At 39.8% G+C, this 72,089-nt stretch overlaps 1 protein-coding gene across 1 annotated transcript; it reads left to right on the top strand.

Annotated features, from left to right (window-relative positions):
• The first annotated feature begins 5,776 nt into the window (after window positions 1-5,776).
• Window positions 5,777-58,707, top strand: AGPAT5 (1-acylglycerol-3-phosphate O-acyltransferase 5). Its single transcript, XM_071548455.1, has 8 exons — window positions 5,777-6,202; window positions 20,879-20,948; window positions 21,162-21,277; window positions 26,162-26,251; window positions 33,268-33,358; window positions 40,342-40,503; window positions 54,349-54,472; window positions 56,158-58,707. The coding sequence occupies exons 1-8, from the start codon at window positions 5,984-5,986 to the stop codon at window positions 56,381-56,383; spliced, it is 1,098 nt and encodes a 365-aa protein (XP_071404556.1). The 5' UTR covers window positions 5,777-5,983; the 3' UTR covers window positions 56,384-58,707.
• The last annotated feature ends 13,382 nt before the right edge of the window (window positions 58,708-72,089 follow it).

A 72,089-nucleotide genomic window follows, 5' to 3' on the forward strand; every position in this document is an offset into this window, starting at 1 on the left:
TATGTGATTGTGGGTAGTACAGAACTGAAACTTCAGATAGAAGGAGGTAACTAATGCTTCTCTAAGCACTTATATATACAGTTCAACTGGTTTTCCTGGTTCTGCCAAATGCAAGCAGCTGTATCTGTATCCAGGTACACCACAGAAGTTCTTTTCCCAAGTCTCATGATCTCAAGTTTCATCCTTCAGCTATGTTTCCACTTTGAACACAGCCCTAATTGTAGGGAAGAACTGTAGCATCACCTGCTATTACAGATAGTTCAGTTTTGACTAGTAGATTTTAATTTCAAATGCCAGAGAGCTTTTCTTTGCTGTCTTGCCTTTGCTTGTTGTTAAATTTATGGTTGAAATTTCCTAAACTGCATTCTTTTAGGAAATATAGCTATGTAAAATCTGCTATTCTGCTATGCTGCTCATAACCCTTTTGTGTTTTACTACTTTTGACCTTTGAACAGGAATTTGTTTGATAAGATTGTAAGTAGCATTTGAGCTATGGACATGAATTCTGCTCCTACAATGAAAATAGGCTCAAATTTGGCAAAGTCCTGTGATAAATCTCTTTGCAAGTTCATAATAGAGAACCCAAGTTTACTAGCTAAAGTGTATGAATCCTGGTTCACTGATCAGACTTTACAGATGCTGTCCTTCCAGACAGACAGCATGCTTTGGCCCCTTCAGGCTGTCCAAGGACCAGCTGAAGGGCTACAGTACCTTATTTCTGCCATTCTCTCAGTGCTCCCCCTTCCTACACCAAAGCGCCACAGAGACGAAAGCCACCCAAGTTACATACAAAGGGCCTGAGAGCTTGACCGAAGAAGGGGGAAAACGCAAAGCTAGAACTATGGGTTGAGGATGAAGTTGTGGCTGCAAATTGTTGAGGAAAGACTGGACTGTGACCAAGTAGGCAGGAAGTAAAAATTAGAATCGCTTGAGCAGAGACTTTGTCATTAAAAGTGGGTAACAGGATTAGGACCTCTCAAGGGAAATTAAGAGCAAACTAGGATTCACTAGGAAAAAAAAGAGACTGACATTGTGTGAGAAATGTGAATGGGATGTACAGAATCATGGGAGTAGAATTAGCTAGGTTTGCCTGGGAAAGAGATAGGAAAAAAAAGTAGGGACAGAGCACAGCTGAGAACAAAGGATGCATTTTGTAAGGGAGACTAAGTGTTTGATGGGTGAAGGCTGGAAACAAAGGAGAAAACTTGGAGGCAGATGAAAGGTGATAGTGATCCAGCTTGATGCAAAAGATGTGTTCATTAAAACTCTCTTTCCTCCACATTGTGTAGAGCCTTGAAAATCACCGTGTCTCTCGTGTCATCAGATATGTTTTAGAACCATTGGAAAAGTGTGCTTCTACTCATTTACTAGTATGGTTTATTAAATGGTGACATGTTATACTACATCTGTATCAGAGAATCTGCAAGTTATTTTTATGGATAAATTCTGAAAGTAATGTCTCACATGAAGATTTGGGATTTATTTTTGGTAAAAAAAGAATCACTTGTCAAATGAAACTTTACAAGTTAGCAAATGCCATAAGTAATTCTGGCTATGTTTGCAAGAAGAAGTTATAGAACAGCTTTCATATTGGGCAAAACTGAGTAAAATTCAGTCTGAAAACAGATAGTGTAAAGGGAGATCTGTAAAAATCATGTGGTTGGAGGGAGTTGCAGGATTCAAGGAAGCCTTCATTTTCTTGAGCAAATACAGAGAGATGCAGAAGGTCATTGCCAGGAAAAAGGCACACAGCTAGAAGACCTGTAATCTAAACAAGTCTACTTGTCTAAAGTAGCCTGTAATCTAATTATTTTCGTCTGTTACATTAAACAATTGCTATATAAATGCATCTTCAACAGGAGAGATGCTCCTTACTCTTATCCTGCAGGTCACCACTCTCAGTGATGGGAAGTATGAGTTTGATACCCTCAACAAACTGAATCCATGTCTAATCCAGTTCTCTGAAGGAGAAGGTGAGGTTGGTGTCTTCTCTGGCCACATTTTAAAAAGCACGTTACCAAACCCTTTGAGGGAGATCTGTGGGCTGTGGGTCTCAAGTTGACAGATGTGCTTCTAAAATACAGAATGAGAACTTGCAAGAGCATACTTAGGCCACAACACTGTCCTCAGTGTTTCATTTTACCTGAACTTACACAAATAAACATTGAGCCTGCTAATTTTAATTAACTTCCTGATGATGGCTGTGGATCCTGTTCTATGCTGCTTAGCATTCTGAGTGATATGCACCAGTTAGTAAGCCTAAGTTCCCACTTAGAGTCCTGGACCCCAGGAATTCAGGTGCTTAAATCCTTATTTGGAACTAGATCTCTGACCTTAATATCTGTGTCTTGTTTCTTAACATTTACAAACAGAGGTAATACTAATAAATCATCTCCCAGGATATTGTTGAAGATAAGCCCATCTGTAAAGGTTTAAATTCTACACCTCAAGGCAGTTTGATTCGTATCTAACATTATCTGGCTTCTGCTTAGTCTATTTGACAATTGCAGTGAGTGGGTGACAGAATTGTGAAACACAGTTCTTATACCAGCAATATGAGAAAACACCTGAACATTTAGAGTTGGTGCTTAGTGGCAGTTTGTGCTTCCTTCTAGAGGTACTCTTCACTATAAAATTAACATCTGATATTTTTTCCAGATCTTGGTGAGTTTGGCCACTTTGGGTGTGACAATCACTGGCAGAAGAACTTAACACTAAAATAATCAGTGTCATACCAAAACTTATGTTCACACCCAACAGACTGAGTTCCTTATGCATGGCAAACCAATGCTTTTGCCCAAAACTGAAGGTTTGTTTATTCTTCTAAATTTCAAGGTTGTTCAATAAAAGAAAATAATACCTTCACAGGTTAGAAGTCTTAATATTCTAAATGGAGTTCTAATCACCCTAAATGGGGTGATATTGCTTCTCCTGTCTGAAAGTAAAATGCTTAGAAAGCAGTTTGGTTAAAGGAGGTGTAATTAAGGCATATGCTTTCATAGGGCTAGAAATGACAAATCATACCAAAGATCAAAACAATTTTCTTATTTTGCCTCTGTGGTCTAGAATGTGAAAAACCAATATTCAAATTCCTGCAGCACACACAGTGCAGAGGGATCTAGGACAACAAGTGCCTATGAATCAAGAGAAGCAAGGTCTTAGTGGCAGCATCCCGTATCTAATCGCTGTGGCGTATCTATGTCTTGAATGGAAAAATTTGAGTTTCACTCAGTTGCAGATATGTCAACACCATATTACCACATCATACTGAACTAATTATACCAGTAAATTAAGCCCTAAGCCATAGTATTTCATACTTTTGTGTAACTAAAATGGTATCTATACATTTGATACCATATACTTGACTAGGAGATAAAATATATTTAAAGAACCTGTTGAAAATAGCAAATTATGAAAAGCAGAAATGAAGTGTATGAGCATAGGCATATGTGTGTGGTGTGGGATGGTGTGAAAAGCGTAAAATGGAAGTCAAAAATAAAATTCAAACATTAGTGTAACAAAAAAAAGGAAAAAGAGGGAGTATGCTAAAAACTTGTAATGCAAAATACAGCAAAGAAAATACAGGCAGTCTTTGTAATACAGGGGAAAAACATTCAAAAGATTCAAAAGGAAACACTGTAAAACTGGTAAAGACATATCTTTTTATATCCAAGCCTAATGAACTGAAGAATTTCAGTGCTCATTTTCAGCGCTGGGGCAAATGACTGAGTTGATTCAAGATGGGAAGAATAGACTTGTAAATAAATAAAACAGGGCTCCACAAAACCTAAACTGAAAGAGTATTATTAAGGTTGAGAAGTCCAGCACTTAAATACATCGAGAAATACCAGATTTAGACTGACTATTAGAGTTCAGCTATATACATATCCTACTTTTCCACTAGACCTGTACTGCCTTTGGTTCATAGAATGGGTATTATTTCTTGATGAGCCTGGTATTTTATTTCCCTTTTTGTTCAAGGTGTCTTCATAGGTAAGATTGGACAGGACCACAACATGTCATCTGGTTCAACCTCCCGGCTCAAGCAGGCTCATCCTACAGTGTATTGTATCTTCAGTTCTCAGTTATTAAGTAAAAGCCAAACTGTTCTCCAGAGGCAGAATTGTTCATTTCTGCAGATTTTGTAAACATATAATATGCATATTCCTGAGAAGCATGACTGAATTTAGAGTCCTGTAAGAAAAGACATGGTTTTATATACAGGGAATCAGAGGCTTCAAGTTCGTTCCTTCATACAAAGACTATTTTAATTCCCTCCACATTCATTTCATTGCAAGTCATCTCTTCAGGCTGTGCACTGAGTTTCTATCCTCTTCTCTCTGCCTTTAAGCCTAGGCACCGTAATTTCATTGTATTTTCCCAATCCTCTGCCATTTCCCAATCCCAGTTCAGAGTGCTAATCTACATTTTCCACTCCTGATCAATCTCATTAGCCAAACAGACCTAGTTCCTTGGAGTCTTTGTCTCTTTCTCTGCCATCACCTTTGTGAAGCAGCAGGTGTGGTTCCACTCTCGAACTCATCCCATTATTCCACCCACACTGGAAACCTTGTTCCTCCATACCCAGCTCTGCTCTGCTGGAATTTGCTTTACCTTCTCTGTGTTGTGTTAGATTACTTTGTCTCTCTGTATTATAATGAATTGCTTTCTCTTCCATGTGGCCATGTTACACACATCACAAAACAGAAGCTTCCTCTTCACTTTTCTGTCTAACCTAGCTTTGCTTGGTTTAGAGCAGAAAAATTCCCTGCCAAAAGAGGCTGTGTTGGGGAAAATGCCTCTCCCCCGGTAGGCCTGACCTGAGGGTAGTGTATGCAGTTATTCAGTGAGGACAGAGATGTATGCACTGATCAGAATGGGTAGCCCTGGCAGAAAAGTTGCCATGGACCTTCCTGCCCCACTTTTCTGAATGGGGGAAGGATATAGTGTGGTCTGGGACACAGATGCCACGATGAATGTCCAATACAAGTTCTCATTACAGAGCTCAGGACTCACAAGGTAGTTTGAACATTGCCACAGCCTTCAACCAAGCATCACTCCCCCAGGCTTGTTTTGCAGAACTATTCAGGGTGCCATTTTCAATACACATTAAAAAATAGCTAGCACGAGGTCAACAGCAGCAAAGGACAAAGCTTGCCCCAGTTAAAACCTGGCAAAGGAAACAGATCTTAGCAGAAGGCAATGAGCATCCACTTCTTTCAAAAACCCGAGATCTTTACAAGCTTCAGAATAAAACTTGTATTTTAAAGTGAAGGAATAAATGCCTCACTATGGCCTACAGCTTAGTAAGAAATTAATTCTGGGAAGGTTATGAGTGTTTTCTTAAAGACTTCTATATTTCCTTGCAGGGCAGCAGGTACATCTGGACGCCGCCGCCGCCGCCGGGCTGTTGGTGCGGACGGAGCAGGAGCTGCCGGAGCGCGTCCAAACGCACACTGTTAACGTGAAATGCCTTCTAAACCCTGAGCACCGCTGTGCCTGGAGCTGGCAAATGCAGAAGTTTAATTTTCTCACTGGTCTACTTTGGACTTGCAGGCAGGAAGGAAACGCGGGCGTTTCGCTTGGCGCGGAGCCGGCCGGCCCGGGGGCCGCCGCTGCAGCCGCTCCTGCGTGGGGAGAGATGAGGACGGGAAAGGGGTCCGAGCCCGAACCCCTCTCGGTGCCACCCCCAGCGCAGCACAGCACGGCACAGCCCGGTCCAGTCCCTCCCACCCGCCCGGAAGAGCCGCGGCTGGGCCGCCTTCCTGCGGCGGGCCCCGCCTCCGCCGGCAAGATGGTGGCGGCGCGGGGGGAGCCGTGAGCCGGTGCTGCTCCCGCTCTCTCCGTCCCTGCGGCCCCCGCCGCTGCTGCTGCTGTTTCCCGGCCGCCCGGCGGGACTGCCCGGCCCGGCCCGGCGCGGCGGGGCCGTGTGCGAGCGCGCCGCCCATGTGGGTGTCCCGCTGAGGCCGGGGGCAGCGGGAAGATGCTGCTGTCGCTGGTGCTGCACACCTACTCCATGCGCTACGTGCTGCCCGCCGCCGTCATGATGGGCACGGCGCCCACCTACGTGCTGGCCTGGGGCGCCTGGCGCCTGCTCTCCGCCGTGCTGCCCGCCCGCTTCTACCGCGAGGTGGACGACCGGCTCTACACCATCTACCAGAGCATGGTGCTCTTCTTCTTCGAGAACTACACGGGCGTGCAGGTGAGCTGGGCGGGCAGCGCAGCGCAGGGGCTCCGGCGGCCCGTGAAGCGGCCGGGGGACGGTGGTGCCGGCGCTCGGGTCGCCGGGTCCTGGGGGCAGGTCCAGGTCCCTCCGGGCCCGGGTCCCGGGGCAGGTGCGGGCCCCGCCGTGCCCGGGGAATCCCCCTCGTGCCGCAGCCGCTGCGGGCGATGCTTTTCACAGAGTGTTGGTGTTGTGTTCGTTTTGCAGGTCGGGAAAACGGAAGAGATGCGACAGCGGCCGTGCTCTGTCAGCACTTGAGTGGCAGCCGCCTTTGCACACTTGAAGCTCCGTGGCCTGTGTTGCACATTTGTAGTATTAATTTGGCAGCAGATGAGAAAGCTATCACCACAATTGTACATAACACATGTACAGATTTTTAATAAATAGATTACTTACTTAACATCTAAATTATTACACCTTTTCAGTTTTTGTGCAGTCTACCTCATATCAGTCTTTGGCCCTTAAATTTTGGATGAGCCATGGATTGTGATTATTCAGGATCTCAGTTTCAGGTGAATAAGTTGCAATTAGGGGCCTCTCTTGTGTGACCAGAGTATTTGCATTCAAGTAGTAATACCTCACTTAAAAAGTGCTCACTGTTTGAGAGGTTATGTATTTGTCTGTAATTTTAAAAGTAAGCAAGGAGACTTCTAATTCTGCATAAATGACAGGTGCTTCCTCCACCTAGACATGACTTTCAAAATTTTTTGAATATACCAAAGCCTGTTTGAAGTTAGTGTCATCTTTAGAGTAAAGATGCTTGAGAATAAAGAATAGCAGTACATGTTCACAGAGCTCATAGAAGTAAGGCCTTCTTCATGTTTACAGCTAAGGCATTTGTTCATTCTCTATTGAGGCATTTATTTCAGAATCGGGCTAAGTCTCCTGTAATTTCCACTCTTGAGTGCAGTTGTAGGCCTCACTTCATACTTACTTTCATGGAAACCCCCAAAGTTAGGAAAAGAGAGGAGTTGACATCAGGGTAAATAGAACAGATACAAAACTGAAGTGAGATCTTTCAGTGGTAGTGTTTGTTCAGCTTCTAACTCATGTAACTTCACCCTTATGTCTTGTCTAAGTTAGCTAACTTGTGTTGTGCCTTACATCTCTCTCTTTTTTTTTTTTTAAAGAGAAGAAAAAGAGGAAGAGAAAGCAGTAGTTCACAGATGAAGGACTTACAGTTTCATCTGCCTTCTGCGTTGTCTAGTTTCTAGTGCAGATACGTTGATGTGTAGTAACACACCTTGGTCATCAGCTGCTGAAAGTAGCAGTATAGTAGTTTATTCAACCCATTCTAAAAATGAAAGCCAAAAGTCAATATAGAAATTGTAATAGAAAAACTACTCAAATTTCCTATGATTGGTGTGCAGAAAGTAATAAACACCTTGAATTTTTGATAAGAACTTTTATCCAAAAAATGCATATGTAAATGTAAAGAAAAGAAAATGGTAACCAAAAGAAACAGAAAGGCTGCCATAATCTGTTGACCTCTGTTTTATTGCATCAATAAACTTCATACGCACAGAAAAGTGCTGAGAGGCTGTACAGGTGATCAATTAGGACTGTATTAAAATAAAAATGCTTTGTCACAGTAATTAACAGGTGATGTTAAGAGAAGAGATGGTAGAAGAGGGGGAAAATGTCCTACGATAAGAAAAATAGCAGCTGAGACTGGAAGGTAAATAAAACCTTGGAAAATACATACATACGCAGGCAGGTAAGGTATAACCCTTAAAATTCATGTATCGTTTAACTGGAAGATAACCCCTCTTTTTTAAGGAGGAGAAATAGGGTGTCCTTTCAGACCTGCTCTTGCAAACACTCTGTGTGCTTAACTTGAAACTCTCAGTGGAAAGTTAACCATCTGTCTTAGTGTTTAAGGTTGGGTTGGTAACCTGAGACCCACTGCCGATTGGCTGTTTAAGGCATATAATTAGATGCAGAAGTGTAGCATCATTAAACTTAATTGCAGTAAACTAGCAAGAATAGTGGCTTCATAAAGGCAGCTGTAGGGCTTTATCAGCATTAAGGCACCATATCAGCCATGGGAGGGAGGAGTTCCACATCTCTTCCAGGTTATTGATTTGTTCAATCGATTGAAGTGTTTTGGTATGTTCCTTTTTGTAACTGGGTAAATGGGAGGCCAACAGCCTCATCCCTCAGAATACTGGCACCTGTTGCATAGGCTCACTGAACTCCTTGGGTTTCTACAGAACCTTAAGTGACTTTTTGTTAGCAGTGTTGCCATCTTACTGTGCATAAGAAGTCTTTATTCATGTACTGTTTAGAATTCTTTGGTTTTACGGTTGGAATATTTGTGGGTTTTCAGTACAAGAACACTCTGAAGGCAGTTGTGGATATTGAGGTGTCTGAGCTTAAAATAATTGGCTGAAATTCCCTGTAATGTGAGTGGGGTGTTAATAGAGTGAACTTGGTTTGGATCATAAACATGGATTTTTTTTTTTTTGACTGAATGAAATACTAGTGTATTGTGATATTTACTTTCTATTTATTTATCTGTCAGGAAGTTATGTTTCTGTCTGTCTTCTGCTGTTAGTTCATCAAGTATCTGTATCTGTCTCCCCTTCAGGACTGTATGCACGAGCATATTTTTCTTCTCTTTAATTCCTCTTTACTTGGATGTTTTTAGCCAAGTTTGTTAAAACAAAAACTAGTTCATGCTAGGAAGGCTTTTTATCTTTGTAGGAAAATCTTTTCAGCTGTGAAATGTAACTAAATAAGCTGATAACCTGATCTGCATGACAGAAAATCTTGACATACTGGTATTTCCCTTTCTCTCAACTATTTGACTGTAGATCTAAAATAATTGCAGAGCTGTAGTTGCTATGAGCCCTGAGTATTTATGTTCTAGAGAGTGGCTCATGAAGTAGCTGTACAAGTTTCTTACTTGTTCATACTGTAAATGCTTTCCCTTTTTAAATTTTGGGTCAGACTCATTTTTTCTCACCAAAATGATTTGTTTTACAAAGCCTGAGAGAACTCAAGCGAAGTTGGCATCAGTGCAGGTTTTCCAGTAACGTTAGAATTCATTAATGAATTGCCAAAAATAATCCTTTTTGCTGACTATCATGCAAGAGTTGGCTGTAGAAAAATTAAAGAACTAGTATTTAGAATACTAAAAGCAACCAGAATATCCCAGTGCTGTAGGTGAGGTAAACTGGACAAAGCCAGTATGACAATAAAGTGAAATCCTACAATGCTGTGTAAATTTGTCTGTTCAGTTACAGTTTAGTGGGTGTCCAGGTATTTTATTAAGGAGCTATAAATACACAAAATGAATTAATATGTGGCATTGTACAGTGGCTTTCAGTATAAACTTATAGTAATGAAAATGTGTAAATGCAGTGTGTTGGGAAGTGGCATAGGGAGAATGGCCCTGCTTTGGCCCTGTGGTGCTTTTGATGCAAATGCAGTTGTGTTGCTTCCCACCTGTCCTGCTGTAAGCAGCAGATACCCCACAGTACCAGTTCCTAGGAAGGATATATACAAGGTGGTTTAACATTGTGTAAAGTGAATCAAATGCTGTGTAAAAATAGTCTCAGAGAGCAAAGGGTGTTACTTTTATCAGTGATGAGCCAAGGCAGTAACTGGTACAAACAGGTGCATTTCACGCACTTCGGAGGACTTGCATTTGCTGGTCCTAATAGTTCATTTGGCCCCAAGTTTCTAAATCTTCAGGTAGCCAACGAACTGTAGTGGTGTTGCTGATTTTGTCTGTATTGTATTAGAGAAGTCTGGTCTTTTGCATTTTGTACAGACAGCTGAATCTTACCACAGAATGTGAAAACCAAAGTGGTTGCAAATATGACCAAGATTAGGATGTCTGAAGGGCTGAAAGGACTAGTGATTTATTATGATGAATGCTCTTATCTCTCTCTGACCCTTAGCATCTTATCCCAGTTGTTATCAGGGTGATGAAATTAATGCTTATTGTGTGTGTATGTTTCAGATCAGATGAGGACTAAATGTTCTTTAACTTTTTGTTGTAATTGTGTTTGATACTTTGTATTGAATGCCAGTGAAGAAATAATAAAGAAGTCATCACTCAGAGGGCTTCCTAAAGGATCATTTTCTTCTGAAGGGTTTTGATAATTGAATGAAATCCATAATTGAATTAACGCACATGGATTTTGTTCAGTACTTGTGTCAGCTGCCTTCCCTACCCCCAATTCCTGATGAATAGAATTTTTTGGAAGTGTTTCTATTAAAGACATTTTGAAATTGAGGGTTTTATTGTCATTATGGATCATTAAGGGCTGTAAGAATCAGATGCTACCTCAGTGTTGTTTAGCAGAGCTCTAGTATTTCTAACAGTTGTTTTATAAAATACGAGAGATCCCTGTTAGAAAATGCAGTATGCTTCCTGGATTGGTATTGAAGCTGTTTCGACAAGGTCGAAACCTACTTAGGATTAGAGCAAACTAAAACTGTGAAGGCATTGTGCTGCTGAAGTCTTGACGATGCTTTCCAGTGGAGTAGAGCCTGGGGTTTTTTTCATGGCTTGGCTTCCTATGAGATCTGTCAGGAGAGCTCGGTGTCTGAGACTGGGATAGATGCTTAATCTTGTATCTGTTGGGCAATTTGCAGTGGAAGGGAGTGTCTGTGCCCATCTCTATTCCCAGGACAGCAATCTTCCCAGACAAGATTATCTTTACTTACTCCTTGCCTTTTCTTTTGAAGCCGTTCAGCTGTCCAACAGGTAATTCGTGAGGGCTCAAGGTGGAGATGGGAATGCAAGAGGCAGCACAAATCCGGTGGCCAAGTTGCAGCATAAGACAGGGAGGTGTTTCTTGTTGCTACTGGTGAGGTGGTTTGTCATCTCTTAGGAACCTGGTTCTTCTCCAGGGTGGGGGAGGCATCATAACCAGGCTGCATCATGGAAGGGTGAAGGTTTGCCTTCTAACTGCTTTCTGTCAGTAGATGTGAGTGACAGCATCTGACTCCTCTTGAGATGAAGACCCATTTCTCAGGCAAATGCCATAACCAGAAGGTCCAAAGGAAACATCACTTTTCACCCTTCTTCAGTTGTGTTTGGAAGGAAAGTGCTGGCAATTGCGTTTTGATATGAACCTGCACTTGAGTTCCCTGAGCCCTCCTCGCCGAGTGGCAGACCACGAGTTGGGAGGGTTATGGGAGCTGAGCAGGAAGGCAGAGCTGCCTTCAAGGCAAACCTCTAAACTCAGGTGGGAGGGCTTGAGCTTTTTTAGCTCCAGTGGCTCGCATCAATAACCGGAGTTAGCACCTGCTCATGTTGCTGCTTTGTGAAACAGTGTTAGTTGTTGTGTGCACATTGAGCGGTTAAAATAATCTTAGCTTGTAATTTAATTGTGGGGCGGTCCCTTGGTGTAATGCAGAGCACTCTGGACTCTCAATCCCAAGGGCCTGAGTTCGAGTCTCAGTCGAGACCATCCCCAGGCAGTTAAATGCCTCCCTGCCATTCCGTCCCATCATATCTCGGAGGCTCAGCAGCGTCAGCCCTGGTTAGTACCAGGTGCTGTGACAGTCCCAAGGACTTCACTGTCACTGTCCAAGCTCGTTCAGCCGTGGCAAATGGACCTCAGGACTTAAATGGTGGGGCCAGTTCTGTGCACGCTGTGCCTCACCTAAAAAATTGACTGCGCAGACTGGAAGGGCACGTGGGGAGAACCCTTCCCAAATCTTCGTTGGTGAAGTCTGGCCATACATACATACAATTTAATTGTTATGGTAGAAATAATGAAGTAAAGGTCTTGGGAGAGCAGTAGAAATTTGAGGATTGGTGCAGTGCAAAGACTGAAAAGAAGCTGGAGAATATAGTGAAATGAATCATGTTTGTGTAGTAAACTTTTGAAAGTAGTGAAATTTTTCTGCTGTGATACTGGCTCCATTTAGAGGGTTTACCCTTTTACCCTCCTCTTTTCAGTAGCGATTTCAGTGCACAGTTGTGTCCAAGGATACATGTATTGCATAGGATATAACAAAGTCCTGTGTGTTATTAGAGCAGAAATTAAGTGATACCTGCTAAGCCCAAGGGAAGCAGCTTTCAAATTGAGATGCATGCCTAATTTTAGACCCTTATGCTCAACTGTGGTACGAGGCAGCAAAAATAGATATGTTAAGTAAGTAAGATTTGTGCTCTTTCTATTTTAGATTTTCCAAACCAGATACTTGCATATATCTTAATTTCTGTTCTGTCTTTGGCTATAGTTCTGAAAGTGAAAATTATGTCCTTCAGGACTCTGATTCAACAAGATACCTGCTTGGGTTCCAGTGTGATGTAGATCTGGCTTTTGGGCTCTTCTATGCCCTTTCCTTCTGCTTACATAATATGTCCATGTACTTTATGTAAGGGTGGTTGTTAACTGAGCCATTTTTTTCCTAGTAGTCTGCCACTGGACACTGTTCTTGCTAAGAGATGATTCAATTCATAATTACACATTTGAGTGCAGTTATTTCAAACTTTTTACCTCAGGCTTACAAAATATCCTCTTTTTTTCTCAGTTTTAGTTATGTTAGGTAAAGTAGGCTCAGATGTCAGGGATTTTGACATTACAATTATGGGGGAGCATATCTTCTCAGGGGAAAAATACTCTTTAATCTATCTTCTGTCAGTTTGCCTTTATCTTATGAAGGGATTTGGTATAAAAAACACAGAGAAATTATTTTCTTTTGTTCTTTTTATTTCTGTCACATATTACTTGTCATCTTCCCTGTTAGAACTAGATCCTCAGTGTGGGAGTAGGAAATCATAGCATTTATGCTTGTTTGATTTTTAAATGTAAAATTAGCTACACATGATGCAAATTAATATTTTTTTTCCCATGTAGTTAATTCGAACTGTATTGTGGTAGTTGTGATAACTTTTCTGTGGAACTTATGAATTGACTTGAAGAGGTGTTCTATTTTCTAAAGCTGCTTGGGAATCCGAGGGCATGCACGTGTCCTTCTGAGTAAGCAAACACAGTGCACAGTCCCGAGCAAGCTGCAGGTGAACTGACTCATTCACATGCTGTGGTGGTGAGCAGATTAAAGTGATTTTAATGTGGTGGGGGTTTTGAGACTAATTCAGTTTACTGTGTTCAGTTCTGGAGCTAGAATTGTTGCAGTAGCTCAGATACCTCCTTTCATATTCTCTTTTGCTGTGTGGTGATTCTTTTGCCTCGCTGTCAAAGTCCATAGTGCTTAAATTCCAAATATTTACTGCAAATGGCGGTCCTGTGGTGTAATGGAGAGCATTCTGGACTCTGAATCCCAAGGTCCTGAGTTCGAGTCCCAGTGGGGACTGTCCCATGGTAGTTAAATGCCTCCCTGCCATCTGATCCCATCGCATCTTGGATGCTCAGCAGGGTCAGCCCCGGTTAGTCCCGGGTGCTTTAGACAGTCCTGAGGACTTCACTGTCCCTGTCCAAGCTCGCTCAGCTGTGGCAGATGAATTTTAGGACTTAAGCGGTGGGGCCAGTTCTGCGCACGCTGTGCCTCACCTAAAAAATCCACTGTGCAGACTGTGAAGGGCACACCCACGTGGGGAGAGCCCTTCCCAAATCTTTGTCCATTTAGACTGTGAGACTAAAAGCTAGTATGAAAGTAATAACGTACAGACTTCATATTTTGTGTTGTATGGAGTCGGTGCATATAAGCAGGAAAATTCCAGCTACTGCTGTAGTGCTGGAGTGAAGTAGGGCGGAGAGTGGGGTGGGACCTTCGTTGGCAGCTGGTAGTCATGGATGGAGGCCAAATTGGGCAGATTTTCCTGTGGCAGCCAGGATCAGCCCTATGGGAGGGAGAATTGCGATTTGGTTTGGGGAGGAGAGTTGTTGAATTTCTCAGCAATTTACTGTGGAAGCCAATCAGGCCATGCATAGAATAAGTCCAATGTCTCCAATGCAGTTCTATAGTATGGCTTGAAGTGCGGCAGTGTAGGCTTCTCTTCGGCCATGCCATTATCTGATGAGTGGGAATAAGATAATTCCAACTCCTTCTCAACCGATAAATAAGAGAAATATGTTGTTAGCAATGGTTGGGATTATTATGGTGATTAGGAAAATTAAAAGGTAGGAGAAAAAACTTGTGATTTAGGTTCTGATGCTTACGTATCATGTTGCAAACTGTGGGATGGACCATGTTACGACTAATGCAATAGGGAAGAATATTAGTGAGTATTGGTCTATTTTGAAGCTTAAGGGGATTTTGAAGTTTCTGGTGGATTTTCATTCTCAGTAGAAAGTGATGTTTTCCATACCTAAGTATAGGAAGAGAATTATTGGGATTATACTAATTAAGAAGGAGCTTTTGACAGTTTGTGTAATGGTAGAAGGGGAATTTTGGTAGTTTTTGGTTGAGAGTGGGAGTAGGATTCATTCCTCCGTAATCCATCTAGGTTGCTCATACAGTTTTATAAAAAGGAAATAAATTGACAGTAAGTGTATTTTCTGAAGTTCTGTGCTCCTTGGCTCAGTCAAATGGAAGAGGTATTAAAAAAAAATCTGTATTACATTACATATAGGAACCTTTTCAATATTACCCAGAGCTTAGTCTCTTAGCAGTGGTTTTCTTCACTGAACTGCAGTAAAATACATCCCTGCAGGATGTTGGAGTAAACTGTGCTTCAGTAAGATGAATCTCATTGTGATTTTATGGTTTGCTGCTGAGCCTGAGCAAGACATAAGACTTGTGCAATTATATATTGAGCAGATAGTCCCTAAAAAGATTGAGATGTGGCAATAATAAGACCAATACCTACAAATTGTATGTGCCCTAAAGGTATTTTTAGAAAAATGATACATATTTTTTCAGATCTAGAGAAAATGCAACTAAAAAAATTAAAGTCTTTCCCCTTCCGTCCTATTCATATTCCTTTTTCTCCAGGCAAGTGAAACCTGTATCTGTTAAATATGAATAAAAGTGCTTTAAAAATAAACATTTGAAATTCTTGTAGTAGAACATGTGAAAAACCAAGAAATTTGTCAGCACGAGGTACACGTTCTCTGTTTGTATCCTGTCTTGAGCCTGTTGCTAGTCAGACAGGATAAAGAGATTCTGTGTTCGGAGGTACTTTCTCTAGAAGATCAAAGGACGTGTCATCAGGCAGGTTCTTAGTCTAAGGGAATGTAAAGAACTTTGCTCAAGATGCCTGCAGAGTTCAGCTTGCACGGGCTGTGCACTGACCTTAGAAGCTGTTGGTAGTTGTTCTGGTGGTTGGTTGATGCGAGCTCCACCCTTTCGCCACAAAATTGTAGTTTGTAACAAATGCCTTAAGAAATATGGCCTAAGATACCGTGTATTTTAATAAACAGTCAACTTGTCGTAATGTCCCGGTAACAGAAAAGCTCTTGTGAAGACCATACAGTCCTGATTATTAACTGTGAAGAAATAGTGGAGAGAAGTAAAGTGCATGTTGTGAGGGTAGCACAGCTGAGTATATGAAGTCTATATAGTTGTTTTTAAGTGTGGATGTCTTGAATGGTCTGTTTCTCCTCTCTTCATTCGGAAGAGGGAAGGAATGTTCTCCCCCTGTTAGCCTGCTACTTTTATCCTTCTTGCCTGTGCTTGAAGCTGATGTTTTTCCTGATCACAATGCTCCACCTTCACAAAGTGCCACAGTGCACATCAGTTTTGTGGAAGTAACAGGAAAGAAGGGAGCATCATTCTGCAATTCCCACCTAGTTTCTTTGAATAGAGAAAAGAGGAGGGTTAACAAGTCTGAAGAACCAAGAGGATCGTGTTGTAAATGTGATAGGACATCATATGAGAAGGCCTGAATTTTTACCAGCAATGACTACGTGTGTTGCCATGCTGCCACAGAAGCAGAAGTGCCAGATCTGCTTGAAGATCAGCTTCTAACTGCTCCCATTATCAGCCACATCCAATTATAATATTTAGGTAATCATCTTAGGAGTTTGATGTGATCACCAGTTGTCCTGCAAGCAGGTCTTCAGATAGTGTGATTACTTTTATCTCTTGAGTTATTTTTGTCATGGTACTGTTTACTGAGCTGATACAGCTAGGAGGTGATTAAATGATCTCTTTAATTTTGTTTGGTTTGTACAGATTTCATAAGCAAGAAGTAAAACTCTTAACTCTAAATTAAGAGTGCCCACCTTTTTGCAGTAAAAACTTACGCAAATTATGACTTACTCATGTGTGTCTGCCATGTGGGGCTCTTTTACTTTGCTACGTGACCTAGCACATTAGCACAGGTGTAGTTAAATATGTTGCATAGAAGAAGCAGTGGCTGGTAGGGAAGCTGAAACTGATGTCACCAGATTACACAGGAGCTGCCATTTGCATGCCTAGATCAGCCAATCACTAAATTAGTAAACTCTCATCAGGAGAACTTGTAACCTCCTGCTGTTGAATCAGAGCTTCACATGGACATGGCGCTCAGGTGTTTTCTTGTGCCCACTGAGCGTGTGAACAGCTTGGTGTGTTGCGTCCATGGAAGCTGGATACCAACCTTCCCACAGAAGGGGACCTAGAGCATCCAGTTTCCTTTATTTGAGACCTCACTGAATTGAGTTTGACAGCACTGCCGTGTGAACAGATGGGAAAGACCCACATGAACACTAACTGGATTACCCATTATTGTAAACTGGGATGTGAAGCAACCAAAACACGGCTGAAATCACACAGCTTAATGTTGTGTACACAAGCAATATTTGCAATGTTAGACTGTAAAGCTGCATCTTAAACGTTTTCCCTCAAATCTCTGCTTACTTTGGCTTGCTGTGTTGCACTTCCTTTTAACTTGTTTTCTTTGCTTGAGTTCATTGTGCATTTTTTTCTAACACAGTAGATTCTGTTCTAAATGAAGAGGTTCCTTGTTTTCTACATTTTGGCAGCCAGGACATTTATCAGTTCTTTAAGCTGATAGGTAGATTGTATATATACTATGGCATTTGGCAAGCTCTGTATGAAATATCTGAAACACTAGGTATGTAGCTTCTGAAACTGAAAATTTGCTCCCAGGCATGTCCTGTGCCACTTCCCTGGTGTGCTGGCTGCAGAGGGTAAGATTATGCCCTCCTGTGCTCTGCACACCCCAGGAAAAGCACTGTTCTTCTGAGGGGAGCTGGGAGGCTTTTAACCACTCTGATTTCTTCAGGTTGCTTCAAAAGGCGCTTGAATACAGCCTGGCACTGTGGACACTTGTTCCTGCACTGCTGTCCCTGGTAAATCGCTCAAGTGCTTGCCTTGGAGCATGGTGCTAGTAAAGCCAGCCTTGTGGGTTTAATCCCCATACAGGCCATTCATGTAGGAGTTGGACTGAATGGTCCTTGTGGATCCCTTCCAACTTGGGCTGTTCTGTCATTCTGTGATTCATTGTGGCCCCCAGATGTTTTCTGCACCACTAGACTGAGAAGAAGCCAGAGATTCCGTGGCTTCTGCAGCATGGAATTCTGCAAAGTTACCTATGAAAGAAAGCAGGGAGTCAGAGGTTTTCTGGAGACCACAAAGAGTACTGTATCATTTTCTTAGGCAGCTATAATATACATTATGTGCTCTCTTCACCTAAACACATCAGATTGCCAGGAATTGGAGGCTTGTCCCGAGAGGGTTCTTCCCCCTGCTTGTCCACAAGCAGGTGAACTCTTTAGACATCACCTCAGAGGGAACAGGACAACATTTCTGAAGGATTCAAAGCTCTGTTACCCCTCTGTTGTGTATGATGAAAATTTTCAGAAACCCTGTGAATCAAAAATGGATGGATCTCAGAAGGAGAGCTGTGTGGGTGCCCACAGAGTAGGTGTCTCCTGGGATTGCAAGCTGGAAGTTGTCATTCTTACCTGGTTGTAGTAACAGTTGTATGTTGTTTCCTGGCTGAGAGTGCCTAACGTGAATGGCTGTTTGCTGGCCTTAATTGAACTGTATAAGCCTTTTCTTGAGATCAGTGGAATAGGCAGTGCTGAAGTGGATGATGCTGCAGTTAAAGCTGTTGCATCCTCTTAGACTGAGCCATCTGAGCAAACAAAATAGAGCTTCCAGATTTTCTCATTCTTCCATTTGCTTTGAAATGAAACATCCAGTTTTTGTGTGTTTAATGAGGACTAAGGAAAAGATTTTTTGTTTTTTAATTCTGCACACAGTATGGCTATGCATTTTATCATGAGTAAAAGATTTTGGTTCATTACATGTAAACATATGTGACCGTTATGGTAAAACATAACATTGTACACAGAAATTGCTTACAGTAACAAGGACCAAATGTTACTCTGTGATTAAAAAGTGGACTAGATCCAATCTTATTGAAATAAAAAAGAATACAAATTAACTGTTATATTTGGCAGACATCATCAGATGTGGTTTTTTAAGGGAATGATCCTTCATATTTGTTTTTACTCATGCAATAGTCACAAGTGAATGCTTTAAATTGTGGGTCTGATTACACTGAGATTTTGATTTTGTACATTGAAGTTGGAAATATTTACAGCTTGAAGTTACAAATTGAGTATTTCAAACCCTCTTTCTTGTGTGGGGCAGCTCTTGGGGTCAAGGGCAGATTTTGTTTTCCCCTTCTTATTTTTTTTCTTGTATTTTAGAAGAGCTCAGCATTCAGAATCTTCTGGTTTAGTGATTTGTTTTACTGGCCCTTTTCCCTTCCTCTAAAATTCTTTGCCAGAAACTGCAGAGTGGAGACTTAACTTGAAATTAAAGAAAACAGTATTTATGGACCTTGCATGTAAGAGTGCTGGGAAAATGTACACTTGGAAAATGAAGCTTTAACTCTGTAAATGAGAATAGGAAGCTTTATTTCAGTAAAATTTTTGCACCTGAACTGTAAGGTCAACATTTAGACTACTACCTTGCACTAAACAGTAGTACCTAGTGTCAGTGGTAAGGTTATAAATTCTGGAACTTCAATGAGAAGACTACTCCTGTAGCAAAATACTGGGTACTGTTCAGAATATACTTGTCAACTGGCTTATTACTCATAATGTTTAATAATAATTTATTTATTATTGCATGCCCTTTTTTAATTAATTCAAATTAGTAATGTCCTCTTTATGCTGAATGATCTCTTGTTCACATGTTTACTGAATATCTCAATTTGCCAGTATCTGGTTTCTGCCTTGAAAACAAAATTTGACCAACGGTGCAGTTGCATTTTCAAAGAGGAAACAGCATGAAATACGGCTTTTCTGACGGGGCTGTGCCTAGAGATAACAATACGAGGCAGTACCCATCTGGTATCACAGGATCACCAAGAGGTGTGCAGATTTTCCAGAGATGCTGGTGGAGACTTTCTGTAAGGTTAAATGTGAGAGTTGGTGTACTAAATGGTACCAATAAAGATTTGCATATCAGTTATATCTTCATGATAAAATTCCAAGACTGTCCAGATCAGGGAAATGGTGACAATAAGTGGGTAAACCTTCCAGATAGCACTTTGGTTTTGTTGCTGAGTGGAGTAGTGTGTATATCCCATACAGCTACAGCTAACTTCTAGAAATGAGGAGTACACCCATTGGTATTGGCAGAGGAAGAGCTAAATTCTACCAAGAATGTATGTATGTATGGCCAGACTGCAAACGAAGATTTGGGAAGGGCTCTCCCCACATGGGTGTGCCCTTCCAGCCTGTGCAGTGGATTTTTTAGGTGAGGCACAGCGTGTGCAGAACTGGCCCCACCGTTTAAGTCCTGAGGTCCATTTGCCATAGCCGAGCGAGCTTGGACAGTGACAGTGAAGTCCTCGGAACTGTCACAGCACCCGGTACTAACCGGTGCTGACCCTGCTGAGCATCCAAGATCTGATGGGATCGCATGTCAGGGGGGCATTGAACTGCTACAGGACAGTCCCCACTGAGACTCAAACTCAGGACCTTGGGATTCAGAGTCCAGAGTGCTCTCCATTACACCATGGGACCAAGAATGTACTCACTGGAAAAACTAAGTTTCATTAAAAAATGAAAATCTTTATTAAAGATATCTAAACAGATCCATTGATGCTTCAGAATTAAAATTGTTTAATTCATTTCTCATTTTATATTTAATATAAAAGAAATGGAATTAATTCATTTTACAGGGGTTACTAGGATTTGCGCTTCAGCATTTGGCTTTGCAGTCCTGCTCCCAGAAGCTTATTTCACCAGTAAGGCCATTGCCTTTGAGAAGTGAGAAACTACAGGGTTAAAGGGTATCTTTAATGTAACAAAGTAAAAAACATAAGTAAACATGCTGGCTGGAAGCCACAGACCAATTTAAAGACACCCCTCGGCCTCATGCTTTTTTTCCTCATTCTTGATGGTTAAAATCATGACAAATGGTTGAGATTTTGTTCTGGATCTAATCCAGAAAAACTTAACATTTTAGATTGAATGATAAAGAGTGTTTGGCTGCAACATGTCTTATTCGTAGATGTATAAAGTGAAATGGTGATTTTGTACATGTCTATTAGGTTTAATTATATTAATGTAGTGATTCTATGGATGAAAGTCAGCTTCCATGGATCCAGTTCTAGGGCTGAGGCACAAAAACAGAGTAACTTTCTTAAGCCCTCATCAATTAATATTTACAGGGGTAGAGTGTTTGCTAATGGTGCTATCTTGCTGACAGTTTTCCTAGTAAATGGCCAATGACTGCATTGAATGTCGTCACTGCCTAATGCAATGAAAATATATAATAAAGTAATACCACTTCTTTTTTTTTAATTTTTTTTAGGTAATCATCTACGGGGATTTGCCAAAAAATAAAGAAAATGTAATATATTTATCAAATCATCAGTGTACAGGTTTGTATTTTTTTTGCTTGTCTTAGCACTTTTATAGGTTTAAAAATTCTGCTTGTCTCTTTACTATGTCTCTTTCCAGCCTTTCCATAATAAGCAAAAACTTCTAGTTCAAAAACCTTTAATGACATTTGTACATACAGCATGTTGCTTTGTGTTTATCAGTAGCAACTATGAACTAATTTAACTAAGTATTTTGGGCTTTTCTCTTTGCAGTTGATTGGATTATTGCGGACATGCTGGCAATCAGGCAGAATGCTCTTGGGCATGTCAGGTATGTCCTGAAAGATGGCTTAAAGTGGCTTCCACTCTACGGGTGGTATTTTTCACAGGTAAGCCCATTCACCTTTTCCTTGCTGCTTACAGGCCCAATATGTAAGGTGTGGTACTTTCCCTCTATTTGCCAGGCACGCTGGGAAGAGGTTGTTCTGAGCTGGCATTCATTTGTTTGAACATGAAAATAGCTGGTTTCACTCAGTGTAGTTAGATGTGTATTTTAGCTGAGAGACAATTGTAAAAGACTCAGTAAATGAATGCTTCTTATAGATGGTGTTTATTACTAGAATTAAAACTGTAGAGTCTGTTAGAAGCATTTCAGAATATTCTATAACTTCTTTCTTTTTACAGTCCAAAACTCCAACTAGCATTAGGTGTAAACAGACCTTTTTTATGTATCATGCTACAGATTGGGAGTAAATTAGCATTTCTGTGATGTACTTATTTATTTTTCAGTTGTTTGATTTGAGTACAATATAAAAAAGAAAAATTGGATCTTAGTGGAGGAAAGGCAGCCCCTGAAGGTGTTGATGGCTTTGCTTTGGACTTTTAATTAGGTAAAAACCTTGAGGCTAACAGTATTCCTTTTCTGCATAACGGTCCTCCTGTCCCTTTTACTTTGAGATCTCAAACTGATGTGACTCAAAATTGCATAATTACTGAGAAACAGTGGGAATGGTCACTGTACAGCCAGCATGCTGATTGGAGTGATCTTCACTCCAAAATGGTGGAAGGCAGTGTAGATGACTTCCCTAAAATCCTCTGAACTTGTCATGTCTGTTATTTACTTTTTCTGAAAGCAGGACTGTTTTTATACACAAATAAAATAAAATGGAAAGGGATATTTTTGGAAGTACTGGTGTGTTTTTCTATGTGATCAGAAATGGTTTCACAGTAGTTACTTCAGGATTTAGATGGGTGCTTAGTTGTTAGAATAGAAATGGATAACTGCTCCAAAGTGCTTGTTCAAAGAAATTTTTCTCCTTTGTCTCTTCTGTTTGATCTTTATGTTTTCACTGAACATTAATCTGCTTTCTGTTCCCCCAGACCACTACCTAGGCAAAAAAACCACAAAAAGCCCCAACCCACTAATAGAATTAGACTGATTGACTTGGCTGTCAGCCCTGTCCAGGAGGGTGGGGAATACTGAGAGAAATATTATGCTGGGTATGATTAGAACTATATATGAGTTTGTAAAGGAATATATGAAGAGGAGGCAACTACAGGTGTATTTCAGAATAGGAGAATTTACTCTTTCCTTCATCTTTGGCAGCACATTCAATATTTTCAGCTTGATAGTTGAAATTCTTTGTTGTCTTCTGAGTGTCTTGCACAGCAAGTAGGTTATAGATCTAGCGTCAAGCATAGGTGGTTGCCATAATTTCTGCTAAAATTGGTATGTTTAGAGAAGTATATCCTGCAGAGAAAGTAAGGAAAGTGTTCACAATTTGTTTTACTGATAGGTTTGCCATCCCAGTCCCCTAAATAAGTACAAACTTTCAGACCCTGTCATACCTCACCAAGGATATCCATTGGGAGAAAATTTAGTTCTCAGTTGTCTAATGTTTGTCCCCAATCATTCTGTACACTTGTCATCCACTGAAATGATCAGTCTACTGCATGGAAATATTTTACTCTTTGTCCTTGCCTGTAGTCATTCCATTGGTGGTGATTTAAGTCTATTTAATTAAAATACAGACAGGATATATATTCCGTCCACTATCACTACGTGTCCAGTAGTTATTTTTTTTCAAGATTTTGGAAAATTACTTTTGCTCTCCAGAACATCCGGTGCTCAGTTTCCCGACTGGTATATTGACTGTTAAAAGAAGGTTCCTGTGGAAATTAATCTGATTAGTGTAACTTACATTTTAATCAAAAGGTATATATTAAATGAAATCTATTCAGCTTTGGATTCCTCAAAAAATAAACCTTCTATAAGATGTAGTGGGAGGTGATTATGTGTGTGTGTCTCTTGCTCTCTCTCTATATATATGTATTTAATTCAGTGACACAGTTGAGAGGCAGTGGTGATGTATGTGTGCTTAAATGACTGAGACGGGATGCAGAAGGCCTGCAGTGCAAGCTAATAGGTATTTTTATTGTTTTTATCACACCAAACAGTGCAAAAACATAAAACACTTCCTGCCCTTCCTGTTGATGTTCTGTCAGTGATGTCACTTACACTCCACTAAAAGTTTCCAGAGCCACATAATTACACCATGCTCATGGAATTCATATTCCCTACCTCAGGTAAACATCCTGTTTGGAAATAAACGTGGTCTGGATGTCCAGGAGAGCGAAAATCAGGCACAAAGGAAGTATATTTGTAAACATAATCCATTGTTGACTGAGAGAGGGGCTTTTAAAGTACAGCGGAAAAAAATTATAACCTTAAAAACAGTACTTCCAGAAATCTGTTTTGAAAAGCATTCATATATTTGATGTCTTACTGAAAAGGAAATGCAGTACAAATTGGGGAATTCAAGCTATATACAATGGCATAACTAGCATTCTTCTTTGGGGAAGCTATCTATTAGCAAGAAAAGAAAAGAAACATTTAACCTGTTATAGTCTGGGTCTGATTTATTAGGTAGCACCCATTCAATGAGACTGGGATGAAATTTTTATAAATATTTTGGATATCCCACACTTGCCTGACTTTTTAACAGAATAGACAGAGATGCTTCCTTTGTTATTCAGCATCAGCCTGTGCACCCTTTTGGTTGATACTGAATTTTAGTGACATATTTAGTTAGTATGGCATGCTGCCTCTCTTCAGCTTTGTAACCCTGAGCCAGAGGGGACCTGATGGTGATGTTTTGGGGTTGTATGCAGCGAATGCTGATCTTATGCTACATCCTTTGTTTTTACATGACTCTATGCTCGTCTGCTTCAGAAGTACAAATCTGCTGAGCATTAAGGAGTCTGAGGTGGGTCATCAGATGAGTCTTTGGTGTTATGATGTCCCTGAGCAAATTGTACAATAGTAACTTCACTTCTTCAAGTTAACAAATTAAACAAGGAAAAGTTGGTTCAGTATTTTGCTGGTTGACTGCAGCTGGTTAGGAATTTGATAATAAAGGAAGACCTTGATTCCAGACTTCTGCTGTTTATCAAAGCTTGACCTAGCTGAGCTTACACAGAATGACGACTTACATGGAAGTTTTGTACTGTATATGCATTATTTCTGGTACCAAACTGAGTTTGCCCTTCCTGAAGGAGTGGTTGGGGCAGCTGTGAGAATACAACTGTACTTAAGTCCACTTAAGAATTCTACTTCCCTTTAATAGTATCAGATCTTAAAAACAGTCTTATAAATGGAATGTGGAGATAACATGTTTACTACACAGCTTTGGAACATTTTTCTGTTCATGCCATTATCTGTCTGGAACTGTTAATAATGCTTATGGGATGGTCCCAATACCATGCTTCTGCCTGCTAAAGGCTGAGCTTGGTGGATTGAGGAATTCTGTTTATGGTTTTGGTCCCCTGCCAGTCACAGCAGCACAGCTGAGTGTTAGAGCTGGCTACTTCATCTTGGCAGGGAACCATGGACAATAATGTTAAGACAGAATATTTAATATGGACTTAATGCACCATTGACTTTGTGTTCCTTTTCACTGCAGCTTTTGGAGAACAACTAGAGAGTCCCATCAACTACCACTAACTAAGCAGCTGCATGGCCATCTCTCCACACCATGAAAAGCAAAGGCTGAAAGCTGTTTGCATGACCTCCTCCTAACCCCTCAAACTTTATTCCTGGTCATGCCATGCTATGCCAGTTCCACAAACAGCCCACCACCCCTGCTTCTGCAGTGGGTACTGAATCTTTTCCTGAGATCAGGCATTTGAATGAGGTTCAGCTCTTAGTAGTTTTAATCTTACTGTCACCTTTCTCTTTAAGAACTTGTAAAACCATAAATGGACAGAAGTTCTCTTGACAAAACCTAATTTGAACACTCAGAGTGGACAGAAAAGAATATTACCAAGTTATAGAGTCCATTAGAAAATCCATGAAAACAATGTACCTTAAAACTGAATTCTGTTATTTGGAAGCTAATTCTGTTTTTTCCAGGCTGTATTGTATCAGTAGTTCTTATTGGTGTATGTTTGTTTACATCCTCTTACTCTGTAGATAAAACAAAGTGGTGGAAGAGAGAAACAATAAGGCAAATTTCTCTGTGTGTACTTTGCCAAAGTTGTTGTGATAAATTGTGTGCAACAAGTTATAAAGTAAATCTTTTCCCAGACAAAGTCTAACTTCTAATAATAGTTTTCAGTAAAAATACTTCTGTAAAATTCTTTTGTCTTCTAAAGATTTTGATTTACTTATTCAGTTATTGTGTTCTGTATGTAACTTTATTCAAAGTTTGGTTCTCTAAGAACTGCATGGAAGTCTTCAAGACTTATGCTAGTTACTTTTGTGCTACTCATAAATTTTATTTGTAGAGGTAGGATACTTACATTTCCAATATTTGCATAAGTCACTGTTTAAGAACAGGTGCACAAAATTGAAAGCATTAACCTGTAAGTACTTGTATGTGAGTCAGTTCACTTGTGTGATTTTCCCCCTGATATACAAATTAAGCTGCATGTCGGTGTTATGAAGAATAGATAGATCCCTGGAGTCACTTCCAGTGCCGATGCCATCTTCCAGTTAATTATTTAACACCTTTAAACAAGACACTTCAAATTACTTATGCACTGGGGTGTTTTTTTAATCTGATTTTTATTTAAACAGATATTGTGAACTCAAGTACATGCAGATGTAAAATTAGTTTCAGGTGCTTTCATCTTAGAAGATTTCTTGTGGGTAATTCACAGCCTGAGTCATAAAGGTGACTTGTCACTGTTGTCTTGTTTGTTCTTCTATCAACTGTGTTACATTAAACTACTTAAATATTTAATGCTTTTTTTCTTTTTTTTCTCTCTGATAGCATGGAGGAGTCTATGTAAAAAGAAGTGCCAAATTCAATGAGAAAGAAATGAGAGAGAAGTTGCGGGCCCAGATGAAAGCTGAGACTCCAGTAAGCTTATACCTTCCTTCTCATTTCTTTGACTTTTTTAATGGCAAAGGCTTATTGGAGAAAAGAGCCATGCCCGATACCCACAAACTACAAGATGGTAATCATGGATTTGTTTTCTTTCTGTGTTTTTACAGTTGCTTTCTGTGATTAGAGTGAAACCTCTAATTTAACTGAAAAGAATTTGGCTAGTCCATTATGAATGATAGGAACTTTGTGATCCTCTCTGTAGAGGGCAAGTGGGACATGAACTACAGCATCTTCCTTGAAAGGCCACTATTCAAAAGATAAAACCCTCTGTTTCAAAAGACAACATTTTGGCTACTGTGTGCTTATCAGAGACTAATATTCTTTACTTCTGAAAGTCAAGAAACGTTCTTACCAAATGTTAATTAGTCATCACAGTGGTCAATAATTTTTAATGTCAGTGACATCTTAAGAACTGAGTAACTTTTTCTGCTATGCCTGGAGAAGGAAAAAACTTAGCCAAACAAACTCTTGATAATTTTCTATTTGAAGAATGATTGTTACTGCCAAGTGACTTTTCTCATGACTCCCTGTATGGTTTGTGGCTCAGTGGTTAGAATCACTGTGCTTTGCTTCCATTGCTTGCTGTATATCAAAATTTTCCCTGCCTTTTTGGCTAAACTTAAGAAAGCCAACTAAGCAAGCCTTGACATAGAACAGTTACACTTTCATCTTATTTAAAATCGTGTGATTAGGACTTAGACTCCATATATTGTCAACCTTATAAAAGGTGAGGCTTGGGTAAAAGGAGTGCATGTTTTGGCATTCGTAATAGTCATTATTTTTTTTTCTTGTTTGGAGAGAGAGAGAGTTTATGTTTGTGTGTGTGTGTGTCTGTATTAAAAAAGTAAACTGGCCTTATGCTTACTGAGAGGCTTAAATGAGTATGTGGCCCTGTTTTCAGACAGTGCTCCCAACTGATTTTGTCTTGAACTAAGATCTACCATGAACAAGGTTTTTGTTTTTAATCAAGAAAGTGTATCTACTTCCAGTTCTTAGCATAAGTTAAGCCAGAAGTACATTACAACAACGTAACTTTTACTGTCCTGTGTCTGATTAATGATGTCCATGAAGAAGATGGTCGTATTCAGTGTTGGTAACAACCTGTGCCCCTGTTACCAGGGCGGGTCCTGGGTTGTAAAGAGGTTGCATTGGGCCATTATTTGCTTGCTGTAGGTCAGTGGCAGAGTCTGCTTTCTGTAAAACTTGCTGTGTAATGAAATAAGCAAAGACAACCTACAGGTTGTATGAAACATATTTGGTAGTCTTCTCCTTTAGCAGGTCTTCCTCCTGCAGAGTGCTGGTTAAGTTCATACCAGTTAGTCTGGATGGAATAACCCAGCAGGGGTTCCTGCATAGGCCCATGGATCTCTTGCTAGCCAAAGAGACAGCTTCTGTGTGAGTCTGGCTTTCTGGGTTCCCTCTGTACACCCTAAAAAGAAAGGGTTTGCTGTTATTATAAGGTTTTGATTGTGATAAGAGTCTTGATTTGAACTCTGCTTTAAATTGGTCTCCTTTATATAAAATATATGTATAATCTTGAAAAGATGTGCCTTGAGAATCATCTAATTCTGCATGTCTTTGAAAACCTGAACATGATGTTCAGTTTTGATGCAGTGTGTGATTTTAGCAAAATTGGAGTGCTAAGGAGAGGTTTAAGCATAAAGCTTTTCTTTAAAGCTACACTTGATAGGAGTTTTGTTTTCCATGGTGGATGTCTATATGTGGTTAATAAATGAAATAAATCCAGAGGGCTTTTTTCCTGGAATCATCTTTCTTCTCCCTCCTGAGTTGTGTGTGGATTGAAAGCCTATACTTAACCTATCAAAGGTAATGCCAAATCAGTATGAGACCACTCAGATACACTTGGTTTTTGATGCATTTTAACTCTCTGGAAGTTTGGTGATGTTGGAAATGGGCCCAGAACCTGGACATATATGCCAGGCAGTTGTTGTCATTTTCCTCATACTGTCTAGGGTTGCAGTAAAGAAGAGAAATAAGTGTAACTGCTGCAGAAATTAATTCTGTTAAAGATCTCTTAGTCAAACCATATAGGAAATGACAAGTGTTACAAAACCAAAGCTGTCAAAAGCCTGTTTACTGAGGCAAATATTTGCGTCAGCTGGGCTAAAAGACACAGGCCATTGAGTTGTCATTTGAGGGAAGACTAAACTTTCTATAATCCACTTTATCTGAGAATTTAAATGTAGATGCTACTAACTGACCTTTAACCTGCAGTTACTGCTCTGAGAAGAACATGATAACCTGTGTCCTTACTCCGTTCATGAAGATGCTTTGCAATTCTGCAGCTTAGTGTGAAATTCAAGAGCAACCATATTGCCTTTAAAATAAAGACGTTTGATCAGTAAAGCAAGTATCCCCTGAACTCATCAGCTTCATGCAAAAATATCTGATTTACTACTCTCTAATTTATATGCAGTGTATCCTGTAGCTCAGGGTGGGCTTTCCCTCAGTTTAGAGGGCAGCTGGTGTAGCTTAGTCATTCTACATGTACGAGATGGAGTTCTTTCTTTATTGTAGTGTTAGAGAAGAACTGGCCTTTCAGCTGCTAGGGAAAGATTTATATACCAATAGAGTAGAGATGGACTGGAATCTGTGTTAAGGGTCATGTTGTTGTTTACAGTTTCTTTCTACATACAATTTAAACAAAAGAACCCAGATGATTAATATTGAGTCTGTCTGGAGCCAACCCTATTCCCGTTAAGAAATTGAAGACATACAGGAAGACAGAACCAGTCTTCTGTTCTCTTCACAGTAGCAAGCCCTTTACTGTTTCACTGTGGATTTTTTGTTTAATTAATGACAAGTAAATTAGAGTTAAAACTGACAGGAAGAGTCAGGCAGTCTCTTGCCCTCTTACGTTCACAGTAGAACTGGATTAGTTATCTGATAAGCCTCCTTCTGTGCGGGAACAGTGGCACTGCATGATGCTTTGTCCACTTTGTCTTAAAACTTCCACCCACCTGCCTGCCTTAAACAGCCCCTGTTCTCCAGTTTGCTTCTTCCCAGATGCAGCGCAGCAATATCAGACACTCTACATAAAAACTTTGATGCTAGACTAAAACACTGTTACACCTGTGTTTTCTTAGTGGGGACCTTGAACTAAAAAGTTTTCTTACTTATTTCTGACAATTACTTTTCTTCCCAAACTGTAGTTGAATTATACACTGAAATGGTGCATAATTGGACCTTTTCTTGGTAAAACTCACTTGAAACGATGTGATTTTGTTTAAAATCCCATAAAATGTTACTAATTGCTAACAATTGCAATCTTATGTTTTGTTAGGAGAGCAGAGACTGTCACATTGTTTAAAGAACACTTTTGTGTTAATGTTGCGTTAATGTAAGCGATAACAAGATGAATGAGTTTCTCAGTTGTAACAATATATCCAGCTGACCCTTTATACTCTCAATCTACTTGATCTATAAAGAAAGTTAACTCTTTTGAACAGCAAACTATTCAGTTTAATAATAGAAAATGTAATATGTATTTATTTTTACCATGCACCAAGAGTAGGAAATCTGCATTCTGAGAGGTGAGATTTAAGCCAGTGCAACCAATATTTATCTGATTTCTGTGTTTTGGTTTTGTCATTTAGTCACAATTATGTGAAACAGTGCCAGTCTGTAAAAATGTGCAGGGGACAGATATATTAATACAACTGCTATAAGGCTTAATGTAATTATTTTGTTATAAGTTACTAATTTGCAAATCCCTAACAACTTATTTGTAAGTCCTGGATGTTCTTGCCTGCTTTCCCCATATCACCTTTTGTATGTTATTCCAATTATACCACATAGGCTTTCTCATATCATATGTTTTTCGGTTGTTGATCGGAGTGATAGTGTTTCTCAACCAATTCACCAGAAACATACCTTCTAGGCACTGGTCTAAACACATGTTAATCTGTCTAGCTCTCAGGATGCAATAATAGTAATATTAAAACTAAGTAAATGTATTTTTTAGGATCATTTTGAATGTTTTAAATGAAAATATGCAATTGTTTTCCCCTTGTCACCTGGGAACAGCAGAGTAAATGTAAGATACCTTTGTTCAGTAGTTACTGCTTATTGATGCCCTGTATTCTCTGCAGAGTGGCAGCTGCTCCCTCCAAGACACCCTCCTTGCAATTTGTTGAGAGATACCGAGCTTATTGACACCCAGCCATTACACAGAGTCAGGCATGCAAGTACCACCTAACTCAACATAGGGACCTACTGCTTTGGTTAAAACTGATGTCTCAATGAATCAGGAACTACAGTAATCCAAAACTGTCTATGCCTCTTTGAACACAAGCACTGTGTTTTGCAGCGCTGTGATAAAGTGTGTAACTTTTATGTAGCTAATTGCCATAATTGAAAAAATCTGTTAAAAAAAAAGTCTTAGCTTCAGCTAGTGTTTCTAGGCAATTAAAGTGCTTCTGCACCTCAAGAGTTCTTATTCAAAGTTCAAGAGAGCTTATTTAGTTATTAAAATCTTAAAGATTTCCAGTCTTTGCAAGTAGTGCTTAAGGATTTAACTTCTGCTGCTTGTGGTGGGAGAAAAGCCAGCCGTAGAAGTAGGTCTGGTAGGCTGAATTGCACTGGCAGAATATCTTTGTCTTGTGCAGGACAGAACGTGAGTCTAAGTAGGAATCTATTTACATTTATGAATTTTACTCAATTAAAGTAGTCCTAATGAGCTACACAGAAGCTTTATATGTGCTGAATTTAAAGCAAAGGACATTTTTCAGTCTTGTTGGTATGCTTTCAATTCAGAGATACTCAGATTCCAGTCAACAAACCTGTTTGGCTGCTTGTGTTCTAGAGGTTTACAAGAATAATTAAAATATAATTTCAATCCCTGCTTTGTATTACACATGTAGGACTGGAATAAGCAGATATTGTTCCTTGTTGTGTAATCAGCTTTTGGTGGTGATTATCTGCTTTGAAGACCAGTAATGTTGTTGCACGCTTCTAAGTGCTAACCTCTATACCAAGAATTGGTGTTCATGTCCTGTGTGCTTCACTTCTTTACTCTATTACCTCTTACAGCCACTGTATTACCCTTCAGAGCTGAGCATACAGTCTTTAAAGGGGAAGGAGGGGAAGTGGAACACCTCATCTTGAAGTATCATTTTAAGGATCCACATTACATGATTTGAATATGAGCACATTTATAAAAGGAAAAAAAATGCATCTGGATTTGAGTATTATGTCCTTTCCAACTAACTCAGAAAAGTTTTACTTAGACACTTAAATATCTCAACAGTGTACTTCATAGATGAAATGTGTGGATGACTGGGGAAAGCGTGGACTACAGCTGAATCTAAAGATTCCTGTACTTATGCTATAGTTATGTTATAAAAAAGTAGGCAACTTGACTCTTGAGCACATTATGTTTTGCTCCTTCCTCCCCAAATCTGTGTAGATCTCGGATTTCTGCTGGTCCTTGAACATTGTTGGACTTCACTTGCCTCTGCAGTCTGCCGTTTTCCCCCCAAATATGCCATGACAAGTACAGCCTTTTCTGAAATCTCTTTACTCCGCTCTACTGACACTGGTTTTACCATTCTTAATATTTATTTTATTTATTTTTCCCCTGCGTGACTCTAGACTATGTACTCAGTTTTCCTCCTTCTTGATCTCTACTGCCTTAATGGTTGGTACATTTCCTAGATTTCTTCTCATCTCTAAATTTTAGCACATCTTTCAACCTTCCTCACTGGGGATGATTCTGGACAGTTTCTGGGGCCTGTCTTTTGGCATTCAGGCTTTTCTGTAGCTGTTCTGCAATTAAGTGCAAATACCAGCACACTTTGATGTTTTGTGGGCCAGAAGCACAAAATTAAGATTCCTGTGTGTCTCTTTCTGGGTTTTTGTTTAACTTTGCATCTTATCGTGATATGCACTCCCACTTGTCAGTGTCATCATCTACTCACTGATAATCCTCCTTGGACTGTTTTGTAAATCCACTCTCTCTTTTTCTTTCAAATATTTCTTGAGACTCATTTCTGGAAAGATCGTAAATGAAGTAGTTAGTGTAGGCACAGTAGGCATTTTACTGTGAATGTGTCATGTTCAACTCCACGCTAGTTACAATTTGTGGCCATTGGCACTTCTGCAGATGAGCCCCCAGTATGAAATTTTCACTGCTTAAGGGATGTTTTGCATCAGCTTTTTTTGTAGGTGATTATTCAAGACACAGACAATAAAAAGAAAGAAACCTCTGTTCTGTTTCAAAAGAAAATGAAAAATTCATCAAATTTGACTGTTCCTATTTCGGTGCATAATTTTACACTCCGATATGAAGATACTGAGGCAACTTTTATCTGTGTACTGACCTGAGAATGCATAGACTGTTGCTGAACAGACAAGCAAATTAATTTACTGGGGAAATCTAACCTTGTAGACATGCATGCTTAAAGGACTGTGACTTTAAAGTTCAAATTACACTAAACTATGAGTTTCAGTTCCTAATTTATTTAGTATCCAATGCAGTGATAGGCATAGAAGCACATAAGGTAACTGATATATCATAAGTTCAGTTTATAGGATTTCTGCTTATGAATGGACTTATATTTATATTTCAGTATAAGGAATTACTAGAGGAAAGAGCAGTATTAAAGAAAAAAATTCAGTCATTTGTGACATACTTGCCTGTCTTTTCAAAATTTCTTAAAACCGATACTCTTGTTGATATCAGCTGCTCCTGACTTGTTGATTTTTGTTGACATGTGCCATCTCCTTTCCTAAATCACCTGGACTACTTTCTGTGGTGTATTTTCAAAGGAAATTATTTTGAACCTCAAGCAGTAAGGTTCTTAGAACTACGAAATTTTAGCTCAAGTATTCTGATTTTCTTTGGATCCTTACAGTAATCAATGCTGTGAGCTAAATACAGTATGGATAGTGTTGATAATTTCTGTAAAAGCAATCATTTTACATTCATTGTAAGAATTTTTCTGTTTTCTTTCTTTTTAATCCCACAGATGTATTTAGTGATTTTTCCAGAGGGGACTCGTTACAATCCAGAAATACCAAAAGTCATTGCAGATAGTCAATCATTTGCTGAAAAGGAAGGTAAGCAAAAAAAAGTTTTGAAAAAACTCTTAGTTATGGTGTTAACATATATTATATAAAATTGTTATATAACATGAAGATAATCTCACCTTAACTGGACTATTAAACCTGCCTGATTGATATTTAAAGGGTTAGAATAGCATACACTAGTGTTTCACCTACCAGAAAATAAGATTATAATAACTTATATACAGACATTTCATGCATTTCACATTGTGCCAGAGTAATAATACTCCAGAAGGCTCTCCATAGTTTCCACCTTCATCTGTGTATGTACTTCTTTTCTTGCTCCTTCAAGGTTGTAGGAATTACTACACTGAATCAGGGCCGTTCCTTCTAAGTTGATATTGTAGCTCCAATTATAGTATACAATATAAAGAATATTTTGCATAGCAATTGTTGTACCTTAAAAGAAAAAGTTTTCCATCAACTTCATTTTTAATTAGTGTTACTACTGCTGTGGCATTTTGATTTTGTTCTTCTCACACCTTCCAGTCTCTCTGTTCCTTGGTTGAACTTTATTCTGAAGTTGCTTTGGTTGTTGACGTGTTGTCTCTGTAACCACCGATGGAGTTACTTCGTCTTTGGAAAGGCTTGCAAAAAAATCCAAAGGTCCCAAGGTTTTCATATTTTCTCACATCATATGCACAATACCCATAAACTTTGAAGTCCAACAGTTCAGTGAACATGTTTCCTGGTTTTGTTTTTTCCTGTTGACCAAAAGTGAAATAATTCACTCTGAAGGTAAACAAAGGATAACAAATAGGTCTGTCTGGTAAATTCATTTCTGTGACACACTGAAAGGAATTCACAACTCTCTGAATCAGCCTGTTGATATCATCAAGCTATTAAGTATTGTTAGCTCTTGTCCAAAAGGATATATGCTTTTCTTCTTCTCCTTGGGAAGAATGGAATTTGTTTGTGTGTATGAGCAGGAGGGCTTAAGTCATCATATATTTGTTCATCGCTTCAGTTTCCTGTTGGAAATGAAAGTCAAATGTTTCATTTAGGTTGGCAGTTCTTTGAGAGTTTGGGGAGGGGGGCTGTTTGATAGGGATTTTTTTCTTCTCCTTTCTCAGGGAAGAGAAAGGGTCCTTATTTTCATTACTGTTACTTTAATTTGCCTCTTAATTTTATCTCTGCGGTCTGTAAAACAGTCAAACACTGCTTCTGTGCTTTCAGAGCACCTGTTTTGTTTCTTCAGTGCTCTTCTCTGCAGTATTTGCTTTTATTTTGTAAGGATTATTTCTTTTAGAAACTCCCATGACAAATAGTTATTAAAACCCAACATCTCCAATTCTAGTGCAGAATCCTGTTGATCTCCTTTTCCCCATACTGATCAATTTGACACAGCAAAACTCTATTCTAATTAGCTGGAACACCGTTGTAAGTTCTGTCCACAGTTGTATTCAATAGGGAAAAGCTACAGAAAGTTGTTTACTTTCAGAAATACTGATTTTACTGTGTTGAACTGAGAATGTTGTCATCTAAGGATAATGCTAGCACACCCAGAAACTCAAGGATTACTCATTTTATACATTTTACAAGTGGCAGAAGATTCCTGTCAGATGACATTCTTACCCAGGATAGGACTGGAAGCATTTTAAACTCAGAATAGATTTGTTTGATTGCTTTGGGGAAGGAAAAATGCAGTTCTTGAAGTTTTAAAATGAAAGCAAAAATTACCTTTCTAAAACTAAGTTGTGTGGTTATTTGTGGTAGGACTAATGCAGGAGTTAGTCATAGAACGAGTTGAAGTTGGTGTAGTTGAGAAAATTAATTCTGTACTTATCTTTTTTGGTCACTATAACAATATTTACTGGGGTTTCACAGCTACAGCAAGACTTGTAAGCCAAGTGTTGCCAGAATATCAGATGAAGACATGTCAGGTTTTCTCATTTCTGGTGGAGGCTTCCAAGCTGAAGGAGATGAGTGCCATGTAGCTGAATTTGAATCTGATACACCTAGTTGTCTTCTCCTGCTGGAAGGCAGGTGTCTGGGTGAGATGATTCCAGCATTGGCTACCAGGGTGGGCTCTCTCTGTCTGTGCTTCAGTATGGTTGGCAACTTTTGTGTTTCTAATGGGACATCTTGCAACATTGATTCCCACGACCAAATTAAGTATTTTTTCCTCTACTCTCTCAAACAACTAAAAAGGTGATGTCATGTGGTTTTGCTCCTTGTCTTCCGAACTTTTACTTTCCATATTCCAGTATTTAAGTATTTAGACGGTAATTGAGTTGCCTTTCATTTTCTGTTGTGTGGGAGTAGCCAGCTAACATGATTCCTGACTTCAAAATCTGAGGCAGTCATTCAGTTGACTTACATATTGGTGACCCCTTTCAGGCTCTGATCTCTGAGTTTAGATGTCTTAGAAGTGCAGGAATTATTTCACAGTAGTTAGCAGGCTTCAATTGCTGAACCTGGGTAATATTAATGTGTAGGTGGCACTCATACTTTCATAGGGATTTAACTAATTTTGTCATAATGATAGAAGTTATGTTTTTTATTGTAGCTATTTAATTCAAACTGTAAATCTTTTAAGCCTATTAATGGTATTGGACTATAGAAAAAATACATGATTATTATGTTTTGTTCCACCTTCTGGTATAAAATTTATTCCATTTTTGTGTACCCAGCATATCTATATGTAGATTTCTCATTATTTTGTAGTAGTCAATAATAGAATCATAGAATATGCTAAGTTGGAAGGAACTCATCAGGATCATTGAGTCCAACTCATGTCCCTGCACAACACACCCCAAACAACCACAAATTTCTTAGGTTTTGTAGAATCAGAATCTTATCCAAATGTTAAGAAATGGCATTTTAAAAAATTGAACATAAATAGGAATAATCCAAAGCCCTCCTACTCCTAATAATAACTCTGAAAAGTCAAAGCCAAAGGGATTGGAAGATTGTTAAATTTAACTTGGCTTATTTTTGCTGAATAAAGACAAAACAATCTTCTCTGGTGAAAGGCATTTATGGAATTTTGTATTAATTTCTAACGAAGGTCATTTAATCAAGCAAACATTTCAGGTATTCGTTTATTATCTTCCTTGTTTTTATGCAGAAAAGTTGCTAATGTAAATGTTTTTTAATGCTGAGTTTATCTTGACAAATATCATGCTTTGTACTAAGATGTTTTTCTGTGCAGGATATGCTTATCTCAGAATTGCTTTTACAGGTCATGTAAAAAAGAGGTGTTTCAACTGAGCTAATCGAAAATGTTTCCCTTTTAGTTGGCATTATTTTTAGATTGCAATACAAAGTATTTAATATCCATAAAGGTTATTTGTAACTGTCTCTAAAGAAAATAGCTTTTGGTGGTATTTTTTTTCTCTCTTTTGTGTAAGCAGACTTGATCTAAAAGTACACAGTGAGATATGGGAAAGAGAATATAATTTTTAGAAAGATTGGAATATGGACCTTGAGTAATATTTGAGAGACCAACCATTAGGATGAAGAAAAGATTTCTGTTATTAAAAGTCATCCTTAGGAGATTTAGTTTAGGAAAACAAGAAACTACACTGTATTTCTCTAGGAATATACCTGGGACAGAAGAAAGTGTACCAAGGTGTGGTGTCTCCCACATCTTGCATGGGATGGTCACACTCTTCTGAGGAGATTACTTACATTTCCTGGACTTCAGTTCTTGGTGAAAGAAAAACAGCTTTTACAAGAGCGTGCAGTTTTTTAGTAGTGCCATCAGCTGAGTCCCATTTATGTAAGTCGATGGAATATAAATGGATGAGCTCTCCCACCGTATGTTATTTTATAAGTCTAACCCTGGACTCTGGTTCCAATAAGTAAAGCTTCGATCACTGGAGGCATTCCAGAAAGCTGGTGGGAACTCACAGTTGGATGAGTTCTTGGGACACCACACAAAACTGCAAAGCTTTCAGTCTAATATCATCACTGCATACACATTCACATGAAAAAAGGAAAGGGCTAATTGGTATTGGAATAAATTAATTGTTTTTCACCTTGGTTTCAGTTTTTCTGTTACTTTCAAGTGCATGGTTTTATAGGGGGGAACGTCAAACTAATTCTGACTTCGACTTTCACTGACCACATAACTTTTGTTGATGAAATGTGAAATGCATAGGGTATTCCTAATTTAGAGATGGGGGGTTTATTATTTTCATTTAAAAATGTGGTGTTTGCATGTACAAATTTGTACAGAGGTACAAATACAACTAATGAGATCCAAGTTATAAAATGTAGATGGCCTGCCTGTACTGAACTGCTCTGTGAATTTTTGGCCTGGACGAAGGAAAGAGGAAGAGCAGTCTTCTCCATAGGGTTGTACTTAAGCTGTTATTATATGTAATTTCACCCTGAGAGGTTAGATAAATTATGTTTTGTTTGGGGTTTTTTTTGTTCTTTTGTGTTTAGATGAAAAATTCTCTTTTATAGATGTTAATGATTTGGGCCTATGTACTTGCCAAAGTAATTATTTCATTTAATTCAGTTTTCTTGCAGACTTCCTGAAGTAATTCTACATCTCACTATAGTGTAGTAAATGTGGTGATATTTGAAGTATCATTGCTTACCATATTTCTTCAGATATTTACTTTTTTATTTTGTCTGCTTATTCAAAAAGTTAGAAAGAGCAAAGCTATAGCATTTTAAGGTAGACTGTTGTATTATTATTAGTATCTAGTTCATTTTCTTTGGCATTTCAAGTAAAATCTCATGACCTCAAATCTTTGATAGAGGTTCTAACTTAGTATTGCACAGCATTAAAAACAGTTTAAGCACAATGTGTTTTGTGAATTGGATGCAGGCAGATGGCCAAGGTAACTATACTGTAACTACTTGGATTTAAATTCTGTTATGTTGATTTTAGCAAAGATCATCTAGTAATTGCAAGAATGTGTGGAAATGTTTTTATAAAACAGATTCTTTAAAATGATGTGCTGAACTTCCTGCATATTTGTCAGTGTTTCTGAATAATGAATTATGGACTTTATTGATTTGATTTAGATACATACTCATTTTGTACTTAAACTCGCAAGAGTTTACTGGCAGCATGTGGAGTAAGACTGGCTTATTCTACAGTTTCTCTTCACAGATTATCACTGACCATCTTTATCACCAAAATTGGCCATGGATTAAAAAAACTCAGGAGTGAATAGTCATAGATACCTAAATTAATAATTTGTCCAGAGGATTCAGCTCTCACTGGAGCCTGTTTTCCTTTTTTCTTCCTTACAGTAATAGTTTGGTTAAGGAGAAGATGAGTTGGGCAGGAAAGGGATGACACTGTTTTTAGAGTATGTTTGGGAATTTGGCTCAACGAGAGTTGTGTTGAGTGGAATGTCCACACTAATATAGTTGCTGACACAACACTAGAATATTCGGTGCTTCATTTACAGAGTAAACATTTTGAAACATAACATAATTAGCTGTTTGATGTAACAGTTCACAAGCTAAGCAAACACTACCACCATGTTATGCTTCAAAATATTTACGTGATCCACATAACATTTTGCATAGACAGTTATCATTATTGTCGGTAAACCACAGAACAATGACTTCAGAAGGAGTGCTAGTAAATAACCTTTTATCTCTGTGTTCAATCAGGGAGATTCTTAGCAAATATTAAGAAATCAAGATAATGATTTATACTGAAATTTTCAACTCCTCAGAATGTTAGAGAATTTTAGAAACTATCATCTTACAGCATTCAGTAGATATTTTCATAATTTTAGATCAAAGTATGCTTTGCCCCGCAAGGGACTTCTGTACAAAATCAGGACATAATATGTAATCTTTTGAATTGATACTGCAAGCAGAAAGGTGTCAAAAGCAATATCACAATACTTTTGTTTAGAACTATGTCCGCATCATCTATCAGGAACAAATAGCACCAATAGATGGTTCTTTAAAAATGGACTGAAGAGTAAGGCAATGAAAAATAGGCTAGAACAGAAGAAACACCATTTTATTCTGATACTTCTCTATTAGAAAGATACATATCCTGTAGCAAAATAGTGAAAGTTTTTGCATAATGTGTTTTTTTCTAGAAGCCCTTCCAAGTAAGTGTGGAAGAGCTGTGTTCAGGTCATGAAAAGAGTTTGGGTTTATTTCCTTGTTTTCATTTTGATAGTACTCATATATTAAAATTTTAGAAATAGATTCAATTTTATACTTTTCAGCCCAATTTATTTTATATTCTTAAGTATGCTCTAGGTGGAAGGGGTCAACTGAAGCAAAAATGGATATGAAATACTGTTGTTAAGACTTGTGATGTTAAACCTGACATTTTTGTGTTCTTGTAATACCAATCTGTGTGTCTTGGCCTGGAAAATTAAAGACAACAGCTCATTTCTGTCACTATGAATTAGTTAGTAGCCAAGATGTTTGTTCACAGGCAAGGACAGATTTCCTCTTTGGTTCTCAAGTGCTGTATGTTCCCCACTCCCTGCTATATTTTCTGCTGGGATGGTGGGTAGATTAGGATTCATTATGTTCACTAAATTGATTTGTCCTTTGGAAGTAAAAGCTGAATAAGCATTAGGTGTGCTGAAAATTCTCTGTGCTTGTGCCTCACCTGCCAAATCTGTTTCTGATACAGAATGTCAGGAGGTGATGCCATGTATGTTTAGTATTTCTCAGCTAATTTGCTCAGCTGGACACACTTAAACAGTAAAGAAAATTGCTGTTTTGTCACTCATGAGCCACATTAAAATCATCACTGCTTCTAGGGCAGAAGCTATAAAAAGGGCTATTTTGTTGAGCAGCCTTTCTCTCACTCGTACCCTTTGGGATTTCTGTTTCATTTTTGACATGTGTTCATTAGAGCATACACAGTGTGCACACAGGCACACTCTCAGCTGAGAATTGAGATGGAAAATAAACCTTTTGTGATTTTGAGTGGAGATACTGAAGTTCCTTGGCGTGATGTTCCTTTTGTGAATGTAGTCCACTTTTCTTTCAAACACTGTAATTATTTATAATTTTTTCCCTTCTAGGACTTGAAATTTTAAAGCATGTGCTGACACCACGTGTGAAGGCAACTCATGTAGCCATTGACACAATGAAAGACTATCTGGATGCAGTGTATGATGTGACTGTAGCCTATGAAGGTACTGTGGACCACAAAGGGCAGAGAAAGCTGGCACCATCTATGACAGGTGAGTTGATGTCTATTGGACAGACTACAGGTATGCTTTTTAATATACAGAACCAACCTCAGGTGCTTTGTAATGTTCTGAAGATAATCTCCATCATGCTTCAGCCATCTTACCATACTTTGGTAGGGCATTGTTCTTCTAGGCTTTACTATAGTTACCTGTGACATTCCTGCCCTCTCCTTCCCTTCCCTGTTCTAATTCTGCATAGAAGTGCTCTTTGGAGTCAAAGTGAACTGCCGTAGGCAGCAGGTGCCGTTTACCTTCATGTTTTGTCCAGCACTGGAATTTGTCATTATCTCTTTCCCTCTGCTGTGCTAAAGATGTGTACAGGTACGTAAGTACATCAAATTGCTGAAACGTGTATTTTAAAGGGAAAATGTGTAGTAGTAGTAATATTTTACTGGCAATTTTTCAATTTGCTACACATACCCAGTGACCTTACAAACGCTCGACAGCATTTTATGGAAGTGGGCTTCACTTGCTGTAGTATTTTAAACCACCTACAGCATCTTAAGAGAATCAGGTAAATTAGTTTTATGTTCTTGAGTAATCTAACCAGAAAACAAGTGATGGGTTTCTGTTGGGGAAAACTCTGGGACAGTGCTCTCCTGGGTTTGCTGTTTATTATGCTTGATGGTGGATGGATAATTTGTTTTCTGAGTAATTAATTTACCTGCACTGTTACTGGATGGTCAGACATCATCTTTCTCTCCATTTGTAATTGATATGTTACTCAGCTGTATCTGCCTGACTGGCTGTTACTAGTTGGCTCAAAGTGGAACTTCTTGAGTCTTTTGCACTACTGATACCAAGTAGGGGATTAAAAAAGCTACAGTAGTTCCCCAGAGCTGTTCAGACTTTTGAGCAAGAGATCAGTGTTGACTGAGGGACCTGCAGGGTATTTCTTGGCTCATCCAATGTCACAGGGACTTGTTCCTTTTGCTGCTAAAAATAGTTCGTAGTGTGGCTGTTTCTGTGTCTTCATTATCAGGTGTAACTCCTTGAGTCACATGAGCTACTTCCAGGTACTTGTTGATTAGAAGTTCTGGAATTGTTTTGACATTTTCACCCTGTTTAAAAGTCTTTTGGAGAGGGGACCAATAAAATGTTAACATTGTATACTATTAACACTTATACATTGTACTGTAAGGTCTTAGGATGGTTTTACTTCATGTACATTTTGATTCTAATGGGCAGACAAAGTATCAAAAGTTTTAAGTGCGTTCAAGTATTTGAAATTAAGTATTTTTTAAATTCCTTATGACTGGGCATTCTCCCTCTTGTCCCATCACCCAACTCTTTTTAAGACCCCCTCAAAATAAATAGGATTGTTTCTCCTTCCCTGCAGCATATCTTGTTTCATGACTTAATTATTATGCAGTTTCAACCATTCTCATACTGAACTTCTCACTGCCTGATGGTTAATTAAACTATTAAAATGTCATTACCTAATGATAAGATGGCAAATGTTCACATTCCTTATAAGACCTCTTCACCTATTGAACCTTCCAGTTTGCATGAAGCATTATACAATTATGGAAAGGGAACCAACAAACTGAATTTCCCTGTTGACTGTTTCTTGTGTCTGGAGTCAGGCAGTAATCAGACAGTTTGGGGTGGCCACTCCACATCCAGCCTTTTGGAGCCTCTATGGCAGACAGTCCAAGCACATCTTTCAGCCAGGCTTACTTTCAGGGCTGGGCTAATTCCTTTCTCAGCCTTGGCTAAAAAGCAAGGCAAGAGTACAGAATGAAGTGCAGCCAACCAGTTGTTACCCATTACAGAGCAGATAAATGATACATCCAGCCAAGGTATTCCATGCTATTGTGGCAGTCACATGTATTCCATATAATATAAATTATGAAGATTAAGAACACTTTATGAATTACAGTGGGGAACATGGTTATCATTCTTTTAGGCCCTCCAGACAAAAGTGGGAGAGAAACAGTTTCTGTTCTAAGAGATCATTTCACCATTTGTCATCTAGAAGTCCAACAACTGGCCTGTTCATGAATACAACAAGAATTGCATTAGGTGTAGTAATGCATTTGACATTTTTTAGCAATATTGCTCTTTTACAGTGCTAAAATGAGTTATGCACACATGAAAAGGACATCTTATTTCATATGAACATTTCATATTTGTGTCAGTGCTCATTGTGAATTTTGTTTTTCATTCTCATTGGAATAAAATGGCAGTGCAATCCTGGTAATTTTTAAAAGATAAGGTTGACATCTTTTTCATTCTAGCAACTCTGATTGCAATTTATTACATGGAAAACAAACTTTTGATAAACTCAACTTTACTTGAGGACTTTATTTCCCATACTATGACATTTCCCATGTGAATGAAATCTGAATTCCACACAGATATAGTGTATTTCTTGAAATGCATTTTACTTTCAGTTCTATAAATCTCAGTTCCTCAGAAGAGCCTGTGCCACTTCTGGAGAAACACCTACTTACTTAGGACATAGTCAAGTCTTGGCTGCTGTGTTCAGCAGTAAATAGAGCAGGTCAAAGGGAACATTTTAGTGACTGTGGGGAGTACTATCATGCTTTGAGAAATTGTGTTAGCAAACTGCAAATGGGGAAAAATGCTGAAGAAAAAGTGAATTGCATTTTGAATTTTGTAATTTGCAGTTCTTAGTTTAAGTTGTCTTTCTTAGTCAAATTGGATATTTTTTTTCAGTCCAGCAAACTTAAATATCATGATGTTGACTTGCTCAACAGGATTAAAACAAGGCAGAGCATACTGGCAACTGGAAAATAAGACATTCACCATCAGAACAACAGTGAATACTAGACATCCCTGATAATGTGGTGCCATTTCAGAACAGGCAAATTATTATAGTATATCCTTTCAAATATGTTGAACTTTGTCACTATTTATGCATTTTAATGTTTTGTTGGCACTTTCCAGCTGCAAGTTGTTTGTTTTAGTAGACACAAAGTTCGCTGGTCTTAGGGGCTAAGATTAGATCAGCTTTAGACTGGGATGTTGCTTTCTGCTGTTGCTTCACATTCAGTTGGGACCAATGGATGCAATTTTTTTCCCTACCATTTATTCATTATTCATTCCCTTTTGTTACAGCAAGTTTGGATCTTGGTGCATTTCCAGTGGAATTTTTTCCTCCACATGGCAGCCTTTCCACAGAATAGTGATTTCCCACAGATTGCTCCCCTCTCACTACTGAAGATGGCTTGTCCAGGTCATTAATGACAGAACCTCATGGTCCTGCATGCGGAGGACCACACTGCTAGACAGTGTTTATTTGTGATCATTAGGTTAAGATGCAAATCATGGTATGGACACAGTGGCACAGCTGAAGTGCATCTGTGCATCTGAAGTGTGTCTGAAGTGAATTCTGTGAAAACTATTTCGGAGTGAAAAGGAGGAAGAGAAACTCTTGCACTGAATTTGTTGATACTGTTTTACTACACTGTCATCAAGTTAAAAGAGTAAGTTTGGGAAGAAAGAATGAGGTCCTAGTTTTCCCCCTGCTGAATAAATATCTTAAGCGTTCACCTCCAGCTTTTTCTGGTGTAAAGGGGCAGGTCTGGTGGGACATGGGAACTGTTATCATTCTTGCACCTGAAAGAGCATTATATACACATCTCCATCTTTATTATTCTGCCTGAAGGCTTTACCATAACCAGATGGTATTTATCTGGCCATGGTAGATGAAAGAGTGTGTGAAATAGCAGCATGTGACAATGATAAACACTGAATAAAAATAGCAAGTATATATAGACTCTGTCTTAAAGAAGTCAGAGGAATTCCTGAGAATTACTGACTCTGCTGTATATCAGTTCCAGAACAAACACTATGAAAGCATATATATGTGTGCATTTCTGAAAATCTGTACATCACTTTGATCAGTATAATCTGAGGAGGTCAGACTGGCCCAACTTCCCTAGGGGAAAATACACTTTTCCAAAACTTGCACTTTTGTTAGGACCCAGTTAGACAGTGAAGTACGAGAAAATAGAAAAGAAACTGTACCAATAGAAAACAGGTTTTGTCTGGACTGTTGTCCAAATTTGATCTCATCTATTGTCTTTCAAAGTCCAAAGAATGATAACAAGCACTTGCTTATAGATGCCTTGAAAGAATTAAAAAGCTAAATTACTAAACTGATAAACAGTAACAGGAATGTAAACCAGTCCAGACTAAGTTCTGTAGTGATGAAGTGGCTAATAATATGTTCAGATCTCTGTTAGCTGTCATGTTCTTACTGTGTGAAAGAATACTGAAAAGTATTTGTTTTAGAGTAACTAAAGAAAGAATATAGATTAGAGCTGAGGCTGGACATCAGCACTGGTGAAATTTGTACCATGTGTACAATGGCTTTTTAGTACGTACAGCAAGTCTCACATCAAGAACTTGTCATTCTGCATCTATTCTAACAGAATTTAAGGCATAACTACCTTTCATATTTCAAAATGTAAATTTCGTTGACCTTTTTGGAGGAATTTTGATTAACAACACTAGTTGGCAGTGTAGTTCTGTGGGGGTTGGGCTAGAGGTCCCTTCCAACCCTAACAGTTCTGTGATAGTCTGTCATACTTTTTTACTTTCTAGGAAACCCCTAGGTTTATTTTGTGCAAAAGGTTAAAATAAGACTTTTTTAATTATTTCACTAGGTACCACAAAGTAAGTAAACTGTCGATCCGTTTTAACTGAATGCATTTTCATTTGTCCCCTGTAGGACTAGATCTGTCATCTTAGACACCCTGTAATTCCCTATTAGACATAGTTTGAGTAAGATGAAAACCTACCTGTTAATTTGTGGATGACTTATTTGAAATGGCACTGTCAACACACATATGGGACATATACATCAATATTCTGCAGATAAGGACAGTCTGGATAAATGAAAAGTATTTTCATACTGTAAGGGTTAAACATTGTACTTCTACTCAAAACCAACAACGTTTCACTGAATAGCAGCATCAGTTTATGCGAATGTATGCAAGCCTTGTTGTAGTTCTTCACAGAGCTCCAGAATCAGAGAAAATGAAGGTCAGTTTGAGCATGAGTAGCACCTTTGTTTCTTTACCTATTTCAAAACAAGGGCACAAAGATTACTGTATTTCAAGTTCCTGTAGCCCAGTTTCTTGTCTCTACCAACAACCAAACTTGCATGCCTAAGAAAGAATGCAAGATTAAGGCGAGCCTAAATGATTCTTCACTTTCCCAATTCACAAACATCTGCGGGTGCTGCATCTGTGTGTTAATAACAACCCCTCAATGAGGGTAATGACTCCTTACAACATCCCTCCGAGCCCCAAGTGTGTGTTCTCTGATTGTAGACCAAGACCTCGTGTATCTCAGTTATTCCCAAGCAGTTCCTATTGAAGGTAGGCATCTCTAGCTTCCCTTTGGGAATTTGTGATCTCAAAGCACACAGTCATCAGAAAACCTCTGCTACACAAAGTGGCTCTTGAAAGTATTTACACTGGAGATTGAGTTTCCTTGCACCCTGGACCTCATGCACATGTGAGAGGAAGCATTCCACTCCCCAGGCAACATTTATTTACAACAGCTTGAGGAACTCCTGATCTTTATGCAAAAGTGTATCTGACCCCTGAGGATAAAAAAAACAACTTTAATTTTTTCACACTATCAGGTTTGGCCAAAAATATTTTGCTGCTTTGAGAGCCTGTGTTTATTTTTCCTTTTTTGTGTATTACAGTGCTTTTCTTATGTTTGTGGTACTGTTCTCTGTTTATCAAAACAGATTGTCTGAAAGAAAAGCAAAAACGTCAATACTAGCAGTATTGGCATAGTTCCTAACAGATCCTGTTTTTTTGCTAGAGAGAACATTGTTTTGAACTGGTCTGCTCCTTGTATCTTTTCTTGCCTTTTTTTTTAATTGCATGGTTCAACTTTTTTTTTTTCTCCTCACTTCTGAAACTTTAAATATGTTCCAAGGAAGACACAGGTATCTTCTACATTTGCTCATTTCCAGTTACCACTGGTGGGATAACCTTTAGATGTAATCCACAGATTTACCCTGATCCAGGTTCTGTTTCTGGCAGCCTATTGATCAAAACAGTTACGCTTTTGTGGGAAACCTCCTGCTAACTTGGCCAACATACAATATTCACTTATTGTTATAGAGCAGTACAAAGGCCAGAGTGCATCTGTTAGAGTAACAGATTAGAGCCACTTCAGTGAACTATAAAGTGCAAGAAGTGTGGGTCTTCTTAAAATGCCATCTTGGATCAGCAAGACATCTCACAGTGACACTGCTGCTCTCCAGTGCTTATATCTCTATAGAAAACTACATGTACCATATCCTAATAAAAATTTTTAAAGTTTCTTTAGATTTCGGCATCTTCAGGAAGGTACAGTGATCATTTACCCCTGAATTTGCAGAATTTGTAGAGCTACAGTGCTTATCTTCAGGATTTTTATATACAGATATGTTTGGGTTTTTTCAACTGTCATATACTTCCTTTTCTTCCCTTCTCCAAACTGAAAATCAGCCTTTTTAATGTCTCCTCTTTTTGTAATGCAGAGGCTTTTTCTCCTTAAATGTTTTAGTCTTTTCTGTGGCCTTCTCTGAGTCTACTACATCCTCCTTCAGCTACAGACATCAGAACTGCACACAATATTTAAAATATGGATTCATAATATTTTTCTGTATTTGCAGAGTGACTCTCTTTGCCCTGTTCTCAATGTCCTTCCTGGTGCTGGGCAGTATTTGGGGGATTTGGGACTGCTGCTGCACGATTGAGAAGATGGCGTCAGGGAAGGGACAGTAATTCCCAAATTGTAACCACCAATTCCAAGTTAAGCATCATGTATAATCAGGGTTTCAGGGTTTTTTTTCCCCCATGTTTGTTTACACTAAAGCTTCGCTGCCCCATTTTCATGGTTCAGCTTTGAGGTCCTTTTGGAGTTCAGTCAGCATTTGACTACTCAAAAGAGCTTAGGGGCTTCTGAAAAAAAATGTGAAATGCTGGAGAGTTCACTATTTGCTCCCTTCAACTCATCAGTGATGACACAGTCATCAGTCCTACTACCGATCCCTGGAGGACCCCAGTTGCCGAATCTTTTCCATCCTTAAGTCCTTCCATTTGCTTCCTCTTCTGTAAGCAGCTTTGGGTCTATAAAACATCGTTTCCTCTGATCCCATGGCAGCTTAATTTCTTTAATAGCCTTCAGTGTGCAACCCTGACAGAGGCTTTATGAAAATTCAAATGTATCATGTCCAGTGAGCCCCCTTTATCCGCTTGCTTGTTGACACTTTTAGAAATCCAGTGAATTGCTAAGACAGGATTTCTCTTGACAGAATCCATTCCAGCTATTTTTCGACAGACTGTGATTATCTCTGCACTTAGTAATCTTACAGACCCTGCTGTCTTACCCAGGGATATAAGACTCTTTGGTTTATATTTCCCAGCATCATCTCTAAAACTTTCATTTGCGGAAGGGAAACTCCCCATTTTTCTGGCACAATGGTTGTTTGTGATGATAGGTTTACACATCTTTGTTTTCAAAGTCCACATTCGAGAGCTTTTGGATGAATGCTGTCTGGTCTTGGTGACTTCCTGACATCTAACTTGTTTATTTAGTCTAATACTTTCTGTCTGTGTACTTATTGATCTAGTTCCTTTGAGTGATCTGGTACACAGAATGCAATGGGTGTAGCAATCAAGCATTTTCATCAAAAAAGAATAACGGAAGCAGAACTTCTCTTGCAATGGTTCATACTTTACCACAAGTACTGCTCTTCACAGCTTTGTCATGCAGCAGTCCCACTAGTGACCTAGCTGCTTTCAAGTTTCTTTTTGGTCCTCTTAAGTTTATGCTTAACATTTGGCATGAGCAGTTTCTTGGTTTTTCCTTATTTGGACAAGATTTCCATTCCTTAAGGAGGAAAAGAAGGTAGGAGTATAGTGGTAGCCTCCTTAGTTTTCCCATAAAGCCATACAGCTATTTTTCAAACCCACACAGACTTTTCCTTTTGCAATGTTACACATCTTTTATGCGGGTTTTTATTGCAAGTTTTTCTGGGGTTTGGTATTTAGTGTTTTGGGGAGTTTTTTACCAGGTTGTTTTCATTTGGACTGTTTCTTTTAGGGTATTTTGACACTTTGTCTTCCCTCCCATTACATAGTTCTTTAATTCATAGCAACGTTAAATGTGGAAGAGACCTCCAAGATTGTGAAGTCCAGCATTTGACTGAATACCACCATACACACTCAACCATACTGCAAAGTGCAACCTCGTTTTTTGAACACTTCCAGGGATAGTGATTTACCACTTCCCTGGGCAAGTGTGTTTCAATACTTAATGACTTTTTCAATGAAGAATTTTTCCCTAATATTCAACCTGAACCTGCTCTGGTGCAACTTGAGGCCATTTCCCCTTGTCCGATTGCTAGTTGCCTGGGAAGAGGCCAACCCCCAAAAATTCTGTTTTTCTATGCTGGATTCTTTCTCTGTAACACTGAAATTAATTCTATTGTGGTTCCAGAGCACTTCTTACTAACCCTGTGCACCACTAAAGATCACAAAACAATTTGGTTGGTTGGCTTTTTTGTCCCACTCTGGTGCTTTTGTCCAGTTGGTTGGTTTGGTTTGGTTTGTTGGTTTGTTTTGGTTTGGTTTTACTTGGGCTTTTTTCCCCATTCATTCTGATGAAGTATCGATGCAGTTCAATAAGGGTAGCTGAAATCACGCTCCTGGTGTCAGTCCTGAACTTGCAGGTCTCAGTCTGGCTGCACAGTTTCTGTTCACTATTATCGAACTTACTGGAAAGTCATTTAATATATTTATTTAATATATATTTTGTTAAGAGTGAGGTTTCCATCCAGAAGGATTTTATTGTGCTTCTGTCTCCTTATTATAGAAAGCTATTATAGTTTATATAATCTTTCACACGCAGTGCTATTCCCTGACGTGTAAATCCTCTTCTGTCATTCCTAGAAATCTGGTAGCCTGGTAATGTCACATGCTCCTGCAAGGCCCCTGGGATACCTGTCTTACAGGGGCGATCTCTTGCTGCCACTAATTATTGTTCTGCATTCATATTTAGGCTTCTTGGTTTAGTACAGAGGCACTTCTGAGTTTCGCCCTTGCATTGAATTTTAGCCACATGCACCTCATGTTCCATATGAACAGCTTGCTTTTTCTGCCCTTCAGCCTTCTTAACTGCCAGCCAAAACAGTCTCAATTTTTTCAGATTTTGCAGCTTAATAATAATTGGAGTGCATCCCATTTCTCACTTCAAAACATACCCCAGCTCCTAGATCACTTACTTCTTACACTGTGCTCCTTCCAGATGTGTGGGAGCTCTGATCTCTGTGCATGTCAGGCCTTGCGCAGGGGACTGGCAGTATTCCTGAAAGGGCTGTTCCTCAGGTGCCAGGCTTTTCTCCTTGCTGTGAACTTTAATCTAGCCAGCACAACATCCCCTCCATGCCTCCCTACATCAGCAGCACCTGCAGGACTGGTGCTGCCTGCTCCTTCACTGCTGCCCAGGTTAACTCTTCTGAGCAACCTTTGCTGTCCCTGGATGTTTGCTTTCCTGTCTGGTGCCACTTTGCTGTACTGCTGCTTTATTTTGTTAGAGCAAGCTGTGAAACAGTTTCCTGTCAACTCAACTTGAAGTGATGGAACACATGAAGCTGAGAAACAGCGCAGCACTTAAATTTGTTTTGCTGTTTAAGTGTTAATTCAGTGTATGAAGTAAATGGCAGTGGAGAGATGGGATTACTTTTTTTGAGAAGGAGATAGTTTACAAACTGCTTTGGTAGCTGAACACTAAAGTCCAGACTAATGAAAATTTAAAAAGTGGAGAAGAAAGCATCTACAGTTCAGAGAGGAATGTCTTTGCTTTCATGGTTTTGCCTGTGAAACTATACTCACTGCAACAAACAATGTTCTCATTCAGAAGGTACACACTTTTACACATTTGAAATGCTAACTAGAATAAATATACGTTATTCAGGTTTCACATTCCTTTGATACCACTATCAATTTATCACAAACATTACTGAAATCTGTTAAAACAGGAGAGAATTGTGGACTCTTTAGTGAACACAACAATGTCAAACTTCAGTTTGTCCTTTCTTAATTTTGAAGGACTTTGGCAATAATTACATTGCAGTAAAAGAGCAATGTAGGAGGTTGAAATCTGAGCTACTTTATTGCTGTCGTATTTAAAGTGCATACAAAAATAGACTTCATTAGTAATTGAAAACTGGAGTATCTGTTTAAGTGTAATGCCACTGTCACAACTTTCTTAAGGAGCAAGGCAAATGGTTTGGAATGGTGGAATGAACTTCTGTGGCAGCATTAAGGGGAAGGTGGTCTGAGGCCCTTTGTATGTCCCTTCTCAGTTAAGATATATCTGTGCTTTGGAGCTTCTCTCTTTCCTCAGTTTCCCTGGCAATGCTGGTAATTCCTCACAGAATTGGCTTTTGAAGGTGAGGAGTTGAGAACTGTTAGCATTTTGTGGGAGCCCCAAACATGAGTTTGCAATTAAAAATCTTGTGAATCCAGTTCCTTTCCTGGAGGCTGTTGCAGCTCATTCATTAATCCTAATTCTGCACTGAATCCTTCAGCCCTGTGTTAGTGTGAATCCTGTCCCACAGAAGGAAAGACAGTGTCACAGTTTAAAAAAAAGCTCAATCCACCTTATTTTCAATTCCTTCCTTCTGCTGTGGTTGGTCACTGGAAGCATCATAAACATTCTGCACATGTATCTCTTATTTAGCCAGATAGAAAGTTTTATTAGGAAATTATCTCCCACACAAAAGTCAATCCACTTGGCTCCCACACAAGTTGTTTGTTTAACCCAGTTGGTACATGGTTCTTGATTGGCTAATGCTGTCCCCAACATAATGTTTGCTTGTAATGCATGATTTGCACTAATGTTTTGTCTCTTGAAGGAAAGTTCAGGCTTGCTTGTTCCTGCTGTTAATTGTAACAAATTCAGGCAAGTTTAGGAATATGAAAAGCCTGTCAGATGTTGGCCTTAAGGGCTAGTGTCCCTGAAGTTGGATGTAATTTGAACATAATAAATTGCTTCAATAAGATTTTGTTTCTTAGCTTAATTACATAAGTCTTTTGGGAGTTGAGCTAATGTGAAATTAAGGGTCATGGGACCACCACTAACCTTTAGAGGTTGTGGTGATAAAATCCAGCTGTTTCTTCTCAAAATCAACCTCAATATGTTGTCCTTATCCACTGGTGTCCTTATGTGATTGCAGTGACATTGTAGTTTGGGGAAAAAAAAGTTGGATTAGTTGCATTAAACCCTGACATGAATTGGATAATTAAAGACTAGTCAGACTCCCTGACATGCTTGATTGCGTGCATTACAATGTTATCTGCAGATGTCCTGGATGCCCAGACTGTGGATAAAAGGGCAATGGATGTGTGGGAATCATGACCCTCTCCTGGGGAGCACCTGCAGTAGCAGAACCCACAGCCCTCAGCAAGGCTGTACTAATTTCAAACTGCAAGGGAGAGTAAGGCTGTGGAAGAAAGCATTGGGATTTACAAAGGTGGGAAATTACAACAAAGTTTTAGGATCTTCACCTATGGGGACTCAATTTAGACTATTTGAAGAAGACCTGAGTGGGAAGTGGTAGGAATCAACTTGCATAGGAACTTGGACATAAGGTAGAAAGCCAAGAGCAACTCAGATATTTGTGGAGGGTTCTTTGCTGTCCAAGCAGATTTGTAGAATTGCTCCATTTCAGCTTGGGGGAGAGAAAGTGTTTTTCTTCAAATGCTTATATCTTGAATTTTGATTGGCTTATAATATTCCTTAATTTATAACTGAGGTTGTAAGTAACATCAGTAAAAACTTACTTGTTCCTATGCAGAACAACCTGTGTGCTATGAAGCAAAAGAAACATACACTATAAAATGCACAGAATGTTTCAAATAACTTTTAAAGCTGGATCTTTAGCTCTAGCTAAATATGCATACCATAGTTGTTTTTATAGGAGTCTAGTACAAAAAAAGACAGTATCATCTGGCTTCCAGGCATTTGTGTTCTAGATACAGTTTTGCATATTGTTGGAATGTTCTACTTAATAGTGATGCCACTCAAAAGCGGATTTGTACATCAGTGAACATCATAAGCGTTTAAGACACGGATAATACATCTGTCATTTTAAAATATTAATAGTATGCGTTTAGGTACTCATACAGTCAATGACCTTCATGTAGTGACCTGGATAGTATCGCCAGAGAAACAGACCTGGAAAGCAAAAGGAAAAACCTGCTTTTAGATAAATGAACACTGATGTCTACATGTACCATCATTCCAGACTCCACGTACTTAAGTTTCCTGCCATCTAACAGCTGTGGCTGGAAGGTTCTACCAGGAACCTCTTTGTGACAGCTGTGTGTGTTGCTCCACGGCTGAGGTGGACTCCTGCCTGGTTGGAGCCCTCAGCCTGTGCCCCAGCTGATGGTGGTACCATTTGGTGAAGGGCTCTCTTTGCATAAGCTCTAAACAACCCCACACAGCACCTCACAGATTTCTGCACCAAAGTGCCGTAAGACTTTAGTGATTTCTTATCTCTTCTCCTTCCCTCCCCCTCTGCAAGCACACACACAGACACATTTGCATGAGCAGGCTTTTAAAATTCCTTAAGGCAATTTCTAGTATATGATAAGGAGTGCTTTTACAGCAAAGTCCTTAAAAATCAGTAATCCTGTAAAGATGAAAAATAAATACAGGGATATCTGCTTTGGCAGACAACAATAAATATGTACATGCCACAGCAATTATTTTGCACATTCATTCCTCAAGATACCCCTAACAGTTACGGGTCAAAGTCTTCTGTACATCTGCACTGCTGTCCAAAAATGTCAACAACCTAAAGGGACCACCCTCTCTGTGTTACATTTGTTGCATATCTGGACAGCACTTCTGGTCCCTTTCCAAAGTATCAGAATTTCTGAGGGCTTCCATCCTCCCATCTTGCGTCTCTGTACAGCCAGGGACGGTGTGGTTACTGCAGCACCCCTTGTTGCTGATAAATGCAGGTGATTACCAATACACACTGCACAAGATTTCACAATGGTTGCAATAAGCATAGGGTTCTACAATGTGCAGCATATCACAATAGTCATGCACAGTAATTTTGCCACCTATTAGTTGTAAGAAATCCCACAAGGCTATTTGAGTAATGGAGTTTTGTTTTTCATTAATGCTTGCTTGGTAAATTTTTCTAGTGACAAATTGAGGAAATGGAGGAGGGAGATTGCAATAGAACTGTCTCAAGCTTTTTAAGACATAAGAAAAATGAAGGATACAAAATGGAAAGCAGCATTTAGTTCTGAGTCTCTTGCCCTATTATACTTTTAAATTATGGGTTATAGCTTCTACTGAAGCATGCTTTCTCCTGGAGATGCTTTAGGAAATCACTGTAATTCCAATTCAGGACCAAACAAAATGTAGATTTTAAAAAGGACAAGCAAAGAGGACTAACAACTTTAAACAAAACTGAGTGAAACATAACTTTACAACATCAAAGTTACTGCACCCCACACTACAGAATGAGTAGATTGCTGCTGAGGTAGAGCATCATGTTTTCAAGCACAACATTTTACAGTTAGCAGGGTGCAATTTACGACTATTCTTCCATGTTGCACATGATCAAGGTCCACTATTTGAAGTGTGTAGGCCGAGGGGTTTCTAAGTTCAGTGAGGTGCTCAGGATCTGGACGTAAGGAGGGGAGGCTTTTGAGTACTGAAGTTAGGTTTCCAAGGCACTTACAGTCAGATGTTTTTTCATGTATTTTAGACAAACAAATGCCCTACAGTGTTTTTGTGACTCAGTCCCGTTGTTTTGCTCTTTTTTAGAGTTTCTTTGTAAGGAATGCCCAAGAGTTCATATTTTCATTGACCGAATTGAACTGAAGGACATTCCAGAAGAGCAGATCTATATGAGAAGGTGGCTTCATGAACGTTTTGAAATAAAGGATAAGTGAGTAAAAATATGTAGAACTTTTCTGTTTCAAAAATCTGTCTTGCTTCTTTTATATTAACAGATGATTTCCATGTTACCAACAGTACCAGCTGTAAGGCTCTCTGAAGAAAGCTGATGTTGGTATTCCTATGCATATATCATATCATAACCTCGTGGTTAAATCTTTTGCTCAGGAGGTTGAGATTCCTGGGGTTTTGACCTTCCTTAAATTGAAGAGGTGTGAGTCCATGTTCCAGGCAAGACTCTTATTCATCTGAATGCTGTCCATTTATCTGCTTGTAGTTGAGTCCTGTGCAGCCAAGAATGTAAGATGTCTGTGGTAGGCAAGCAAAAAAAAGCAGTGTGATTCTGTCCTTGTAGTTAGTGTTAAATTGGAGTTAGAGGGGGCAGGTCTTGATCTAATCTCTTCTGCCAAAATCGTTTACACATCTGTCATCCTGACAGTGACTGGATAAAAACACTATTAACCCAAAAATCCCTACCTTTGCTGGGAAAATGAGGCGAAGTAGAAGTTCCATTTGTCCATTTTTAAATTGTGGCAGAACTAAAGTACCTGGCTCCCCCCAGCATCTCCCAGTAAGGTCACTATTGAGCATATGCAGCAGATCCTGGAGGATGTTGTTCTCTTGAAGGACTTTGTGCCTAAATATGGGATTTGAATATTGTTTGAGAGATAGTGGTTTAGTTTGCCTCATCTGAAGTCCAACTTAAGGGAACTGCAACTGTTTACTTTCTAAATCCTTGAACGCTTTGTGTGAGACAGATGTTTCCTTGGTTCTTCAGTTATGTTCGACTTGAAATTGTTCTGCCAGTCTCAGACTACATGGAAATAGAAAATGGATTCATTTCTCCTATGAACTTCGAATTCATGTAAAAGTTAACATGACTGTCTTTAAGCATGGCACAGTTACTAAAGTGTCTTAAACATTTAGAATCACTAAAAATTTTTCTGTACTTTGAAAGGAAGAAAGTCTGAATTTAATTTATATAGACATGGAGCTGGTACATAGAATAAGGCTGTCCAGTGTCTGTCCCTTTAGTTATCTGGTGAAGGCAAACAAAACTGAACCCTGATTATCTGTGTCTCACTGTAGACTCGTGTTCACTGGAACATCTTTCCTGGGACCCAATCAGTCTGTCAGGCAAATTTAGAGATAGTTAAAACCCCAGAATTTCACATCTGTTTATTCCTACTTTTTAAAAGTAGGAGAAAAAACGTTACTTCTAAACCAGTGCTGTAGCATCTTACTCTTGCATGTTTAGCTTCCAATGTATTTAGCATCCCTCATTGTTTATTATTTTATGAAGATACTTATGCCTTCTCCTTTGGTGTTCAGTGATTACCTGTGTGTTATTTTGCCCTACAATATTGCCTGGTGCTCTGGGCTTTTCTGCTAAATGCTGAATGAAAAGGATTCTTTTCAACTTTTATATTCAGTGTTAAAATTGGTCCCTAAGGAAAATACGCCTTTAGTGCTTAAAAGTGTTCAGGTTGAATACTTTGACGTGCAACATATTCGTAAGGTGTACTCATTGTTTAAACTTGTTACAGATGAGCTGCTACATATGGTGAGATCCTTTGTTAAATAATGTGTGATTAGAAGCAGTTACTGGATGAAAATAAGTTGCTTAAAATGCTCCTGTATGACTTTGACTGACCATCTCCTTCTCTCTGCTTGTAGGTTACTAATAGAATTTTATGATGCAAAGGATTCTAAAAGAAGAAATAAGTTCCCTGGAAAAAGTGTTCATTCCAAATTAAGCCTCAAGAAAACTTTGCCATCTTTGCTGTTTTTAGGTGGCCTAACTGCTAGTATGCTTCTGACAGAATCTGGAAGGAAACTTTATGTAAAAACATGGATATATGGGACTTTAATTGGCTGCCTCTGGGTTAGCATTAAACCATAAGCAGATGTTAGTCTCCAGTCAGTGAAATGTGCAGTCTTTTCTTGCACATTGCACCAAACTTTTTCCTGACTTTATAGAAAAAAAGTGTAAATAAAGCCTTATTGGTCGAATATTGGAAATAATAGATTATGTGACTTAAGCCTCTGTGTGGTTGGTCTGGGGAAAAGAAATGTAGATTTTCAAATTTGCTACTGATTTTTGCTAGAATAATGACAGATAAACTGAGTCATATGATAAATTGCTTTCCCCATGAACTAACAGCCATCTCTTCTGCAAATTTTAAGAAGTATGAGTTACACATAAGGGTGTCTTAAGTGGACCTGTGAATGTATTTACAGAGCTTAATTTAGAGTATATATTTATTCTTCTGATATTCATGTTGAATTTTCGTTACTCTTTGATGCATTGCAGCTCAGTTGCATCTATCCCAGCTGTATTTTGCAAATACAATCAAAACAACTGTTTTTTTTAATTTTGCTTTTCAGTTTTAGCTAAATACTGTGTTCTTAAAAGGGACTGCATAAGCTGGCAAATCATGGGATGATACCTGAAGCAGAATAAAATGTTCCTGAGAACTACTGTTCATGGGGAAGCAGCTCTGTTTATCTAGTGCATGATTTTTGATTATATTGCAGTATCAGGTGATTATTTTACACATGCAAAACATTAAGCTGTACTGAGCAAACAGCTTATTTTGCACACCTCGTGTTTGTGCATAAAAGGAATGTATGCAGTATAACAAAATGTTAAGGTTTTGTTTCTGGCCTAACCAGACTGTAGCCTCCCTTGTGTTTGTTCCCCCTACCACCTCGAGCGTTTCAGCTGAGCTCACAGAACTTTCATGTGTGTGTGCCATAAGCAGAAATCTCCTGTTACCTCACAATTTTCTGGAAGCAACCTTTATAGTGTGGGTAGTGCACGGAATTATTGTAACTTCAGGAGAGTAAGGGTACGGTAACGAGGAACCTTCAGGTGTTCCTGCTAAATCCCAAGCATGTGCCTTTCCCACTAATCTGATTTAGCTTGATGTTTCATAACCTGGCAGTCATTTCCGTGCTGTAGTATCACAGTAGATTCACAGTCGTTTTAGGCAATGCAGACTGCAGTTGGATTGAAGTTACAGGGTTGATGTATATGATTTGCACAGTAGACTAGTAGTAAACAAAATGCATATCCTGTCAGTATTTCACTTGCTCAGAATTATACTTTAAAAAGAAATTCAGCAAACTCTGACTTACCAGAAAGTCTGTGATTCCCAAGGCTGGTATTTTTGTTGGGGAAAAGCCATTTCCTGATATCAAGGGAACAGTCTATATGTATAGCAATGGGGTAGGAAAGAGGATGTATTTATCTTCTTCCATTAGGGAACTGGACTCCCTGTATCAAAATGAAAGAATTAGAGAATATTTTTATATAACACTTGCAAGCTTTAAATGTGCATCTCTCTCTAGCTTCAGTATGATTTGTCTTGCTTTAGAGTCCATTGTGAGTTAAACATCTCTTAAAATTATGTCTTAGATTTTCAGATTCCATTGTTGCCAGTTAATTAAAGATACGGCTTTTACTGTGTGTTTTCTTTTTTCCTTTTTTTTTTTCAACCTTACAATTACAGTTCCACCTTAAAATCATTCAGTACAACTTTCAGTTTGCAGTTCTGTGTCCTTTCATAATAGATTTTGTCACCGGAGTTATTTATATCTGTGATTGATTCAGGATATGTTGATGAACCATTTTAAAAACAATGACTGGGAACAATGTTGAAAAACAGTATTGTTATGAGGCTGTGAAACAGAAAAAAAAAAGGCCATTTTATGTAACAGCCAAACATGCTTATATGTAGTTCTTCCCATTCTCATCTGACTGTTACCAGTGGGTATAACCAGAAAGCAGTGTTCCTATGTTAGTGTGATTTTTTTTCAGTCATGGAATGAAATTTTACTCTGACAGGACTAAATTGCTTTGTAACAGCTAAGAATAACATTTAATTATACATCAAAAATAAAAGCAAACCGCTTAATTCATTTATAGGAAAACAACTGCTATTTTGGAGAGCCGAATTACCATGAAATACTGGATCTCTCTTACTGTTTAAGTACCAGGAATATAATTGCCACTGTGCAACAAACAAACAGGATGTTTACTTTGAATCTTATTCTCTTTGTTAATCTTTTCTTTTTCTTGCCATTCATTTATAAAGTTTTGAGACTGTAATTTGCTGATGTATTTGGCATTGGGAGTGTCACATGCTATTTCTAAATATGCACTGATATTAACTTGAAATATTTCTTCATTAAAATAAGAAGAGCCAATGCTCATTCAACTTTTCTGTCCTGTCTACTTGTTCAATTTTTCTGTACTTTTCATGTTTGTAACTTGGTTAATAGGAACTGCTTACACAAAGGCTACGAGTGTGGGTTTAAGTCCTTGATGGAAAGACTTGTGTGAGAAGCAGTCAATTGAAAGAAAACAACTTTGTGAGTTTTTTTCCCATGGAGCTAGTAATGTGTTAGAATTGATTTGTGCTTGTTTCAATGCAACACACCACCAGGTCACTCATATTGCAATAGCTTTTCACCCATGAACACCTGCACTAACTTAACAAGCTTATTAATGTTCATTAATGTGCAGGACCACAGTTCTGTCCAGGAATTGGCCTTAATGGCAATTGGCCTTGGTCTGATGACACTGGCAGAGAGTGTGGACAGACACAGGGGGAGGGAAAAGGTATTGTAGACAAATACCTGAAGTGTATCTTGGTTGCAAATGCCACTAAAGATTTAGTGATATGTTAAATCTCAGAAGGACCCAAAAGTTCAAAAACATCCTTTGCCAACTGTATCAGTGCCTCTGATAACAGCAGTCTACCTCCACACAAGTACTGCTCTGTTCATACACATAAACTGTATGTAAAACTTGCAAGACCACCATTTTAGGCTAATTCTACAATGATATGCTTGTGTTCACTTTTGGTGAAGGAATTGGGCTAGTAAGGAAGCATTAACTTAAATAATGGAACACAAAAAGTGAAGTGACAGAAAACATTGAGTGATACTAGAGTGAAGAAATGACTGCAGAGGACATGTGAGGGGCTCCAGCCTGCTGCAGTCCTTTGCTAACTCCTGTGAAGCCTTTTCTTACTCTCATTTTTTCTCCATTCAGTCAACATACGTGTAAAACTTCTTTTAATACTTCAAAATTGACCCCTGATTATTTTTGTATTTCAGTATGCCTAGAATATGTATATATACTCACTTCAAGGGAGAGAGAGGTAACTATTTTGGGTTTGGATAATGAAGGGGACCTGGAGCAGGTTTGGGATTTTTGTTTTAGTGTTAAAAATGGAAAAAAAGATACTTCTTCCACCACCACCTCCAAATAAAAAACACTTAATGACAGTAAATTCAACCATGCCCAGAAAGGCAATAGAAAACCAGCTAATAGATTCAAGATCTTGGCACCTGCTTTATAAAGGCTTTTCCTTTCTAAATCTGGAAACTACAATTTGGCCCTAACCTGTAATTCTAGGTCACCTTTTAGCAGAGCAGCTCTGGTGCCAGGGCTTGAAGCAAACACAGCGGGGTTTCTCTTTTCCTTATTTTCTTGTTCTTGCCTATCTCATCAGTTTGAAGCTCTGTGGTCCCAGTGAAATGCATTGCACAACTTGCTGAACACAAGACAAAAGAACAAATTGTTACTTTAAGTTTGTATCATGGCAAAAGTCACACAAGTAAAACAAAACACAGAACAAGTCCAGAGAAGGAAAAGCAACGATAATCTAATACATAAAAAAAAAATTAGAAACATCAGCTCCAGTCAGGCATGACTGCATCTGATTGATTCCAGGGAAGATTTGTTTTCTGTGTGGCGAGCAGTTCCCTGTCAGCATGGTGAGTATTTCTCCTACCTGTCCAGTTTCAGTCCCAGATCTGCAGTCCCACCCTAGACTGACTGGTCTTTTGTTTTCCTAACGAGGAGTCCCTCAGCACTTTTCAAACTGATGTAAATCTTAGGTTTTCTCCTTTCTCCTCCTGGACCCAAGGAATTTCCCTATTTGTCTTCTGCTTGATAAACTGCTGCCAGACAGGCCAGTGACACCCACCTCCTTCAAGTTACATTCTCCTTAGGACTGGTATTTGGTGGGCAGATGCCAGTGGAAAGGCTGGGGGCTTGCTGGTGGGCTGGATGGAAGTGTGGCTGAGAGAAGGGTTGTTGAGCTCTGAGCAACCTGGTCCAGTGGAATGTGTCCCTGCCCATGCAGAGGGCTCGAAACTAGATGGTTTTTAAGGTCCCCTCCAACCGAAACGATTCTAGGATTCTGTGAAGTCAGTATTGGACATCCAAGATTGATCTCCCTCCTGCCTCTGCCAGAGCGTGCTTTTCACTGATAGGCAGTTTGCACAGCTCTAAGTAAATGCATAGAATAGATGTACCCCTGAAAAATAGTGACTCGTTCCTGGGTCATATTTGTGATATGAGACCACCATTAGTGGGACTTGTACAAATTATTTCACAACCATTCTGTCTGCCTTTTATCTTGTATAAGAACTCCATTTTTAAAGGATATTTTGATGCCTCTGTTTGTGTTCCCTGTGTGACTAATTGGAACCAGAGCCTTTTCAACCTGTTTGCCTGACTGGCCCAGAGAACCTACAGAGGGTGCAGACGTTCAGGGGCAGAAGTTACTGCAAGTTCTCTGGCCATGCAGTGGCAGATGGAGCTGCTGGTCTGAGCTGCCAGGCTCCCCACAAAGCCTCTTCAGAAAACAGGCCCCTCAAGTCCCAGTCCCACCACTATAGACTGAGACAGGCATCACCATCACTGGGTTCCCTGGATAAAGAGTTTCAGGGAGTGGTAGATCCTAAAACCCACTTGTCTTGTTTAGAAAGTATCCAGGATATCATGTTCTCTCCATAAGATGGGCTGGGGCTCATTGGTGCCTTGAAACATGGATAAGCAGTGAGAACAGCTCCTGGGCTGAGAAAGACCAGAGCTATTTTACTTTCCCTACCACTCCATGTACTCAAGGAGTCCCCAGTGCTGCTTTTCACCGCAAGATTTTAAGATTTGTAGGGCCGGTAGGACTAACTGGTGCCAAAGACACTGGGTATTTGGATGTCTGCCTTCAGCTTCAGCCCTGGGGCATTTCTGAACTGCCCCATGAACACGGTGGAAAGAGAGACGGCCCACAGCTCACACCAGCATGCAGGCATCTGTAGCCTCCAGGCTGTGATTATAGAAAGAGAAAAGTGGGAAGCCATCCTTCCCCATCTTCTTCAGAGACACAAAAGCTGAAATTGCAAAGCAGTTTTGAATTTCTGCATATTACTAGTCCCTGGCCTTACTCAGCTGTGCAACTATTTCATCCATTTGGGACCACAGAGGAAACAGTTACAGAGAATTTAATTTACAGTTGGCCAAAATGGGCGAATTGACACTATAATTATCCCAAAAGTATCAAATGCTGTACAATATTGTTAGGCACAAATAGAAGAATATGCAGAATACTCAAGGCTGAAACCTGAACTGGAGTTATTATGTTAAATTACTTTTCATGCTCTATGTATAGCAGTCCCTCATTAAGGTTGTCACTTACGGTTTAATAGGCACGTGCATCTCCTATAGTGTCCTAGTGCACATTTAGCATAAACACTATAGGTCCAGTAAATGGCATTGCCTTTACGCTATTTTGCACCAGAGTCTTTTAAGCTCCTTTGTGATAGAGACTATAAAGATTTGCCTCTAATCTGTGAGCATTATTTGGCTTCTATAAACGAAGTCTTCTTGTCTCACAAGGTATAAAAAAAGTTGGTTTGACTTCAAGGTGCTTTAATTAAAATTCCTGTTGATTGCAAAGAATTATATTAGTATGGTCACATACTAGCAAGTGTTGAAAAGAGTTTTAAAAAACACACACTGTTTTTACAGCCAGGGAAGTTAAATTAAAATGCAGAAATACTAGTTTGTGGAGCCATGCACTTGTAGCTAGGACTTGGTTGTAGTCATGGGTGAATAACCTGATTCATACAGCTGTTTAAAGATAGAGAAGTAGAAAGTGCTGGAGAAATGGTGGTTTTATTGTCCAGAAAAGGAAAGGTATTCCAAAGAGCTGACAAATAATTTTGCATAGCCCATAGTAGTCCTGTTGGCACAGGATATGGTATTGTTTTCTAAGTTTAAACAGTAATAAGAGATTGTGCGTACATATCCTGATACTGTCAATTGAATTCCTGACCAAATCACAAGAGATTCAAGAAGTCACAATACTTAGAATACTTAGAACACATCCCCTTTTGCACTGCAGATTGGAAATGCCAAGTGGCTGCTCTCGCTCATTCATCCTGTGCATCCCTTTGGGATGCTGGTTGCTGCTCTCTGAGCCAATTTAAAACTAACAGTTATTCTTGGCAGCCCAACATGTATGAAAGCAAGGTGTGAACAGGGACATGTACTGTCACTGAGGATGCTGGACACAGTGATAAAGCCTGGGTGGCCTCAACTAGCCCTGCAGAAGCCAGGAATGAGAACTCAAGCTAAACCAGGGAGGTGCAGTCACACTGGGCAACAAAGTGCCTGTTTGAAGAGGGAATCTCAGCACAAGCACTGAGCACTGGCAGTGCCACAGGTTTGCACCATGTGCATGGCAAAGGCAGCATCTCCAGAGGCTGTACCAGGCTCAGCTGAAGTACACGGGAACTTTGTATTGCTTTTTAAATGGTAGGAAAAATTTGAAGCTGTAAAAGAAAAACCCTCTCTCTCCAAATTATATGACATCCTGGAAAGGAAGGAATACTCCTGAAAACGCAAAAATTTGGAGTAATTTTCGTGTCAAATGATGCCATAGAATAACTGGGTAAGGGTCTGCCAGGATGCAGGTTCTCATCCCTCCCTTCTTTCTCAGCTCAGGCCAAATGCTTCCACATGCAGATATGAGTTTTGCATTCCTTATGCCTGGATACCCAACCTAAATTAAGCCTAGTCTGCAGCTGCTGTAGAAGGCAACAGGAACATATAAAGCACATGCACACACCACTATACAGCAATCTCCTGGGTCAACAAATGTACTTCTTGGATTGAATAATCACGAAACACTTTGAGATTCTGGTTTTCTGTTTGTAATATAATGGCAATGCTCTTCCTTGCATTTGAGGGTTGTTAAACAACCACTTTGTTTTGTAAGTTTTGGTGCTTTTTTACAACATTCACCATGACAGTATCCATATGAAATGCATGATTGTCTTTGTAAGCACGTTAATTTAACATAGGGTCAGTAATGTATGGGGAGGCCTTCTGAGCAAGCTCAAGTGTTCTTAAGTGAGCTCACAATAATGTGCAGAGACTGAGATCCTCCACATTCTTTCCCCACATGCCACTTCCTAGTTGCCTCCATGCTTTGCTCTACCTCAGTCTCCTCTTCACCTGTTGACTTCCACCCCAGTTTTCACACAATTCAGATCCCCCCAGCTCTCTGCCAGGGTTTCTTTGGTCTATTCTAGGTTTACTTTTCCAAATTATCTGTTCCTCTTGCATGTCTTACCTCCTCTGAATGCAGTTACTTCACATAGCCTGGAAATAAACTGTTTGCAAAAAACCAACTAACAATCCATACTTTTGAGTATCTGGATTTAGTGCTGCTCTGGCCTGAAGCACTTAGGAATTGCAGCTTCTAGGGAAGTCCCATTGCTGGCCCTGGAGCATATGCCATGCTCATGAACTCACCAGAAAATGAAGCCTGCAATCTCTAGCTGGCCTCTGGTGAGCACATGTGAACTGCAGCTGGCTTGGTTTTTATCCAAAGCCCTATGAATTGGCCAAATTTTCACTGAGATTAGAAAAAGTCCCTCTCAGCAGTCAGGTTACTGTTTTGTCCAGTTCCAAGTCCCTCTTCCAATAAAAAAAAAAAAAAGCACCACAACGTTTCAAAGATTGCCTGAGTACTGGGAGGGGGATGTGGGCTTTTGTTTGTCTTGGACCTGGCCACAATTAGGTTAAGGAAAAAAGGTGCTCTCAGAAATGTGAACTGGTTTGGCTGAAAACTTTGAAAAAAATCCAGGCTTCAACACTCACCCAGCAAGCGAAGCTTTGGCTTTTTGCTCATTGGGCAATTAGCCCTTTTGCTAATTAAATTTTTGCTAATTGGGCAAAGGTAATAAAAATAAAAATAAATACATATAAATTATAAATAAACTCAGGACTGCGACAGCAGGATGCATTGGACAGTCCAAAAACTGAGATGCAGTTACATATGTAGCTTGCATCTTTCCTTCCCTCAGCCTTGAACTCTCAGAACATTTGGACTCAAGGAGCAATATGGGATAGGCTGTGGTTTGGATCAGTCTTTGTTTTTAACTGGTTGTCTTCAGTGAATCCATTTTATGGCTGCACATATCTCAGATTTGCTTTCCGTGTAACGAAGTTTGGCTACTTGAGCCAAACCCAGTAATATGCCAAGACAGCTTGGCTATACAATTGAGGTTAGAAAGGTTTAACTAAACCAAAGGGCTGAAGCAGAGAGTAGCTAAGTCATGTACAGAATATCTTAAGTGTTCTGCTTCCTCATGTAAGCAAATACTGTGTTTTGTTCACTGAGTATCAGTTTCTCCTCCTGAGAATTGTCCAGCACCAATGTGTCTTTACAGTGCTCAGATTCAGTCCTGCCACCCAGGTGAGGTCAGTGTTGCTATAACCAAAGTGGCTAGCTGGTATTACTAACTTCTGCCTGGAAGAATTTTGACAGTAGAAAAGAAACATGAGATTTGATGCTGCGGTAAAGAATGCAGGCTTCAACTGAAAAGAGAAGCAATTCTTTTCATGAAGCAGACACAACAGCACACACTTCCTCGGCCATACAGTATGCCAGTACTGTGTGTTAGCAACACCCAAATAGCTTGTACGTTCAGGCTCATGAGGTTAATTTTGTGGGGTTTCAGCATCTCCTATGGCCCCTCAAACAAGCTGACCTGCCAGGGCAGCTGAAGTTTGCATCTTTATACTGTGCAAGTCGGTTTTGAGAGGCAGGGCTGTAAGACCCCAGCACTCTGCCAAGACTCATGTCCTTCTCTGTTCTGAATCCAAAAGTTCCTCTTACACCACCTGCCATCTAAGTGACTCTTGAGTTTGCACAGGGGCAGAGCCAAAGAGCAGCTTCACACCAACAGTAGAGATCTCAGTCAGGAGGCAACTATGAGCTGAGAGGCTCATCCAGTGTTGGTTAAGATTAACTTGTTCACAACAGCAGCAGCTCAGCCAGCGTCTTGGATTAAACCCCAGAATTTGGGTCCAGCTGATACATGTGATGTGGATGGTGTCTTACAGTTTCCCTGACACAAGCCTCCCCTTTCCCATATTCACTCCCACGGCACTCGGCTACCGCAGTCCTGTGGGGCTCTCCCCTTCATGTGTTTTGCCTTTGAATCACCTCATTGGCCGGACTGCAGTGATGAGCACTGGGATATCAGCTATTTTTTCCTGTGCAAATGAACCCAAACTCACCTGTCCTCCCAGCAAGCCACAGTCACCAGTGGGTGACACCCTGGCTCTGCAAGTTGAGCCTCCTCTGGAGGCAGGAGCCTGGAGCGGGACGTCCCATGTGATCCTACTGTCCATCCCCAGGACCCCTGCAGTGGTATGGGCTGAGTGTTTTTGAAACATTTCACACCAACTTCTTACCAGGGAGAAGCTCTTACATCAAACTGTGTGGAAGGACCAGAAGAGATATTACAGTTTATAAGCCAAGGGGGCAGAGCTGTAAGGGCAAGCATGTGCTGGTGCTGGGCACACTCTGGGACTCTGGCAGTGCATCTCTTGGCATCTGACCTGGCAATCCGGCCAACGTGTGGCTTGCATGTCCGCAACAAGAACACCAACACACAGGGGAATGCATGTGTGTTCGGGCATAAGAACTGGTAGCTTTTTCTTTCCATTTATATAATGTTTTTCCACACTAAACTGCAAATACAGAAGGGACATGCTGGTTTTCGTTCCAGTGAAAAAGCCAATCCCCGATTTTCTGTGTAGTTGATAATGAAGCTTCAAACCTGAGCTGTCCTGCTCACACGGCTTTTGTAACGTGATGGCTACCCTAGTGCAGGGCGATGCATATTAAGAAGGTGCTTTCTGTACAGATGTTCCCTAAGGAGTGCAGTGCCAGAGCTCTGGGCAGCTTGGGCTGGGAGAAGGGATCTCTCTGCCTGCCCTTTGCAGATAATCCTGCTCTGCCCCAGGTGCAGCCACTGCTAAGAGCTGCCATCTCTTCTTCCCTGCGCGGCTTGAGACAGTGAGTGTGGGAAACACGGCTGCAAGTGGCCTCTGGAGCGAGACGCTGGCGCTCGCCGCCGGTAGAGTGGCAGCACTGCGAACAGGGGTCAATAAGCAGAGCAAGTCCGAAGTTCCTGGTCAGGGACTGCAACGTCAAAAGGTAGAGAAGGAAGGAAGGCAGACAATTAAGCGCTAATGCAAACAGTGCGCTGCCGGCATCCATGGGTGCCCGCAGAGATGTGATGCAGGCTGGGATACGGCTGCCTCGGGGAAGGAAGCGCAGCGGGCGCTCGCAGGCAGCTCCAGCCCAGCGCTTTGCATCTACCACCATCTCGTGGAGAACCAGCAGATCCCAGAGCCGGGCCCTTCCTACCATCGCCAGCAAGGGAAAGGGGCAGGGAGCTGATACTCACGTTTTTCAGTCAGTGCTGCCCCTGTCACTCCAAGTGCAGAGCAGATGCAGGGAGCTCACGGAATGAGACTGACCAAGAGTGAGGGAAAGCAGCAGCAAGTTCATTCCCTGGAGATCACGTGTGATGTGCAATAGGTGCCCATTCCAGGTCTGTGCCCACCAGGCCTACAAAACTTGAGTAAGAGACCTGCCTGCCAAGGAGCCTGTGGTCCTGAGGGATGCTGCAAGAGGACATGATACCTCCCCTCCAACACTAGTATATATGCTCTGTATTTGTGGGAGGAAAAAAACATCCTTTCTTTATCTATGGGGTGGTCAAATACATGAAACCAGCAATGGTAGCAAGGCAGGTTCACGGTGAAAGGAATGATGGAAATCAGCTTAGAAAACAGAATTTCGTAGGAGGGCAGAGAAGGAGGAGGAGGAGGAGGGCTGACAAAACAATCGTGAAGATTTATGATTTCCTACTGAAAATATGTGGTTTTGAGCTTTGGTTTAGCTTCTTTTAGAAACCCGTGACACAGCAACAAGCCTTAATGCACTATGCTTTATGTAGGAAACTCACTTAATGCACTGTGGACTAAATTCTACATTTCAGATTCTCTCCCGGCTGATAACAAGTCAGAAGAGGCCTTGGGGGGTTGTGATGTGGGGCTTAGAGAGCTGCAATCTGAGCCAGATGGAACGGAGCTGAGGACTAGGGCAGTGCAAACCCAGTGGTGCTTACTGAGTACCCTCAGAAAACAAAGCAAGTATCCAAACAAATGCTGGTTGTTTCACATGTGGTTTAGTCAGTCTAGTTAGCTGAGCTTCAGGTTCAATGTATTGACTAACCTGTGGCCTACAGAAATAAGCTACTTGTTTTTTCCTCTCTGTTTCCTACTTTGTTGCAAAACCAGGGAGATGAAGAGAGATCCCTGTGCTTTGATTTCCATGTCTTCCAGAAAAAAAACCCAAAGCCTTTCCTCTCATTTTTCAGGGATCCCTAACATGGACTGTTTTGCATATGGATCCTGTGCCAAGCCCTCTGCATTCATTTGCTCAGTTCTTGGCTGGCCCAGCTAGGAAAAGAGTGTCTGATTTAAATCTGTGGGTGGTGATCAGCAGGTCCCTTAGCTGTAGCTGAGCAGACAAAGCATTTGGCATCACACTTCTCTCAGATAATTTGAGACATCCACGATATACACAGTTGACCTGAACTCCCTTGTAGGAGACAGAGGAGTCCAGACTGTTTTATTTCTCTATACTAGCATTCAGGAAGTAAATGCATGTTGAGTGTTTCCTTCATATGAACAATTTTAGGCATCGATTCCAGGATGAGATGAAATGGAGCCTTAACTTGATTAGTTATATTGACTATAGGCCTGCAGGCTGTAAGGACAGCCCAGCCTGAGCAGCTCAGGGACAGACGTCCATGCTGGAGCTTGACTACATTAAGCCAGGTGGATGCTGGCTCCTGTCCCTCTCCCTCCATGGAGCACCAGAGATGTCTCAGCACCTGCAGCCCAGGGGGAAGGGCTGCAGGCAGTGTAACCACCCCTGAGCAGAGGGGTCATTTCCTACTATCTTCTGCCCCTGGCCTGGGACACAGAGGTTGACATAGGGATGCCACCCTCACAGGGGTTGTTAAAACTGAGCTTCCAAAGCACCTGCAATATGTGTGTAGTTTGGCTTCTGTGTCTTGACATCCTCTCACATGATATCCCACTCTCCTTCCTTTTGGGGATAGGCCTGGGGAGAGAACTGCCCTCTTTTCAGGTCTGCTTTCTCTGTCTCTGTTTTTTTGATATCCAGCTATTATGGAGCTACTCGTGTCATCCTGTGGAGACCAGTAGAAACTGAGTTATATTTAGCAATGTTCCCATACAAAAGTTCAGTCTTGTTAGGCAATGTTGGATGTACTGCATCTAGTGAACTACATGGCTAAATGCCATGCTTTGATCCAGAAATTTCTATCGCTCCAGCAAACAGGAAGCCCAGAATGTGCAATTATGTGCCTACTTTTAGAAATAAAAATCTAAACCATGATTAGATCTATTTCTACCTTGCTTCAGAAACTTCTAAAATGTATTTCAAAGCACTCAGTGGTGCACTTAGAGGATGACCAAGAAACAACCCCCAAAGCTTAGCACCGTTATTCACGCTGAGAGCTTGGCATAGTCAGACAGCTTGGGCTGCAGATTCTACACATGGTTCAGCTGTGGTACATCATTCCTATTAGGTTCAGAGTAAGTTGCTCCTATTCAGTTTTCAACAAACTTGCATGATAGTCACTGGACTGTTATGAGTTTTACTTCTTCTGTCAGGCAACATCACTTGCCCTGTGGTGTTAATGATCTCCCAAGCATTCCTGTCATCTAACTCTCCATGCAGCGTAATGCTTGATGAAAGCAGGACTGTACTGTATTGTATAATAATAATGTTTCTCAAACTGCTATAATGAAATACTTGCAGCAGAGCCAGAATGTCCAAGGCATCCTGGTGTGTATTTAACCACATACTATACACAGATGTGTACATTTTTATCTGTGCAGCCTGTGGTCAAAGAGAACCTGATCTCATATTAGAGGGCTGAGCTCTACCATAGACCCGAGTTTATTTGCAGTCCTCCTTGAGGCCTGTCTTCTGGAGTGAACAGTGGAAGGACAGACAAACTAGAATTGCTTCTCTAGAAAGAGGCCATCATTGTAACTTCTGTCCTTGCTAATATACTCACTGTAACCTGCAACTTTCCTCACCTCCACGGTCCCCCTTATCATCAGGATAAAACACATATTGTTACTGCTCACAGAGAACATAACTCATATTGCCGACAGCTCAGTTTAGATTTAGTCATTATTAAAAGCCAGGGGGAGCAAATAAAAGACACTATTGGCTCTGAGAATTTCTCTGCTTTGTAGGCAGTCAGATGAGATGACCTCGAGAGCTCCTCCATTGCTGGTTGCTGCAGTAATCACTGCTGCTGAGTAAATGGGTCTGAACAGGATGAATTCTGCACACAATTTTATTACATTTTTCTACACTTGTTTTTTTGTTTGAGGAAAAGCTTCCCACATTCTCAGCTTTCTACTTTGTTTCTCTGTTGTTCAGTTGTCCCAAAGGTTTCTATCCTCCCTGCTTCATGCAGTCTTCCCTCTTTTTGTTCCCTTCCCTGTGGTTTCTACAATACTGCTGTCTTAGTCAGACACACGGTATATCTCTTTGTGCACTGTTTTCTTCTGTGCTTGCTACTTCATCTTGACCCTTCCCTCTGTCTTTTACCTCTCTCCACTTCAAGATATTGTTTTCTCCATTGTATTTTGCCTTGTGCTTTTAGTGTCCTGGATTACATGCTGTTACTTGGACTGGGTCTTTATTTTTGCATGTAAAACCCATTGTATTTTCTTAATCTTCTCTATTGCAATCTCACCATCACATATACTACACTGACTTCAGTGATTTCAGGGGAACTGGAAAGAATAAGAAGATAATCCAATTTGGAAGAGATCAGGAGCCAGATAGTACAAAGGGGGAAAATAAGGAAGACAAAGCTTATGATAATCCTTAAGTTAGATGTTCCTGTGTTGCAAAGGCAAAACTCTGCCAGTGCATGGATCTGCTAGACCCAGGAGCAGACCTGCTGGCATGACTGCAGTGTTCAGGCTGGGCGTGCCATAAACTCACTTGAGCTTGCCAGAGCCAAGTAAATGCAGGGGCAGATCCCATGCACAACTTGCCAGCATTCATATGGAAGAGCGATGTATTCATCCATTAGACACAGTCTCACACTAGAAATTAATTTTGGCCTACAGGTGTGTGGGGAAACTCACATTAAACAACCTGCATTTGATCGCCTTTTTCCCCCATGTCAATGATAGAGAGCTCTTCGTTTTCCCACTATATCTCTCTCTGGGCTATGAAACACAAAGAGCATCTCTCCCTTTGTTCAAAGAATCTGCTGATACAATTTGTTAAAGACAGAGAAGTACTGGGACTAGGGAGACTACTTCTATTTATGAAAACAGTGCTGCCAGCCCAGTCCCTGGTGTGAGGCAGTTATACAGCTCAACAGCACCTTACACTGCCATAGTTTATTCCTTGGCTTGCACTTGGGCCAGCAGGACAGCAGCTTAATTGCCAGACTGTGAAAGAGAAAATGTGAGAGCAAAATTAGAGGATCAGATCTAATAGCAATGAGATTTTGAGCCAGGCTGTCAGTTATTTCAGTCACCTCCCTGACAACTGAGCTCACAAGGCTGGCAATGCTGCCAGCAGCATGATGGCAAGTAGGGTGAGGCTTCTATTGCAAACAGCAGTTTATTAGTCCACATTCATAAAAAGGTCATATCTAATCCAGCCTAATATAGTCCCAATGTTTTAGTATCTCTAACATGGTCATCCTATATAATTCCCATTAGATATGTTCAAAACTCTGTATGTCATTCAAAGCCCCTTCAGTGTCCCCAAGACGTCAGGATAAGCATATCCCCTCACTGTTTCTGCAGAGTACAGCTCATAGTGATTTAAAAGGAAAATAAAATAAAACCAAAAGCAAAAGAATAACATAAACTAGTAGCCAGGCCCTGTAAGTGGTGGCCTTTGGAGGTCCAGCCCAACCCAATAGATATTGGCCATGCCATGGGTCTCCATCAGCCTCTGATCACTGCAAATGCAGAGCACAGCCCACCACAGTGGTGATAGGAACTAGTGGTGGTCACAATCTGTATTTCAAATTGTTCCTAACACAATCAGAATGGCTGTCAGCACTGGAATGGCTGTAAAGCTGAAAAGTGGATAAAGCTGAGGACGTGGATGAAGTGTAGAAGTATAGTAAATCATGTCTTTTTTAATGGTATGGTATTAGAAATTTCTCAAAATAGCTGCACTAAAAGTTGTCTTGACAATATTCCCAGTGAAAAATGCAAGAATTTTATCTGTTTTACCTAGAGCAAGTTGTAATGGGGATGTGAATATACCATCCCTTAAACAGAATTGCCAGATCTCTTACTAAAATAAATTGCTCCTTTGCACTTTACAACAGTTATATTTTTCACAGCAGGC

The sequence above is a fragment of the Pithys albifrons genome, chromosome 2 (genome assembly GCF_047495875.1).
Source record: "Pithys albifrons albifrons isolate INPA30051 chromosome 2, PitAlb_v1, whole genome shotgun sequence".
In the NCBI taxonomy this organism is placed as follows: Eukaryota; Metazoa; Chordata; class Aves; order Passeriformes; family Thamnophilidae; genus Pithys; species Pithys albifrons.

Bases quoted from the DNA above. Each gene is read 5' to 3' on its own strand.
- AGPAT5 (XM_071548455.1), top strand. From the start codon at position 5,984: ATGCTGCTGTCGCTGGTGCTGCACACCTACTCCATGCGCTACGTGCTG. The intron at 21,278-26,161 runs GTAAGCCCATTC...TCTCTCTGATAG, and splicing joins ACGGGTGGTATTTTTCACAG to CATGGAGGAGTCTATGTAAA. The intron at 26,252-33,267 runs GTAAGCTTATAC...TTAATCCCACAG, and splicing joins AGATGAAAGCTGAGACTCCA to ATGTATTTAGTGATTTTTCC.